General features: G+C 46.7%; 2 protein-coding genes and 1 non-coding gene across 3 annotated transcripts; 2 read left to right on the forward strand and 1 right to left on the reverse strand.

Moving 5' to 3' along the window:
* Nucleotides 1-5133: 5133 nt before the first annotated feature.
* HMX1 (H6 family homeobox 1) lies at nucleotides 5134-9807 on the forward strand. Its single transcript, XM_038744826.1, has 2 exons — nucleotides 5134-5164; nucleotides 9278-9807. The coding sequence occupies exons 1-2, from the start codon at nucleotides 5134-5136 to the stop codon at nucleotides 9805-9807; spliced, it is 561 nt and encodes a 186-aa protein (XP_038600754.1).
* Nucleotides 9808-30600: 20793 nt separating this feature from the next.
* LOC119926648 (homeobox protein HMX2-like) lies at nucleotides 30601-36681 on the forward strand. Its single transcript, XM_038744846.1, has 2 exons — nucleotides 30601-30763; nucleotides 36131-36681. Exons 1-2 carry the CDS (start codon nucleotides 30601-30603, stop codon nucleotides 36679-36681), a joined length of 714 nt encoding a protein of 237 aa, XP_038600774.1.
* A 14948-nt stretch (nucleotides 36682-51629) lies between these two features.
* Nucleotides 51630-51767, reverse strand: LOC119927852. The gene has a single exon (XR_005450819.1). It is a non-coding gene; the product is annotated as a small nucleolar RNA SNORA7 (small nucleolar RNA).
* Nucleotides 51768-72089: the final 20322 nt, after the last annotated feature.

Below are 72089 nucleotides of genomic sequence, written 5' to 3' on the forward strand. Positions count from 1 at the left end.
ATGAGGTAACCGAGGCACAGAGTAGTTAAGTGACTTGTCCAAAGTCACCCATCTGACAAGTGGTGGAACCGGGATTTGAATCCATGACCTCTGACTCCCAAGCCCGTGCTCTTTCCACTGAGCCACGCTGCTTCTCTAATAATAATAATTATAGTAATCATTCATTCATTCAATCGCATTTATTGAGCGCTTACTGTGTGCAGAGCAGTGCTTGGCGCATAGTAAGCTCTTAACAAATACCATTATGATTGTTATTGTTATTGTTATTAATAATAATAATGGAGCTTACTATGTGCAAAGCACTATTCTAAGCGCTGGGGAGGTTACAAGGTGATCGGGTTGTCCCACGAGGGGCTCACAATCTTCATCCCTATTTTCCAGATGAGGTAACTGAGGCACAGAGATGTTAAGTGACTTGCCCAAAGTCACACAGCTGACAATTGACGATTTGTACATCCCAAGCGTTTAGTACAGTGCTCTACACACAGTAAGTGCTCAATTGAATGAATGAATTGGCGGAGCCGGGATTTGAACACATGACCTGTGACTCCAAAGCCCGGGTTCTTTCCACGGAGCCACGCTATCGTTATTATTACTAAGCGCTTGGAAAGTACAATGCAGCAATAGAGACAATCCCTGCCCACAACTAATAATGGTGGTATTTGTTAAGTGCTTACTATGGGGCAAGCACCGTTCTAAGCGTCGGGGGAGATACGAGGTCATCGAGTTGTCCCACGTGGGGCTCACAGTCTTCATCCCCATTTGACAGATGAGGAAACTGAGGCATGGAGAAGTGGCTTGCCCAAAGTCACTCAGTTGGCAGTGGCAGAGGCGGAATTAGAACCCACGTCTTTTTTTAAATAACATTTATTAAGCACTTACTATGTGCAAAGCACTGTTGTAAGCGCTGGGGAGGTTACAAGGTCATCAAGTTGTCCCACCGTGGGCTTACAGTCTTTACCCCCATTTTACAAATGAGGTAACTGAGGCACAGAGAAGTGAAGTGGCTTGCCTAATTCACACAGCTGAAAAGTGGCGGAGGCGGAATTAGAACCCACGTCCTTTGACTCCCAAGCCCGGGCTCTTTCCACTAAGCCACACTGCTTCTAGACTGTGAGCTCGTTGTGGTCAGAGTGTCTCTATTGCTGTATTGTACTTTCCCAAGCACTTAGTACAGTGCTCCGCACACACTAAGAGCTCAATAAATTCGAATGAATGGAGGAGCCCAGCGCGATGATCCCGATTCGAATTGGGGGGGGGGGGGGGGGTCTACGCAGGTCCCCCAGCCCTGGACCCCCGTCACAGTCGTTTGGTCCGAAAATGTCCTCTCTCTCTAGACTAAATTCGTTGTGGGCAGGAGATGTGTTTATTGTTGCATTGTCCTCTCCCAAACGCTTAGTACAGTGCTCTGCGCACGGTAAACGCTCAATAAACATGATTGAATGAATGAATCAAAGACCGAGACAAGCCAGAGTTCGCAGCTATCGTGATAGCCCGGCGCCCGAGGTCGGGGGGCGTTCACGGGATTCAGGCCGTTGGTGGTATTTATTGAGCGCTTACCTTGTGCAGAGCACTGTACTAAGCGCCGGGGAGAGTGCGAGACAGCAAGAGGATCCTGAAAGGTTGGCACATCGGCTTTCTAGGTGCCTAGCGCTGTGCTAAACGCTAGGACCATACAGGACTGTCCCGGCCCAAGCGGGGCTTATTGCCCAAGAGGGAGGGAGAACAGGTATCTGATCCCCATCGGATAATCAATCAATCAGTCAGTCGTATTTATTGAGCGCTTACTGTGTGCAGAGCACTGTACTAAGCGCTTGGGAAGTAAAAGTTGGCAACATATACAGTCCCTACCTAACAGTGGGGATAAAGAAGGACACTGAGGCCCAGAGAGGTTAAGAGGCTTTCCCGAGGTCACCCTCATCTGTCCAGCAGTTGGGCTGGGTTAGAATCCGGGATTCTTCGAATTCTAGTTCATCCAGGCCCCTGTAATAATAATAATAATTAGTAATAATAATAATAATAATAGTATTTGTTAAGCGCTTACTGTTCGCCTAGCACAGTTCATTCTTTCAGTCGTATTTATTGAGCGCTTACTGTGTGCAGAGCACTGTACTAAGGGCTTGGAAAGTACAATACAGCAATAAAGAGAGGCAATCCCTGCCACTGTTCTAAGCGCTGGGTTAGATTCATTCAATAGTATTTATTAAACGCTTCCTGTGTGCAGAGCACTGTTCCAGAGAAGCAGCGTGGCTCAGTGGAAAGAGCACGGGCTATGGAGTCAGGGGACATGGGTTCGAATCCCGGCTCTGCCCATTGTCAGCTGTGTGACTTTGGGCAAGTCTCTTAACTTCTCTGGGCCTCAGCTCCCTCATCTGTAAAATGGGGATTAAGACTGTGAGCCCCCCGTGGGACAACCTGATCTCCTTGCAACCTCCCCAGCGCTTAGAACAGTGCTTTGCATATAGTAAGCGCTTAATAAATGCCATCATTATTATTCTAAGCGCTTGGAAAGTACAATTCGGCAACAGATATAAACAAGTTATCCCACGTGGGGCTCACAGTCTTCACCCCCATTTGACAGATGAGGAACAGAGAAGTGAAGCGGCTTGCCCAAGGTCACACAGCAGACAGGTGCACTCCCTCCGCCAGCCCCTGTTTTGATGTGCGAGACCCTGAGCGGTGACAGGGCTTCTACAAGAGAGGAGGTCAAACCAGGGGAAGCTTTTATCGTCTGAATTATGGCAGAAACTATGCTTCTCTCTCTCTCTTTCCATCTCTCCACAAAATGGCACAATACCCTTGCCGTGTTTATCTTCGTTCTTGCCCTTTATATTTCTGTTTTCATCCAACCTTCTGTGTCTGTCGCCCATCCCACACCCTTAGATTTTGAGCCCTTTGAGGACCGGGGACTGTGTCTAAATAATAATTATTGTATTCGTTAAGCGCTTACTATGTGCCAAGCACTGTTCTAAAAATCTCATCCGTGTACTGCTTCTCCCAGTGTTGAAGTACATAAGCGCTCTGCACACAGTAGGTGTTTGTAGTGACGCTACCGCCATGGCTACTGCTTGTCTCTATCTCACCACCACCCACCCCCCAAAAATAACACTTTTCGAAAAGGAAATCTAACCTGAACCATCTCTTTGGCCGGTCCCTGTACAAAAACCCCAACCCAGACCGTCTCGTTTTGGGGGCCACAATCAGAAACCTGTGCCTTCTCCTTGGGAGAAGAAAAAAATTCATTCGTTCATTCGTTCAATCAATCGTATTTATTGAGCGCTTAGTGGGTGCAGAGCACTGTATTAAGCGCTTGGGAAAGTACAATTCAGCAATAAAGACAGACAATCCCTGCCCACACCGGGCTCACATCTGTTGGTGGGGAGACAGACATCAAAACAAGTAAACAGGAATCAATATAAATAAACAGAATTATAGATATATAGACATCAAAACAAGTAAACAGGCACCAATATAAAAATAAAAGAATTATAGATATACACATCAAAACAAGTAAACAAGCATTATATATATATATGAAATAGAATTATAGATATATACACATCAAAACAGGTAAACAGGCATCAATATAAATATGTAGAATTATAGATGTATACATGTATGCATAAATTGTTGAGTAGGTATTGTCTCTGTTGCGAATTGTACTTTCCGAGGTTATCTCTATTTGTTGCTGAATTGTACTTTTCAAGCGCTTAGTACAGTGCTCTTCACCCAGTAAGCGTTCAATAAATACGATTGAATGAATATCTGCTCCGTGTGCGGCTCCCCGGGTCGAGTCAGCCCTTTTCTGCAAAACGAAGGGTGGGAGTCAGAAGGCTCTTGGGCACTGGTTTTGACCTCCCTCTCTGTCCTCCCCACCCCCCAAAGCAGCAAAAAAAACCCCTAAAGGCCCACACTCAATGATCAATCTTTCCGCTACCGCATTTCGAAGTAACTGTTCGAAAGGGGCGAATTCAGGGAGTGCCACACTGTGCTAAAAAATGGGAAATGCCCAGGGCGCTAACCCTGAGCCTGAGCACCTCCAATAAATATCAAAGACGTTTCGAATTCTTCAAGATTCGGGAGAGCCGAGGAATGAGCATTTCATTTTCCATCCGAGTGTGCGTTCAAATGTCCGCGTCTGGTGAAGATGTCTATTCAGCTATTGTACGTGTGTGAGTATGTGTCTGTTGTGTATTCGCCGAGCACCCCAGTTTTTCAATCGTTAACTGTATCTCCATGGCGGGAATGAGCTAAAGCCTTGGATTCCAATTCCACTCTCCCCTCTTTAGGAAAACAAAAAAAGGCCTTTTTTACCCGTTAGACCCGTTCAATGCACACGGGAAAAGCGAGTCTCCAGCTTATTTTTCACTCATTGTTCAATCGTATTTATTGAGCGCTTACTGTGTGCAGATCACTGAACTAAGCGCTTGGAAAGTACAATTCGGCAACAGATAGAGACCATCCCTACCCAACAACGGGCTCACAGGGGGAGACAGACAACAAAACAGAACAAAACAAGTAGACAGGCATCGATCATCATTATTATTACAGAACCTTGATTCTGTGATTCTAGGTGAGTAGACACTCACATAGAAAGTGTAAAACCTAAATTCACAATTATGACATTTAAAAATTAGATAATTACTCGCTCGCCACATATTTTCAAAAGTCCTTCACCTTCCTTCTGCTCCCAAACATATTTAATCCCCCATTACCCTATTTTTTTCTTTGTGTTTTGAGAGCCGCCCATTTAGTGGTTCTTTGTTGTTTTTTCAATATGGTTATCGGGGATCGTTTATTCCTTCAGCCCTGAACGAATTTAACCTAGATCGAATTCACTTCTAACCATGTTTCCCTAATACCCTGGAGACGGAAACATCGTGTTTGTCAATAAACTTTCTACGCGGAATGAAAGAAGGCCATTCACTCATTCAATCCTACTTATTTATTGAGCGCTTACTGTGTGCAGAGTACTGTACTAGGCGCTTGGAAAGTACAATTCGGCAACAAATAGAGACAATCCCTACCCAACAACGGGCTCACAGTCTAGAAATCAAGGCCAGAAATCGCAGGCCAGAATTCAAGCCGGGCGGAATCCCTGAAGGATTTAGCCAACGCCCCATTTCCTATAACATGTCCCTCTCCCCGCCTCTCGACTCGAGAGGTGATCTCGGACTTTGTGTTTCCTTTTTTTTTTTTTATCTTGAACCCGAATGTGCTGATTTATTCGGGGCCGTAAGCAGCTCGCTCTCTAAGTAGTAATTAAGTGCTAATTACCTGTGCAAATCAATGGAAGAGTTAACCGGGCCCTGATCCTGGAGAGAGAGGGGAGAGAGAGAGACGGTGTGAGTGTTTGTAAGAGTGTGTGTAAGGGTTTGTGAATGTGTGGGGGGGGGGGAGGGAAAGTGTGTGTGTGTGTGTGTGTGAGAGAGAGAGTGTGAATTTATTCATTCAATCGTATTTATTGTGTGCAGAACCCTGTACTAAGCGCTTGAAAAGTATAATTCGGCAACAAAGGCAATCCCTACACAACATCGGGCTCACAGTCTAGAAATGTGTGTGTGTGTGAGAGAGAGAGAGAGAGAGAGAGAGAGAGAGGGAGAGAGAGAGAGTTTGAGTGTGTGTGTGTAAATGTGTGTGAGAGTGAATGTGAGTGTGAATGTGTGTGTAAAAGAAAAAGAGGGAGAGGGAAGGAGAGTGTATGTGTGTGTGAGAGAGAGAGGGAGAGAGGAGAGATTCATTCAATCGTATTTATTGAGCGCTTACTGTGTGCAGAGCACTGTACTAAGCGCTTGGAAAGTATAATTCGGCAACAGATAGAGACGGTCCGTACCCAACAGTCTCACAGTCTAGAATGAATATTCTCCTTCTCCGGAACGCTATGCGATGGGTCTAGAAGGGGGAGACAGACAACAAAACAAAACAAGTAGACAGGCATCAATACCATCAAAATAGATGAACAGATTTATAAATATATGCACCTCATTAATAAAATAGAGTGCTAAATACTAAGTACTAGAGTACTAAATATGTACACCCTCCCCATCCCCCCGCCTTACCTCCTTACCTCCTTACTGTCTTACCTCCTTCTCCTCCCCACAGCACCTCTATATATGTTTGTACAGATTTATTACTCGATTTTACTTGTACATATTTACTCTTCTATTTATTTTAGTTTGTTAATATATTTTGTTTTGTTGTCTGTCTCCCCCTTCTAGACTGTGGGCCCGTTGTTGGGTAGGGACCGTCTCTATATGTTGCCAACTTGTACTTCCCAAGCGCTTAGTACAGTGCTCTGCACACAGTAAGCGCTCAATAAATACGATTGAATGAATGAATGAATACAGATATACACAAGCGCTGTGCGAGAGAGTGTGTGAATGTGTGTGTGAGAGAGTGTGTGTGAATGTGTGTGTGAGAGAGAAAGAGAGAGGGAGGGAGAGTGTGAGTGTGTGTTAACGTTTGTGTGACAGAGAGAGAGGGAGGGAGAGTGGGAAGCAGCGTGTCTCAGTGGGAAGAGCCTGGGCTTTGGAGTCAGAGGTCATGGGTTCAAATCCCGGCTCCGCCGTTTGTCAGCTCTGTGACTTTGGGCAAGTCACTTCACTTCTCTGGGCCTCAGTTGCCTCATCTGTAAAATGGGGATTAAGATTGTGAGCCCCACATGGGACAACCTTATCACCTTGTATCCTCCCCAGCGCTTAGAATAGTGCTTTTCACATAGTAAGCGCTTAATAAATGCCATCATTATTATTCTAAGGTCTTGGACAGCACTATTCGGCAACAGATATAAACAAGTTATCCCACGTGGGGCTTAACAAATACCAAAGCGCTTAACAAATACCAAAATTGTTGTTGTTATTGTTGTGTGTGAGTGTGTGTGTGCGTGTGATGGGGAGGGGGGAGAGTGTGTGAGTTTGTGTGAGTGTATGTGTGACAGAGAGAGAGAAAGAGGGGGAGAGAGAGGGAGGGAGAGTGTGTGTGTGAGCGTGTGTGTGACGGAGTGGGAGAAAGGGAGGGAGACTGTGAGTGTGTGTGAGTGTGTGTGGGGGGAGAGAGAGGGAGGGAGGGAGACGGTGTGTGTGAGTCTGTGTGTGACAGAGGGAGAGGAGGGAGAAAGAGGGAGGGAGAGTGTGTGAGTGTGTATGACAGAGTGGGGGGAGAGAGGGAGGAAGAGTGTGTGAGTGTGTTTGCGACGGGGGGGAGAGAGGGAGAGAAAGTGTGTGTGTGAGTGTGTGTGCGACGGGGGGGAGAGAGGGAGGGAAAGTGTGTGTGTGAGTGTGTGTCTGGCGGGGTGGAAGTGAGCGGGGAGGAGAGGTGGTCCGGCTCTGCATTTCTTATCCTCATGGGTCCGGGTTGGGCAGCAGGGCGTGCGGGCTTTAGCTCTGGGCTTGTTCGATTCCGGCGCCAGGGTCCTTGTGGCCCAACCGGCTCATTCATTCATTCATTCATTCATTCATTCATTCAATCGTATTTACTGAGCGCTTGCTGTGTGCAGAACACTGTACTGAACGCTCGGAAAGTACAATTCGGCAACAGAAACCATCCCTAGCTAACAAGGGCCTCACAGCCTAGAACTGGGAAGCAGCATGGCTCAGTGGAAAGAGGTCGTGGGTTCTAATCCCGGCTCCTCCACTTGTCTGCTGTGTGACTTTGGGCAAGTCACTTCACTTCTCTGTGCCTCAGTTCCCTCATCTGTAGAATGGGGATTAAAGCTGTGAGCCCCACGTGGGACAATCTGCGCTTAGAACAGTGCTTGGCACATAGTAAGCACGTAACAAATACCATTTATTCATTCATTCAATCGTATTTATTGAGCGCTTACTGTGTGCAGAGCACTGTACTAAGCGCTTGGGAAGTACAAGTCGGCAACATATAGAGACGGTCCCTACCCAACAACGGGCTTACAGTCTAGAAAGGGGAGACAGAAAACAAAAAAACCCAAGAAGACAGGTGTCAATACCATTAGAATAAATAGAATTATAGCTAAATACACATCATTAATAAAATGAATAGAGTAATAAATATGTACAAATAAAATAAATAGAGTAATAAATATTTAGAAATATATAAAATTGCTGTGGAGAGGGGAAACGGGTAGGGCAGAGGAAGGAGTGGAGGGCGACTGTGAGTCCGTTGTTGGGTAGGGACCGTCTGTATATATTGCCGATTTGTCCTCTCCCAAGCACTTAATACAGTGCTCTGCACACAGTAAGCGCTCGATAAATACGATTGAATGAATGAATGAGGGGAGGAGGAGGACGAGAGGAAAAAGGGGGGCTCAGTCTGGGAAGGCCTCCTGGAGGAGATGAGGAGGAGTTGAGCTCATTATCGTTATTATCATTATTACTAGTAGTAGTATGCAGCGTGGCTTAAGTGGAAAGAGCACGGGCTTGGGAGTCACAGGTCATGGGTTCTAATCCTGGCTCTGCCACTTGTCTGTTGTGTGACCTTGGGCAAGTCACTTCACTTCTCTGTGCCTCAGTTACTCATCTAGCCTGTTGTTGGGTAGGGACTGTTTTTATATGTTGCCAACTTGTACGTCCCCAGCGCTTAGAACAGTGCTTGGCACATAGCAAGCGCTTAACAAATACTAACATTATTATTATTAATAATAATAAATACGATTGAATGAATGAATAAATGAATAAAATGGGGATGAAGAGTGTGAGTCCTACGTGGGACAACCTGATTACCTTGAAATAATAACAATAACAATAATAATAATAATAATAATAATAATAATAATAGCATTTGTTAAGCGCTTACAAGGCACAAAACACTGTTCTAAGCGCTGGGGGGGATATAAGGTGATCAGGTTGTCCCACGTGGTGCTCACAGTCTTAGTCCCCATTTTACAGATGAAGTAACTGAGGCTCAGAGAAGTGAAGTGACTTGCCCAGGGTCACCCAGCAGATATGTGGCGGAGCCGGGATTAGAACCCATGACCTCTGACTCCCAAACCCGGGCTCTTTCCACTGAGCCACGCTGCTTCTCATATCTCCCCCGCCTAGACTGTGAGCCCGTTGTTGGGTAGGGACCGTCTCTATATGTTGCCAACTTGTACTTCCCAAGCGCTTAGTACAGTGCTCTGCACACAGTAAGCGCTCAATAAATACGATTGAATGAATGAATGGGTGAATCTCATATCTTGTATCTCCCCAGGCGCTTAGAACAGTGCTTGGCACATAGTAAGCGCTTAACAAATACCAACATTATTATTATTATTACTATTATTATTATTATTGAACCCAAAGCAACGCTTGTCCTCTCTCCCCAGCGTCCAGCGAGCGAGCATCTCCCGACCTCCCCGAGGAAGAGGACCGGCAGGACAGCGGTCCCGTCCAGCGGCCGGGGGAGGCTGGCCCGGGCCCGGGAGGCCCGGCCTCGGAGACCCAACGGGCCTCAACCCGCAAGAAGAAGACCAGGACGGTGTTCTCCCGCAGCCAGGTGTTCCGGCTGGAGTCCACCTTCGACGCCAAGCGCTACCTAAGTAGCTCGGAGCGCGCCGGCCTGGCCGCCTCCCTGCAGCTCACCGAGACCCAGGTGAAGATCTGGTTCCAGAACCGTCGTAACAAGTGGAAGAGGCAGTTGGCCGCCGAGCTGGAGGCCGCCAACCTCTCCCACTCGGCCCAGAGGCTGGTCCGAGTGCCCATTCTGTACCACGAAAATTCAGCGGCCGCGGCCTTGGGCTTCCCCTTGCCCCACGCTTCGACTCCTCTGGTGCCAGTGAGAGCCCTCTCCTATCCGCTGACCACTTTCCCCTCGCCCGTCCCTTTCCTCCGGTCGCAGATGCCAGGCCTCGTCTGAACTTTCCCCCCCTTGGAAAGTTCCCAATAATCACCATAACGATGCGGTCGGTTGAGCGCTTACCACGTTCCAGGCCCTGGTCTAAGCGCTGGGGTAGACCCAACATGGTTGGGTTGGACCCAATCCCCGCCCCACTCGGGGATTGCAGCCGTTGGACGGATGAGGGAACTGAGGCACGGGGAAGTGAAGTGACCGGCCCAAGGGTCACACCTCAGACACCGGGATTAGAACCCAGGACCTTCTGACGCCCAGCCTCGCACTCTATCCACTAGGCCACGCTGCCTCTCTCACGTCTCTAATGACCGTTCCACCGCCCTTGCCGGGGCTGGGCTGAACGCCCCTCCGCCCACCCGGGGGGCTTCTGGGCGTCCCTCCTCTCCCGTGGATGGAGGGGTTTGGTTTAATTTTATTTTTTTAATTTTCTAAAGTGCAATAAAACAGGCTGGGGCTCCGGAGATCGGAGTCCGTGGAGGGAGAGGGAGACGGGAAGGGGAAGCTCTCATAAATAATTACAGTATTCGTTAAGCGCTTACTATGTGGCAAGCACTGTTCTAAACGCCGGGGTAGAGACAAGGTAATCAGGTTGTCCCACGTGGGGCTCACAGTCTTCATCCTCATTTTATAGATGAGGGAACTGAGGCCCAGAGAATAATAATAGTAATGATGGTATTTGTTAAGCGCGTTCTATCTGCCAGGCACTGTACTAAGCACTGGGGTGGATACAAGTGAATCGGGTTGGACACAGTCCTTGTCCTGCAAGGGGCTCCAGGTTTAATCCCCATTTTACAGATGAGGGAACTGAGGCCCAGAGGAGATTTGCCCAGGATCACACAGCAGGCAAGTGGCGGGGTCGGAATTAGAACCCAAGACCTTCTGTCTCCCAAGCCCGTGCTTTCTCCAAACCCTTCCTTTCCTAATCTCCCTCCTCCGCCTAAAACCCAAACAAAAATCCTAATTTGTTGAATGCATTCTCCCCCGACCCAGGAAGGGGAGTTCTCGGGCCTTGGCAGCCAGCTCCTGAATGGACACCTTCTTTTTTCTTATTATTATCATGGTATTTGTTAAGCGCTTACTAAGTGCCAAGCACTGTTCTAGGCTCTGGAGTAGATACAAGGTAATCAGACTGTCCCACGTGGGGCTCACAGTCTCAATCCCCGTTTTACAGATGAGGTAGCTGTGGCACAGGGAAGTGAAGTGACTTGTCCAAGGTCCTCACCTACTCCCACCCCAGCCCGTATCCCCTCCTCCAAGTGTCCCCCCGTGGTGGACAGGGGGTGGACCCTGGCGACGGGACTTCCAGAAGCTGGGGGCGACGGTTGAGTGGGCAGCCCTGTACCACCACTCGATTTGGAACTCAGATCCGATTCCCAGAAACCGATAATAATAAGCACTTATTATGTGCGAAGCACTGTTCTAAGCTCTGTGGGGATACAAGGTGATCAGGTTGTCCCATGTGGGGCTCAGAAGCAGCGTGGCTCAGTGGAAAGAGCACGGGTTTATGGAGTCAGAGGTCAGGGGTTCAAATCCCGGCTCCTCCAATTGTCAGCTATGTGACTTTGGGCAAGTAACTTCACTTCTCTGTGCCTCAGTTACCTCATCTGTAAAATAGGGATTAAGACTGTGAGCCCCCTGTGGGACAACCTGATCACCTTGTAACCTCCCCAGGGCTTAGAACAGTGCTTTGCACACAGTAAGCTCTTATAAATGCTATTATTATTATTATTATTATTATTATTATTATTATTATTATTATTATTAACCCTCATTTTACAGCTGAGGTAACTGAGGCACAGAGAAGTTAAGTGATTTGTCCAAGGTCACATAGTTGACAAATGGCAGAGCCGGGATTAGAACCCATGACCTCTGGCTCCCAAGCCCGGGCTCTTTCCACTGAGCCGCGCTGCTTCTCTAACCGATCCCGGGAAAAACTTGGATTCCGGAGTCCTCTGCTCCGACAAAGGATACGACTCACAGGGAAGAGAGGGGAAGGGGAGGAAGGAAGGAACCACCATCTGTAAAATGGGGATTAAGATTGTGAGCCCCACGTAGGACAACCTGATCACCTTGTATCCCCCCAGCGCTTAGAACAGTGTTTTGCACATAATAAGCGCTTAACAAATATCATTATTATTATTATTATTATTAAGGGGGGCACTGGGGGGCGGGAGCCCGGGTCCCTTCACCCAACGCCCCCGGACTTAGAACCCCCTTCGGTCCGGGAAACCCTTCTTCCTCTCCAGTTGCGCAGGCCGAGTTGCCTCCGGGCGTTATATTGCGTATTATGCATGCTTGCAACTAGATATATATACATATTTTTTCTAATGACTTGTTTTGCAATTTCTCCAGGCCTCCCTCCCCATTCCCCGAGCCCTTTATCCCCTGGTTGCCGGATGAGGGGCCAATTAGATTTTCAGCACGCGAACCTGAAACCCTGGATCCGTTCATTCAATCGTATTTATTGAGCGTTTACTGTATGCGGAACACTGTACGAAGCACTTGGAAAGTACAATTCAGTAATAAAGAGAGACAATCCCTGCCCATACCGGGTTTACAGTCTAGAGGCAGGGGAGATAGACATCAAAACCAATGCTTAGAACAGTGCATGGCATATAGTAAGTGATTAACAAATACCATTATTATTAAAACAAGGAACCAGAAAGGGCGGCGCAGCCTGGGGCGTCCCAAACGTCGCTCCCCGTGGGGCTCGGGATGGTTTCATCCGAGACCCTCCCCAGACTCTCCACCTCCACCTCCTCCCCAGCTCCGGGCATTTCTAGGATGTTTTCAAAGGCTGGAGACTTGCAAGCCCCCTGCTAAAGCGAATGTCCTCTCGCACGAACCTTTTTCGGGTTTAACCTAGCCACAGTGCTGAGAATTTGGGGAGGGGGCGACACCCCCAGCCCCCTCACCCTTCCTCCCGCATTCCTGTGACTTTTGCTTTCTGCCCCTCGTACGTTGCCAATGACAACAGTAGCGATGATGGTATTTCTGAAGCTCTTACTATGTGCCCTGCACTGTACTAAACGCTGGGGTGGACACAAGCAAATCGGGGTGGACACAGTCCCTGTCCCATGGAGAAGCAGCGTGACTTGGTGGCAAGAGCCGCGTTTGGGAGTCAGAGGTCGTGGGTTCTAATCCTAGCTCCGCCCCTCATCAGCTGCGTGACTTTGGGCGAGTCACTTCACTTCTCTGTACCTCAGTTACCTCATCTGTCAAATGGGGATTAAGACTGTGAGCCCCACGTGGGACAACCTGATGACCTTGTATCTGTTAGCGCTTGTATCTTCTAGACTGTGAGCCCACTGTTGGGTAGGGACTGTCTCTATATGTTGCCAACTTGTACTTCCCAAGCGCTTAGTACAGTGCTCTGCACACAGTAAGCGCTCAATAAATACGATTGATTGATTGATTACCCCAGCGCTTAGAACAGTGCTTGGCTCACAGTAAGCGCTTAACAAAGACTATTATTGTAATTATTATGTGGGGCTCACAGTCTCAAACCCCATTTTACAGATGAGGTAACTGAGACGCAGAGAAGTGAAGTGACTTGCCAAGATCACACAGCAGGCAAGTGGCAGAGCCGGGATTAGAACCCATGACCTAGTGATTCCCAGGTCCGGGCAATAGCCACTCCGCCCTGCTGCTTCTCTTTAGCCGTAACCAAGGACCACTTGCGAACGGAGGAAGGATGGATTCTTTCTTTCGCCTCCTATCCCGTTAAAGTCTGCAGGGAGAAGAGTCGTCTACACAGCCGAGTCTACACCGCATCTCTCTCTCTGTCCACTACTACCGCCTCTAACAAACAGACTGAATTGGTTTTATTTTTTATTTTAAAACGCGATCCGACAGCGCTTTGTTTCGAAGACTTGCCGGTCCTACCAATAAAACAGATTTTTTTTTAAAGAAAAAAAATGCACCGCAGTTGTATCTTCGTCCTTCCTTCCCTTCCGTTGGTCTTATTCATTCATTCATTCATTTATCCAGTCGTATTTATTGAGCGCTTACTGCGTACGGTCTGGAGAAAATATATCCATAGAGACGCTATGGATCGGAAATGACTCGATGACATTTGATAATTATAACTGTGTACAGAGCACTGAACCAAGCACTTGGGAAAGTACAGTATAACAATAAACAGACACATTCTCTGCCCACAAAGAGTTTACAGCCTAGAGGGGGAGACGGACATTAAGAGAAATAAATAAAATGAAATTATGCGACCTTTGTGCTCTCCTCGATGCTTAGTAAAGTGCTCTGCTCGATAAATAAATACCACGGAATAAATGAATACACGCACAAAATATCAGCAGCATGGTCTAGTGGACAGATCCCGGGCCTGGAAGTCGGAAAGACCTGGGTTCTAATCCCACTCCGCCACTCATCTGCTGTGTGACTTTGGAAGAGTCACTTCATTTCTCTGGGCCTCAGTTCTCTTATCTGTCGAATGAGGATTAAGACTTTGAGCCCCACGTGGGATTTGGGCTGTGTCCAACCTGATTACCTTGTATCTACCCCAGAGTTTAGTTCAGTGCTTGGCACATCGTAAGCGGGGGACCAGCGGCGCCCAGGGCCCAGAGCACCGGCTTGGGAGTCGGACCACCTGGGTCCCAATCCCCGCGACGCCACTCGTCCGCTGGGTGACCTCGGGAAAGTCACTTCACTTCTCTGGGCCTCAGTTCCCTCATCTGGAAAATGGGGATGAAGACCGTAAGCCCCACGTGGGACAACCTGATTACCTTGTATCTATCCCAGAGCTTAGAACAGTGTTTGGCACGCAGTAAGCGCTTAACAAACACCATCGTTATTATTATCAACAAGTACCATTAAAAAATAAAAATATAAGCCTACACATTCCCTAAACAACACTTCTCTCTCTCTCTCTCTCTCTCTCTCTCTCTCTCTCTCTCTCTCTCTCTCTCTCTCTCTCTCTCTCTCTCTCTCTCTCTCTCTCTCTCTCTCTCCCTCCCTCCCTCTCTCTGTCTCTCTCTGTCTCTCTCTGTCTCTTTCTCTGTCTCTTTCTCTCCCTCCCTCTCTCTCTCTGTCTCTCTCTCTCTGAAATATAAGCATACACACTCCGTAAACAACACACACACTCTCTCTCTCCCTCTCCCCCCCCCCCCCCCCCCATCCCACGCTGCCCTGCCCTTTAGCCCGGATTCTCGCAGGAAAGGCAAGATAAAGGAGGGGATTGGGCCCGAAAAAAAACTTTCATGGACTTTCTCTTCCTGCCCCGCTCCCTTTGTGATCTGGACAGTCCATTAATAATAATAATAATAATAATAATAACAATAACAATAATAACAATGATGGTATTTGTTAAGCGCTTACTAAGTAGTAAGCACAGTTCTAAGCGCTGGCGTAATAATAATGATGGCATTTGTTAAGCGCTTACTATGCACAGAGCACTGTTCTAAGCGCTGGATAGATACAAGGTCATCAGGTTGTCCCACGTGGGGCTCACAGTCTTAATCCCCACTTTACAGATGAGGTCACTGAGGCACAGAGAAGTTAAGTAGCTTATTCAAGGTCACACAGCAGGCAAGTGGCGGAGGTGGGATTAGAACCCACGACTTCTGACTCCCAAGCTCTTTCCACTAAGCCACGCTGCTTCTCATTACCCTCCCCGAGAAGGTGACTGGCGCCGATCGACAGTAATTACTTGCGGTACCTAAGGCATCAATTTACCCGGTTGGCAGCCTGGCACAATTTGCCAAGCCCGGGCGCTTCGGGAGCTTCTCGACGCTGTCCGATACCAGGAAAGCTTAATCAATCAATCAATCAATCTGTTGAGCGCTTACTGTGTGCAGAGCACTGTACTAAGCGCTTGGAAGAGTACAGTATAAGTGAGTTGGAGGGAGAAGCAGCAGGGCGTAGTGGATAGAGCACAGGCCTGGAAGCCAGAAGGTCATGGGTTCTAATCCTGCTCTGCCATCCGTCTGCTGTATGACCTTGGACAAGTCACTTCACTTCTCGGTTACCTCAACTGTAAAATGGGGATCGTGAATGCGAGCCCCACCTGGGACAGGGACTGGATCCAACCCGATTAGTTGGTAATAATAATGTTGGCATTTGTTAAGCGCTTACTATGTGCCAAGCACTGTTCTAAGCGCTGGGGTAGATACAAGGTAATCAAGTTGTCCCACATGGGGCTCACAGTCTTCATCCCCATTTTACAGATGAGTGAACTGAGGCCCAGAAAAGTTAAGTGACTTGCCCAAGGTCACACAGCTGACAAGTGGCAGAGGCAAGATTTGAACCCACGACCTCTGACTCCAAAGCCCGTGCTCTTTCCACTGAGCCACGCTGTAGCCACCTCAGCGCTTAGAGCAGTGTCTGGCACACAGTAAGCGCTTTAAACAAATATAATAATAATAATGATTATATAATAATATAATGTGATAATTTTATAATATAATTATAATAATTGTGTGCTACATTATAACATAATAATTATCTTATTGTTATTATTATTATTAATCAGTCCCGAGCAGTGAAGCAGAGGAAGCTATACGTTGCCACTAACATGGTAAAGGGCTCGAATTGTTTTTGTTTTTTTCAGCAGTGGTGAAGGTTTGCGCTGAGCCATCCAAACTCTCTGGCCTTGATTTCTTGGGACCAGCGTCACGTATTTGCAATCGCGGAACCAAATCTCATACCTAGACAGAAGCACCATCCAGTTTAGTAAACGACAGATAATAATAATAATAATTATAACAACAACAATAATAATCATAATAATGATATTTGTTCAGTGCTTACTATGTGCCAATCACTGTTCCATTCCGTTCGGTCCTCAAGAGCGGCTTGGAAAAGTGGAGAGGGGGGATGTCCGGGGGTATCGTTGACACTTACTTGAGGGTAAAAGAAATGATAACAACAATAATAATGGTATTTGTTAAGTGGTTACTATGGGCCAAGCACTGTTCTAAACGCTGGGGTAGAAACACGGTCATCAGGTTGTCCCACGTGGGGCTCACAGTCTTCATCCCCATTTTCCAGATGAGGGAACTGAGGCACAGAGTAGTGAAGTGGCTTGCCCAAGGTTACACAACAGATTAGTGGCGGAGCCGAGATTTTAGAACAAACGTCCTCTGACTCCCAAGCCCGGAATCTTGAAAAACGCAATAAAAAGGCAATGAAAACGAAATGGGGAAAAAATGGAATGAATTGAAAAAATGAAATGAAAAAACGAAATGAAATAAATGAAATGAAAAAAACGTAATGAAAGAATGAAATGAAAAAAAGAAATGAAACAATGAAATTAAAAACGAAATGAAATAATGAAATGAAAAACGAAATACAAAAATGGAGTGTAAAAATGTAATGAAAAAATGAAATGAAAAAACAGAATGAAAGAATGAAATAAAAAAGATATGAAAATGAAATGAAAAAATGAAATGAAAAAACGAAATGAAGAAAATGAAATTAAAAAAGAAACAAAGAATAATATTAAATCCCAGTCCCTCCCTTCCTCCCCGCAACAATGGAAAGAAGGAAAGCCCGTTATGTCCGGGATTTGTTACTACAAACTCCGGTTTGAACAGTCCGTTACCCTGGGAAGGAGCAAGCAGAATGCTCCCAAATCTCCGGTAATTTCAGGAGGAACGAATCCCTTTTTCCCGAGATTCGAGGCTAGGAGGATTTGGGGGCAATGGTTAAGTAGCCGGTGGCCTTTGGCTGGGTACGGCTCGGATTGCTGGGCTAGGCGACACCCCCGGAGGAAATATCCGGGAAAAAAAAAAGAAAACCTGGTTTCTGGAGGGGGGAGAAAGAGAGGCAGACAGAAAGACAATAATTGCATCCTTCGGGGAAATCCAACCAAAGAAATTCCCAACCACACTCTCTTGGAGAGCAAAAGCCAGTCTCTATGGCACCATTTGGAGTGGACATTTATCCTGGGAATTGGGGCATCATCCAGACCCCCGACTCCTCCTCTCCTTCCGTCACATGGAGAATTCAGCAACTGAGGGGGATAGATCCATAAAATACATGTTATATGTGTGTGTGTGTGTGTGTGTGTGAGAGAGAGAGTGTATATACATACATATACATACATATATATGTATATATATATATATATAGATGTGAAGGGGGCGTTTGAAGCAGCATAGCGTTGTGGATAGAGCCCTGGGCTGGAAGTCCGAAGATCCTGGGTTCTAATCCCTGCTTTACCACTTGTTTGCTGTGAGACCTTGGGTAAGTCTCTTCACTTCTCTGGGTCTCAGTTCCTTCATCTGTCAAATGGGGATTGAGACTGTTAGCCCCACGGGGGACAGAGACTGTGTCCAACCCGATTTGCTGGGATCCACCCCAGCGCTTAGTATAATGCTGGGCACATAGTAAGCGCTTAATAATAATAATAATAATTTTGGTATTTGTTAAGCACTTACTACGTGCCAAGCGCTGTTCTAAGCGCTGGGTAGATTACAATGTAATCAAGTTGTCCCACACGGGGTTCACAGTCTTAATCCCCATTTTCCAGATGAGGTAACTGAAGCACAGAGAAGTTAAGTGATTTACCCAAGGTCACCCAGCAGACAAGTGGCAGAGCCGGGATTAGAACCCACGGCTCTGACGCCCAAACCCGGGCTCTTTCCACTGAGCCACGCTGCTTCTCTGGCAAATACCATCCTTAACAAATATCATGATGATGATGATGATGATTACCCAATTAATTGCAACTGCAGAGCTACGGCCTAACGAATGCCTGAAAGGGGAGATAGATGAACTCAAATCCACTTGTCGCCCACGGTCTTCTCCTCGCGCCTTAGTTCTTTTATCTGCGTTTACAACATTCAGGCTGATCAATTCTTGACAAATCTCCTAGGTGCTTTGACTCCACTGCTGCACGATATGATTTATGGTATCGATCTCCCCCCCGCCCCCACCTTAGATCTCCCCATCCCCCCCCCCACCCCACCTTACATTATCTTTAAGAGATGGGTTTATTCCATCTGTAAGTAGATACAGGCTGAGACTTCCCAGCTCGGCATTGATTGAAGATGCGCTTCAAACTTTAAATGGGCTTGAAAGATTTTGCGATTCAGCCTCCTGAAATTGGAGGGGAGGGGGAGAGGGTGGGATGAAGAGTGATGGACCAGTGTTTAGTACAGGGCTCTGAACACAATAAGCGCTATTGATGCCTGTCTACGTGTTGTGTTTTGTTGTCTGTCTCCCCGCTTCTAGACTATGAGCCCGTTGTTGGGTAGGGATTGTCTCTATCTGTTGCTGAATTGTACTTTCTAAGCGCTTAGTAAGGTGCTCTGCACACAGAAAACGCTCAATAAATACGATTGAATGAATAAATAAATAAATTAATACGATTAAATGAATGACTAGACGCCTCTAATTTGAATGAAGGGAGGCGGGAAGACGAGCTGGAGGGAGAAATGGAGGCAGGCGGTTCTGGGGCGTGGCATAGTGGAAAGAGCCCGGATTTGGGAGTCAGAGGTCGTGGGTTCTAATCCCGGCTCTGCCACTTGTCAGATGTGTGACTCTGGGCAAATCTTTTAATAATAATAATAATGGCATTTATTAAGCGCTTACTTATGTGCAAAACACTGTTCTAAGCGCTGGGGAGGTTACAAGGTGATCAGGTTGTCCCAGGGGGGTTCACAGTCTTAATCCCCATTTTACAGATGAGGTAACTGAGGCACAGAGTAGTGAAGTGACTTGCCCAAGGTCACACAGCTGACTTTGTAACTTCTCTGTGACTCAGTTACCTCATCTGTCAAATGGGGATTAAGACTGTGAGCCACACGTGAGACAACCTGATCATTTTATATCTCCCTCAGTGCTCAGAACAGTGCTTGTCACATAGTAGGCGCTTAACAAATACCATCATCATCATTATTATTATTATCATCATCTCTGCGCATTCAAGCTTCTTTGTTGGGAAAATTGATTAGAGGCGTCAGTTGGAGTTAAAATTATTATTTCTTTTCAGAAAGAGCGGTTCTCCCTTCATGTAGAAGGCGCCCCATGCCTCGTCGAAGGTGTCGTGTCCAATTTAGTAGAGCGCCAAATCTGCCTGTTGACCTTGGTGGGGAGAGGGTGGGACGGACCCGGGGGTCAGGGAGGAGGTGGGTGGGAGATAGGTTTAGCTATTATCAGTGCCTCAGTTCCCTCATCCGTAAAATGGGGATTAAGACTGTGAGCCCCACCTGGGACAACCTGATAACCTTGCATCTCCCCCATCGCTTAGAACAGTGCTTGGCACAAAAGAAGAGCTGAACAAATACTATTATTATTATCATCTCTGAACATCCAAGCTTCTTCGTTGGGAAAATTGATTGGGGGCGTCAGCTGGAGTTTCTCCTGCGAGTCCGAACGCTTGAACCGTGATAATAATAAGGCTTTGAAATAAATTAGCTGTAACTGATTTATTTAATAATAATGATGACGATGGTATTTGTTGAGCGCTTACTCTGTGCCAGGCACTATACTAAGCGCTGGGGTGGGTCCAAGCAAATCGAGTTGGACACAGTCCCTGTTCCATATGGGGCTCGCAGTCTCAATCCCCGTTTTTACTGATGAGGGAACTGAGGCCCAGAGAAGTGAAGAGACATGCCCTAGGTCACAAAGCAACAAGTGGCGGTGCCGGGATTAGAATCCATGACTTTCTGACATTCATTCATTCAATCGTATTTATTGAGCGCTTACTGTGTGCAGAGCACTGTACTAAACGCTTGGGAAGTACAAGTTGGCAACATATAGAGACGGTCCTTACCCAACAGCGTGCTCACAGTCTAGAAGACTCCCAAACCCGGGCTCTTTCCATTACCCCACACTGCTTCTCAATATTATTTGTATTAAAATCTGTGGTCGTCGTCGTCCACCGCACCGGACAATAAACTCGTCGTGGGCAGAGAATATGTCTGTTTAAGGTTGCACTGCACTCTCCCAAGCGCTTAGTACAGTGCTCAGCATACAGTAAGCGCTCAGTAAATACGATTGACTGACCGGCTGATTTAGCGGTTTGAAAACGACCCGTTCCCTTCCGAAAAGATTGGGTTCACACCAAGGCGACTGTAAACGCCTTGTGTGCATTCATTCATCCAATCAGTCGTATTTACTGAGCACTTACCGTGTGCAGAGCACTGTATTAAGCGCTTGGAAAGAACAATTCGGCAACAGAGACAATCCCTACCCAAAAACCGGCTCACAGTGTGCAGGGAACGTGTTTACCAACTCTGTTACAATGTACTCTTCCAAGCGCTTAGTACAGTGCTCTGCACCCAGTGAGGGCTCAATGAATACCCTTGATTGATTGGGACCGCTAGACTGTAAAAAAAAAAAATAGATCCATCGATGACATTTATGAAGCACTTACCGTGTGCAGAGCAAAATTCTAAGCGCTCGGGAACAATACCGTAGAGTCAGAAGATAATAATAATAATAATTAAGATAAGATAAGAAAAGATAACGTTCCTTGCCCTCAAGGGGCCTCTGGGCATATTGGCATCGCGTCTTCTAAATTTGTAGTCTGCTTCCAATAATAATAATAATTGAGATAAGATAAGATAACAATCCTTGCCCTCAAGGAACTTTTGGGTATATTGGCATCGTGTCTTCTAATTTTGTGGTCTGCTTCCGATAATAATAATAATAATAATAATAATAATTATTATTATTATTACTATTATTATTTATGGAATTTGTTAAGCGTTATGTGCCAAGCACTGTTCTAAGCGCTGGGGTAGATACAAGGCAATCGAGTTGGACACAGTCCCTGTTCCACATGGGGTTCACAGTCTCAATCCCCCATTTTCCAGATGAGGGAATTGAGGCCCAGAGAAGTGAAGTGACTTGCCCAAGGTCACACAGCAGACTAGTGGCGGGGTCGGAATTAGAACCCACGACCTAAGTGAACCGCACCGCGTAGTCGCCCAATAAAGCCAGCGATCAATTGATTCCTGGAAGAAGGCTCTGATTCTTGATGGTGGCTAGAAGTTGGGAAGAAATAAATGGTCAAAAGGCAAAGCGAGTTAGGAACAGTATTCATCGTGGCTTAGTGGAAAAAGCCCGGGCTTGGGAGTCAGAGGACCTGGGTTCTAATCCTACCTCTGCCACTTGTCTGCTCGGTGACCTTGGGCAAGCCACTTCACTTCTCTCTGCCTGAGTTACCTCACCTGTAAAATGGGGTAGAATTTCCAGTTCTCTACCAGTCTCGACTATGGGAAGGAGAGTGAAGCAGAGTCCTGTCCATTCCATTCCTACCTTGGCCAGTGGCTAGCGAGTGGCAGGCAATCTCTGCTACAAGTCAAAACTCCCCGGTGCTGGGCAGCAGCACAATTAAGACTGTGAGCCCCACGTGGTACAACCTGATGACCTTGTATCCATCCCAGCGCTTAGTACAGTGCTTGGCACATAGTAAGAACTTAAGTTGTTTTTTTTGTCGTATGCCGTCGAATCATTTTTGACCCACAGCCAGGCCATGGGCACATCTCTCCCAGAAGGCCCCACCTCCATCTGCCATCGCTCCGGTAGTGGATCCACGGAGTTTTCTTGGGAAAAATATGGAAGTGGTTGACTATTGCCTCTTTCTGCGCACTGAGTCTCCTCCCCCAAGTCTCTCCTATGCCACCGCTGCCCAGTACAGGGGAGTTTTGACTTGTAGCCGACGGCCTGCCACTCGCTAGCTACTGGCCAAGCTAAGAATGGCATGGACAGGCCTCGGCTTCACTCTCCCTCTCGTAGCTGAGACTGGTAGAGGACTGGAACCTCTCCAGGTGCCACCCCCTGAGAGGGGAGCTTAACAAGTATCATTATAATTATTATTATTATTAGTCCCCAATCCCCCTCTCCCTGCCCACCTCACCAAGCGGCAGAACAATACCGAGATTCACTGAGCATCCCCTGGGAGCGGTGGACTGTACTAAATAATTGCGAAAGTCCAACACTAAAGTTTCTCCACAGCACATATGTATATATCTATTTATTGATTGATTTGTTTGTTTGTTTGCATTAATGTCTGTCTCCCCCTCTAGACTGTGAGCTCGTTGTGGGCTGGGAATATGTTAGATGTTCTACTGTCCTCTCCCAAGCGCTTAGTACAGTGCTTTGCACCAGTAAGCATTCAATAAATTCGGTTAATAGATAAATAAAATAACGCGTTGCCTGTCCGCACAAGGATCCCCGTGCGTTTCCTCCGCTGAGTTGACCTCCCAGATAATAATAATATTAGTGGCATTTGTTAAGCGCTTACTGCTTGCCAAGCACTGTACTAAGCGCTGGGTGGATATAAGCAAATAGACACAGTCCCTGTCCCATATGGGGTTCCCAGTCTTAACCCCCATTTTACAGATGAGGGAACTGAGGCACGGACAATTGAAGTGACTCTGGCCAAGGTCCCGCGGCAGACATGTGGCAGAGTCGGAATTAGAATCCATGACCTTTTGATTCCCAGGCCCGGGCTCTACCCACTAGGAGAGATTCAACTGAAAGCTCCACTAGGCTCTTTCGTGCCTTCAAACCCGTGTCTTAGTGACGAGAGCAATAGTCTGGGCGTCAGAAGGACCTGGGTTCGTATTCCGTTCCGCCACGAGTCACTTCACTCCTCTGTGCCTCATTTCCCTCCTCTGTAAAATGGGGATGAAGACTGCGAGCCCCATGTGGGACAGAGACTGTGTCCAACCTGATTAACGGCCTAATTCAATGGCAAGGACCCGGGCTTGGGAATCAGAGGATGTGAGTTTTAATCCCGACTCCGCCGCTTGTCTGTTGTGTGACCGTGGGCAAGTCACTTCACATCTCTGTGCTTCATTTACCTCATCTGTAAAAGGGAGATTAAGACTGGGAAAAAGGGACCGTGTCCAGCCCAATTTACTTGTATTTACACCAGCGCTTAGTACAGTGTCTGGCACATAGCAAGCACTTAACAAATACCATAATAATAATTATTATTGTTTAGGGACTGGAGGACCCGATACCCAGCACGGTGTAGAGGGTACAGACGGAGCCTGGGTACCCAAAGTTCATGGGTTCTAATCCCGCCTCCCACTTGTCTCTATATGTTTCCGATTTGTATTTTCCAAGCGCTTAATGCAGTGCTATGTACACAGTAAGCGCTCAATAAATACGACAGGATGAATGAGTGAACGAAATGGGGATAAAGACTGTGAACCCCGTGTGGGATAGGGACTGTGTCCAACCCGATTTGCTTGTATCCACCCCAGCGCTTAGTACAGTAGTAAGCTTTCATGAGAAGCAGCGCGGCTTAGTGTCAAGAGCCCTGGTTTGGGAGTCAGTGAACGTGGGTTCTAATCCCGACTCCGCCACTTGTCAGCTGTGTGACCTTGGGCAAGTCACTTCACTTCTCTGTGCCTCAGTTACCTCATCTGTAAAACAGGAATTGAGACTGTGAGTCTCTCGTGGGACAGGGACTGTGTCCAACCCGATTTGCTGGGATCCAGTGCTTAGTACAGTGCCTGACACCTAATAAGCACTTAACGAATACTATAATTACTATGCAAGTCACGGAATAATTACTTCACTCGACGCTTCGTGTAAGATCCGGCTGACATTTGGGCCGTGATCTACCTGCTTCCATGTATTTTGAAGTCGTTCCTTTCAACGTGCGTTTATCGAGAAAGAAAAGCCCGTTGTTGGGAAAGGATTGTTTCTGTTTCTGAATTATACTTACCAAGCGCTTAGTAAAGTGCTCTGCACACAGTAAGAGCTCAATAAATACGATTGATTGGATGAATGAATGAACCAAAGAGAGAGGGAGAGGGAAAGAGAGAGAGAGAGAGAGAGAGACAGAGAGAGAGAGAGAGAGAGATCTCCGCGGTTTATGCGGGTCTGTCTCTTTTTTATGGCATTTATATTAAGCGCTTACTATGTGCAAAGCACTGTTTTAAGCGCTGGGGAGGTTACAAGGTGATCAGGTTGTCCCACGGGGGGCTCACAGTCTTAATCCCCATTTTACAGATGAGGTAACTGAGGCACAGAGAAGTTAAGTGACTTGCCCAAAGTCACACAGCTGACAATTGGCGGAGCAGGGATTTGAGCCCATTTTTCTATTCTGACCCTTTCATTCTCTCTCTGTTTCTCTGTTTCTGTCTTCCTGTCTCACTCTCTTTCTGTTTACTTTTTTCTCTTTGTCTCCCTCTTTCTCTCTGTTTTCCTCTCCTCAGGTTTTCGAAAACCAAGTTTTCTCTTTGGATGCCCAAGGGTCATTTTGTTGCCCGGTTTATTCATTCAATCGTATTTATTAAGCGCTAACTGTGTGCAGAGCACTGTACTAAGCGCTTAATAATAATGTTGGTATTTGTTAAGCGCTTACTATGCGCCAAGCACGGGTTTCTTTCCTAGGCTTTCGTTACGGATCTGAAACACGATTTATTTATATTGACGTCTGTTCACTTGTACTGATAATAATAATGATTATAATGGTATTTGTTAAGCTTTTACTATGTGCCAAGCTCTGTTCAAAGCGCTGGGGTAGATACAAGGTGATCAGGTTGTCCCACGTGGGGCTCACAGTCTTAATCCCCATTTTACAGATGAGGTAACTGAGGCCCAGAGAAGTGAAGTGGCTTGTCCAAGGTCACACAACTGATAAGTGGTGGAGTAGGGATTAGAACCCATGTCCTACGCTGATGACACCCAGATCTACATCTGTGCCCCTGCTCTCTCCCCCTCTCTCCAGGCTCGCATCTCCTCCTGCCTTCAGGACATCTCCATTTGGATGTCTGCCCGCCACCTAAAGCTCAACATGTCGAAGACTGAACTCCTTGTCTTCCCTCCCAAACCTTGCCCTCTCCCTGACTTTCCCATCTCTGTTGACGGCACTACCATCCTTCCGTCTCACAAGCCCGCAACCTTGGTGTCATCCTCGACTCCGCTCTCTCATTCACCCCTCACATCCAAGCCGTCACCAAAACCTGCCGGTCTCAGCTCCACAACATTGCCAAGATCCGCCCTTTCCTCTCCATCCCAACCGCTACCCTGCTCATTCAAGCTCTCATCCTATCCCGTCTGGACTACTGCATCAGCCTTCTCTCTGATCTCCCATCCTCGTGTCTCTCTCCACTCCAATCCATACTTCATGCTGCTGCCCGGATTATCTTTGTCCAGAAACGCTCTGGGCATATCACTCCCCTCCTCAAAAATCTCCAGTGGCTACCGATCAATCTGCGCATCAGGCAGAAACTCCTCACCCTGGGCTTCAAGGCTGTCCATCACCTCGCCCCCTCCTACCTCACCTCCCTTCTCTCCTTCTCCAGCCCAGCCCGCACCCTCCGCTCCTCCGCCGCTAATCTCCTCACCGTACCTCGCTCTCGCCTGTCCCGCCATCGACCCCCGGCCCACGTCATCCCCCGGGCCTGGAATGCCCTCCCTCTGCCCATCCGCCAAGCTAGCTCTCTTCCTCCCTTCAAGGCCCTGCTGAGAGCTCACCTCCTCCAGGAGGCCTTCCCAAACTGAGCCCCTTCCTTCCTTTTCCCTCGTCCCCCTCTCCATCCCCCCCATCTTACCTCCTTCCCTTCCCCACAGCACCTGTATATATGTATATATGTTTGTACATATATTTTTTTACTCTATTTATTTATTTATTTATTTATTTTATTTGTACATATCTATTCTATTTATTTTATTTTGTTAGTATGTTTGGTTTTGTTCTCTGTCTCCCCCTTTTAGACTGTGAGCCCACTGTTGGGTAGGGACTGTCTCTATATGTTGCCAATTTGTACTTCCCAAGCGCTTAGTACAGTGCTCTGCACATAGTAAGCACTCAATAAATACGATTGATGATGATGATGATGATGATGTCCTCTGATTCCCAAGGGCTCTATTGCTGTCTGCCTCCCCCTCTAGACTGTAAACTCGTTGTGGGCAGGGAATGTCACTGTTTATTGCTGTATTATCCTCTCCCAAGCGCTTAGTAAAATGCTCTGCACGCAGTAAGCTCTCAGTTAAGTGCTGCGGAGAAGTAGCGTGGCTTAGTGGAAAGAGCCCGGGTTTGGGAATCAAAGGTCTTGGGTTCTAATCTCGCCTCCACCACTTTTCAGCTGTGTGAATTTGGGCAAGTCACTTCACTTCTCTGTGCTTCAGTGACCTAAAGTGTCAAATGGGGATTAAGATTCTGAGCCCCACGTGGGACAACCTGATTACCTTGTATCTCCCCCAACGCTTAGAACAGTACTTGGTACATAGTAAATGCTTAACAAATACCATTATTATTATTATTAATAAATACGATTAAGTGAATGAAGGAATGAATGAGTTTCTCTTTCTTTCTCTGTAAAAGGGGGCATTTTACTTAGCTTCATTTCCTGTTCCTCGGGGCCCTAGAAACCCAGGAAACCTCTGGAAAACTAGGAGACTTCCGCAAAACTTCCCGCAGCTCCTGCCGCCGGAGCTGGGGGTGGGGAAATTAGTTGAGGAGGGAGAGCAGCGCAATAGGAAGGTCTGAGTCCCGACCCTTCCCCCGATTGCGACAACCTGAGATCCCTCCCCCCAATCTTCTTTGACGCCCTGGGGAAGCTTTTCGTTTTCTGAAACGCTTCTCCCTTCAGACCTTTCATTCATCCATTCATTCTTATTTATTGAGCGCATACTGTGTACAAAGCACTGTACTAAGCGCTTGGGAGAGTACACTATAACAGACATTCATTCAATCATATTGATTAAGCACTTACTGTGTGCAAAGCACTGTACTAAGAACTTGGGAAAGTACAACACAACAATAAACACCCTGCCCACCTTTGAATAATAATAATAATAATACTGGTATTTGTTAAGCGCTTACTATTTGCCAAGCACTGTTTTAAGCGCTGGGGTAGATTCAAGGTGATCAGGTTGTCCCACGTGGGGCCCTCAGTCTTAATCCCCATTTTCTAGGTGAGGTAACTGAGAAATAGAGAAGTGAAGTGACTTGCCCGAAGTCACACAGCTGACAAGTGGCAGAGGCAGGATTAGAACCTACGACCTCTGACTCCCAAGCCCGGACTCTTTCCACTGAGCCACGCTGCTTCCCAAGCTTTGAAGCTTGATCTGCAGTTGTGGAAGATCCGAATAATTCACCCCCCGGGAACTGTGGCCTCTCATCTCCTCAAGAAGCTCCAGTCGTTGCCTATCATAATTATTGAGCGTTTACTCTGTGTAGAGCGCTGTACTAAGCGCTTGGCAAGACAAGTAGGCTACATATAGAGACGGTCTCTACCCAACAACGGGCTCACAGTCTATCAACCTTCGCATGAAGCAAAAACTCGTCACTCTCGGTTTCAAGGCTGTCCATCCCCTCGCCCCCTCCTACCTCACCTCCCTTCTTTCCTTCTCTATCCCAGCCCGCATCCTCCCCTCCTCTGCTGCCGCTAACCTCCTCCTTGGGCCTCGTTCTCGCCTGTCCTGCCGTCGACCCCCGGCCCACGTCGTACCTCTGGCCTGGAATGCCCTCCCTCCACAAATCCACCAAGCAAGCTCTCTTCCTACCTTCAAAGCTCTACTGAGAGCTCACCTCCTCCAGGAGGCCTTCCCACAGTGACCCCGCCACTTTCCTCATCTCCCACTCCTTTCTGAGTCGCCCTGACTTGCTCCCTTTGCTCTTCCCCCCTCCCAGCCCCACAGCACTGATGTCCAGGTCTGTCATTTATTTATTTGTATTGATATCTGTCTTCCCTTCTCTAGACTCTGAGTTCTTTGTGGGCAGGGAATGTCACCGTTTATTGTTGTATTGTACTTTCCCAAGCGTTTAGTACAGTGCTCTGCACACAGTAAGCCCTCAATAAATGCGACTTGAATGAATGAGTGAATGCCTGTTATAGTAATAATAATAATAATAATAATAATAATAATGACATTTATTAAGCGCTTACTATGTGCAAAGCACTGTTCACTCTCCCAAACACCTAGAAGTGTTCTGTGCACAGTAAGCACTCAATAAATACCATTGACTGATTATTTAGTGTACAGCAATAAATAATAATAATGATGGTATTTGTTAAGCGTTTACTATGTGCGAAACACTGTTCTAAGTGCTGGGTAAAGAGAAACAACATGGCTTAGTGGAAAGGAGCACGGGGTTGGAAGCCAGAGGTCGTGGGTTCTACTCCCGGCTCTGCCACATGTCAGCTGTGTGATCTTGGGCAAGTCACTTAACTTCTCTGTGGCTCAATTACCTTATCTGTAAAATGGGGATTAAGACGGTTAGTCCCACCTGGGGCTACCTGTTAACCGTGAATCTCCCCCAGCGCTTCTAACAGTGCTTGGCACATGCTAAGTGTTTAGCAAATAACATCATTATCGTTATTATTAGTAGTGTTATTGCTACAGAGATTGGCACACAATAAGCGCTAACAGTTATTATTATTATTATTATTATTATTATTATTATTATTACCACCAGTTCTGGTACCTCCTGCTTTGACCGCCCCCACCCCCGTTTCTCCTTGCGGACCTGGCCCTGCTTTCAGCTATCTCGTTCACCCCTCATTCATTCGATCGAATTTATTGAGCGTTCACTTTGTGCAGAGCGCTTGGGAGAGGACCATACAGCAACGAGCTCACCCTTTCCTCTTCTGAGTCCCCCAGATCCCATTCCACCCCGGCCCTCGTCCCCCTTCCCCAACCCCAGCTTTTCGTCCCCCGTCTCCCCATCCCCTCTGCTCTCCTCCCGTTACATATATTTATTACTCTGCTAATTTTATTAGTGATGTGTGTACATCTATAATTCTATTTATCTATTTTGATGCTATTGATGCCCGTCTACTTGTTTTGTTTTGTTGTCTGTCTCCCCCCTTCTAGCCTGTGAGCCCGTTGTTGAGTAGGGGTTGTCTGTGTTGCCGAATTGTACTTTCCAAGCGTTCTGCACATAGTAAGCGCTCAATAAATACGATTGAATGAATGAATGAATGAAAACACCCCCTTCATTCCATCTTCCCCCCTCCTCTCCCTCCTCCCTTCCTTCCTCCTCCTCTCTCCCCTGCCCCGTTTTTCCGAGAATCTCTGTCTCTCTGTCTCTGCCTCTCTCTGTCTCTGACTGTCTCTATCTCTGTCTCCGTCTCTGTCTGTCTGTGTCCCCCTGCCCCCTCCGAGGTCCGCCTTCCTGAGTCCCCCCTACCTCCCTTTCTTCCTCAAAGCCCTCTCCCTTTCTCTCCCCTCCCCTTCCCCGCCGGCCCCCCGCCCCCCGCCCCCTCACCTGAGTTCCCTTGGCGTCTCTCTGTCTCGGCCTCCGTCTCTCCCGGGTTTCTTGCCCCCCGCCCTCGATTCTCTCGCATGTCTCCCCCTCCCTTTCCCCCCCCGCCCCCAGGCCCCTCTGTCCCCCAGGACAACTTAGACCTTCTCCCCATCTATCCCTCCTCTCTCTCTCTCTTCCCTCCTTCTTTACTGGCCCACCCCCCCGCAGACCCCTCCCCAGGCCCCAGCCCTTCTCCCCTGACCCCCTTCCTCCTCCCCTCTTCCTCCTCCCCTCTTCCTCCTCCCCTTCTCCCCCTTTTCCCCCCTTCCTTCCTCTCCTCTATTTCCCCTCCCCAGGCCCCAGCCTTTCTCCCCTGACCCCCTTCCCCCTTCTCCTCTTCTTCCTTCCCCTCCTCCTTCCCCCCTCCCCAGCCCTTCTCCCCTGACCCTCCTCCCTCTTCCCCTCCTCCTCCCTCCGCCCCCCGCCCCAGCCCTTCTCCCCTGCCCCCCCGCCCCTCTTCCTCCTTCTCCCCCTCCCCACTTCAGACCCCTCCCCTGCAGACCTCTCCTCCTGCAGACCCCTCGTCCTGCAGACCCGTCCCCCCCGCTCCAGCCCGACTCTGGGGATCAGCTGGTCGGAGGCCCGGAGGGCCGGGACGCCTGGGTCCTCCCGCCATGAGTCAGGACGCCCGGCCGGACCACCCCCGGGTCCCCAGGCCCCCCAGGCCCCCCAGGCCCCCCAGGCCCTTCACCATCGACAGCATCCTGCGGCCCGACCCCGGGGGACCCTGCCGGAGGACGGCCCCGACCTCCAACCCCCAGCCCCCCAGCCCGCGGGGCCTGCTCCTCCAGGAGCACCAGGACGAGGACGAGGACGAGGAGGAGGAAGAAGAGGAGGAGGAGGAAGAGGAGGACGGCACAGAGCCCGGGAGGCACTGTGGTAACATAATAATAATAATAATAATAATCGTTGTGATACTTGTTAAGCGTTTACTACGTGCCCGACACTGTACTAAGCGCAGGGGTGGATACAAGCAAATTGGGTTGGAAGAGTGCTCTCTCTCTCTTACCTCCCTGCGGGACTCAGTTGGGGTCTCTCTCTTCCCCCCATCCCCATCCTCCCTTCCTCCTTCCTCCTCCTTCTCTCTGCCTCCCTCTGTCTCTTCTTCCTCCTCCTCTTCCTCCTCCTCTTTACTCCTCCCTGCCTCCTTCCTCCCCCTTCCTCCTCCTCCTCTTCCCCCACTTAGTCCTCCTCCTCTCCCTCCTCTTCTTCCTCCTCCTTCTCCTCCTCCTCCTCTTCCTCCTCTTTCTCCTCCTCCTCCTCCCTGCCTCCTTCTTCCTCCTCTTCCGCTTCTTCCTCCTTTACCTCCTCCTCCTCTACTTTCTCCTCCTCCTTTTCCTCTTCCTCCTCTCCCTCCTCTTCCTCCTCCTTTTCCTCCTCCTTTCCCTCCTCCTCTTCCTCCTCCTTTTCCTCCTCCTTCTCCTCTCTCTTTCCTCCTCCGTCTCCATCCTGACAGCCTATAGCTTACAGTTGGAGGCAAGAACACTGAACTATACTCATCATTGGGCTCAACCCAAACTACTTTTCTTTTGTTCTTCTATCAGGTGCTTGTGGAGAATTTTGGAAGCCACTGGAGAACTCAGTGGGCTAGCGCAAACCATAGGAATCTGCTTTGAAAAATCTTTGATATTCTGCAGATTAGCATGATAGAAAATAGAAATTATAATAATTGCGGCATTGGTGAAGTGCTTACTATGTGCCAAGGACCCTACTAAGCACTGGGGTAGGTACAAGATACTCAGGTCAGATAAGACATAGTCCCTGTCCCACATGCTACTCACAGTAGGAAGAAAAGCATGGCCTAGCGGTTAGAGCCCGGGCCTGAAAGTCAGAAGGATTTGGGTTCTAATCCTAGCTTTGCCACATGTCTGCTGTGTCACCTTGGGCAAATCACTTGATTTCTCTGTGCCTCCATTACCTCATCTGTAAAATGGGGATCAAGATTCTGAGCCCCATAAGGGACAGCGACTGGGTCCAACCTGATTAGCTTGTATCTACCCCAGCACTTAGAACAGTGCTTGGAACACAGTAAGAGCTTAACAAATACCACTATTATTATTATTATTATTATTATTATTATTATTATTATTATTATTCCCTGGTTTGTCCTCCCCTGCTCCAGCCCCTAGACCCCTCCGAGCCCGCTTTCAGCCCCACCTCGCCCCCTCCCCTTCTCCCGAAGGGCCCTGGATCCTTCTTACGGCACCCCTCCCCCTCCCTCTCCCCTCTTTCCCAGTACAGGACAACCCGATTTGCTTGGATCCACCACAGCGCTTAGGACAGTGCCTCGCACATAGTAGGTGGATGGGGAAGCAAACAGTGCTGAGACCCAGGGAGGTGGGGAGAGGACAGAGTGTGTGTGTGTGGGGGGGGGGTCCCTGCTTAGGAAAGGAGGAGAAAAAGTAAGTAATAACAATAATAATAATGGTAATAATAATAATGATAATGATGATATTTGTTGAGTGCTTACTATGGACCAGGCACTATACTCAGCGCTGGGGTGGATACCAGCAAATCGGGTTCATTCAATCGTAGTTATTAAGAGCTTACTGTGAACAGAGCACTGTATTAAGCGCTGGGGAAAGTACAGTGCAACAATAAACAGTAACATTCCCTGCCCACAAGGAGCTCACAGTCTACGGAGGGGCGGGGGGGGGGGGGGGGGAAGAACACAATCCCTGCCCCACGTGGGGCTCACAGTCCAATCCTCATTTTACAGATGAGGAAACTGAGGTGCAGAGATTACTAATAATAATTAGGATATTTGTTAAGCACTTACTGTGTGCCTAGTACTGTTCTAAGTGATGATCATGATGGTGGTATTTGTTAAGCGTTTACTTTGTGCCAAATACAGTTCTAAGCACTGGGGTAGATACAAGTTAGTCTGGTTGTCCCATATGGGGTTCAAAGTCCTTACCCCCTTTTTACAGATGAGGGAACTGAGGCACAGAGAAGTTAAGTGACTTGCCCAAGGTCACACAGCAAACAAGGGGCGGAGCTGGGATTAGAACCCACGTCCTCTGATTCCGAAACCTGTGCTCTTTCCATTCAGTACGCTGCTTCTCTAAGCGGAGTGACCTACCCAAGGGCACACAGCAGACAAGTGGCGGAGCTGGGATTAGAACCCATGACTTTCTGACTCCCAGGACCGCGCTCTATCCACTAGGCCACGCTGCTGTGGGAGAAGGGAGCAGAGGGCGGGGAATGGAGAGGGATTGGGAAGAGAGCGAGCAGGGGGAGGAGGAGGGAATGGAGAGTGGGTGGCGGGAAGGGGAGGAGGAAGAAGGTTGGAAATTGGGGCTGGGTTGGGGCCAGTTGATGAGTTACCTGAAGCATCCTTGCCTAGTGGCAAAATAATAACAGTAATAATAATAATAATAATAATAATAATAATAATAATAATAATAATAATAATAATAATATTTGTTAAGCATTTACTATGTGCAGAGCACTGTTCTAAGCGCTGGGGAGTTACAAGGTAATCAGGTTGTCCCACGGGGGGCTCACCATCTTCATCCCCATTTTTCAGATGAGGAAACTGAGGCATGGAGATGTAGACTGTGAGCCCACTGTTGGGTAGGGACTGTCTCTATGTTGCCAACTTGTACTTCCCAAGCGCTTAGTACAGTGCTCTGCACACAGTAAGCGCTCAATAAATACGATTGATTGATTGATTAAGTGACTTGCCCAAAGTCACACAGCTGACAGTTGGTGGAGCCGAGATTTGAACCATGACCTCTGACTCCAAAGCCCAGGCTCTTTCCCGAGCCACAAGGGCTTGGGAGTCTTAGGTCGTGGGTTCTAATCCCGGCTCCGTCACCTGTCTGTTGGGTTACCTTGGGCAAGTCACTTCACCTCTACCTTTTAATAATGATAATGATAATAATGATAATAATGATAATAATAATAATAATAATAATAATGATAATCTCCCCCTTCTAGACTGTGAGCCCACTGTTGGGTAGGGACTGTCTCTATATGTTGCCAACTTGTACTTCCCAAGCGCTTAGTACAGTGCTCTGCCCACAGTAAGCACTCAATAAATACGGTTGAATGAATACTACTACTACTACTACTACTACTACTAATAATTATTATTATAATAATGGTATTTCTTAAGCGCTTAGAGCTGGGATTAGAACCCATGACTTCTGACTCTTTCCACTAAGCTACGCTGCTTCTCTACCCCAGCGCTTAAAACAGAGCTTGGCACATAGTAAGCACTTAACAAATACCATCATTATTATTCTCTGGGCCTCAGTTCCCTTGTGTGGCTCAGTGGAAAGAACACGGGCTTGGGAGTCAGAAGTCATGGGCTCTGCCACTTGTCTGTTGTGTGACCTTGGGCAAGCCACTTTACTTCTCTGTGCCTCAGTTCCCTCATCTGTAAAATGGAGATTGACTGTGAGCCCCAAGTGGGACAACCTGATTACCTTGTATCTCCCCAGTGCTTAGAACAGTGCTTGGCACATAGTAAGCATAATAACAAATACCATGCTATATTTAATATTTATATTTAATGCTATTTAATAGAATAGTAAATATGTACAAGTAAAATAAATACAGCAATAAATCTGTACAAATATATACAAGTGCTGTGGGGAGGGGAAGGAGGTAGGGCGGGGGGTCGATGGGGAGGAGGAGAGGAAAAGGGGACTCAGTCTGGGAACGCTGAAGAAGGCATTCCTGTCTTCCCCTTCCACCTCTACATCCCCCCTCCCCCTTTCCACCTTTCCATTTCTTTCTCCTCCTCCTTTTCCTCTCTCCCCTCTCCCCTTCTCCATCCATCTCTCCCTCTTTTTCTCTCTCCCCTCTCCATTCTATTCTATAAAAATGGGGATCGAGACTGTGAGCCCCATATGACACGGGGGCTGTGTCCAACCTGATTGCCTTGTATCTCTCCCAACGCTTAGAACAGTACTTGGCACATAATAAGCGTTTAACAAATACAATCATGGATTAATTCTCTGTCTCCCCTGCAGAGAAGGTACTCAGTAGGGTGACCCCCATGTGGGATAGGGACTGTGTCCAATCTGATTGCCTCGCATCTACCCCAGCGCTTAGAACAGTGCTTGACACATAGAAAGCACTTAACAAATATAATCATTAATCAATTCTCCGTTTCTCCTGCAGAGAAGAGACTCACTGGGGTGGCCCCCATGTGGGACAAGGACTGCGTCCAACCTGATTGTTTTGTATGTACTCCAGCGCTTAGAACGGTGCTTGGCACATAGTAAACGCTTAACAAATCCCATCGTTAATGAATTCTCTGTCTCCCCTGTAGACCGAGAATTCTCTGCTTCTCCCCAAGAGAAGCAGCGTGGCTCAGTGGAAAGAGCCCGGGCTTAGTGGAAAGAGCCCGGGCTTGGGAGTCAGAGGTCGTGGGTTCTAATCCCGGCTCCACCACTTTTCAGCTGTGTGACTTTGGGCAAGTCACTTCACTTCTCTGTGCCTCAGTAACCTCAACTGCAAAATGGGGATGAAGACTGTGAGCCCCACGTGGGAAAACCTGATCACCTTGCATCCCCCCAGCGCTTAGAACAGTGTTTCGCACATAGTAAGCCCTTAACAAATACCATCATCATCATCATCATCACCCAGTGGGATCACCCCCATATGGGACAAGGACTGTGTCCAACTTGATTGCCTCGTATTTCCCCCAGCGCTTAGAACAAACTAGCTCTCTTCTTCCCTTCAAAGCCCTATGGAGAGCTCACCTCCTCCAAGAGGCCTTCCCAGACTGAGCCCCCTTTTCCTCTCCTCCTCCTCATCGCCCCCCGCCCTACCTCCTTCCCCTCCCCACAGCACTTGTATATATTTATATAGATTTATTGCTCTGTTTATTTTACTTGTACATATTTACTATTCAATTTTATTAATGATGTGCCTATAGCTATAATTCTATTTATTTTGACAATGTTGACACCTGTCTACATGTTTTATTTTGTTGTCCTGTCTCCCACTTCTAGACTGTGAGTCCGTTGTTGGGTAGGGACCGTCTCTATTGCCGACTTGTACTTCCCAAGCGCTTAGTACAGTGCTCTGCACACAGTAAGCGCTCAATAAATACGATTGAATGAATGCATGAATGAACAAATACCATCTTTAATGAATTAATGAATTAATTATCTGTCTTCCCTGCAGAGAAGAGACCCGGTGGGATCTCAGGGGTGAAGGCCAGAGGTGACCAGGACCCTGGCGGAGGGCAAGAGGGTCTCCCCGGAGGACTGCCCTGGCCGGGGGTCTGCAGCCCGGACCCCTCCCTGAGGCCTGGGGTCGCCCCCCCGGGCAGAGCAGTGTCCAGCAGGAAGAAGACGCGGACCATCTTCTCCAAAAGCCAGGTGTTCCAGCTGGAGTCCACCTTCGACGCCAAGCGCTACCTAAGTAGCTCGGAGCGCGCCGGCTTGGCCGCCTCCCTGCAGCTCACCGAGACCCAAGTGAAGATCTGGTTCCAGAACCGTCGCAACAAACTGAAGAGGCAGCTGGGCTCCGAGCCCGACGGCGCCCCCGGGACCCAGGCGGCCGGGATCCCGGCCGCCTCCCTCTCCCTGCCCGGCCTCTCCAAGGACTCGGCTTTCTTCAGCCGCTGCCTGTTGCCCGTCTCCCTGCCTCTCGTCTACCCCGGGAACACCGTCCCCTACCTTTGTTTCCCCACTCCCGGAAAATACTTCAGCCTGGTAGATGGAGATGTATAACCTCCATTCTCCTTTCCTCCCCTCTTCTCTTTCCTAATCTCTCTCCTTCGCTTTCTCTCCTCTTCCCTCCTAGCTCCTCGCCTGCCCCTCTCCCCCCTCCTCCACCTCTCCATCTCTGTCACCCCCTTCCACCTCTCCATTCCCCTCTCCCCCTTTCCACCTTTCCATTCCTTTTCCCCCTCCTTTTCTCTATCCCCTCTTCCCTTCTCCATCCCTCTCTCCCTCTTTTTCTCTCTTCTCTCTCCATTTTCCATCCCTTTCTCTTCCTTTTCCTCTCACCCGTCTCCAGTTCCCCATCTCTCTCTCCTCCTCCTTCTCCTCTTTCCCCTCTCCATTTTCCATCGTTTTTTCCTCCTTTTCCTGTCTTCCCCTCCACTTCTCCATTCCTCTCTTTCCCACCTTTCCCTCCCTCTTCTCTACACTTCTCTACCCCTCATCCCCTCCTTTTCCTCTCTCCCGTCTCCCCTTCTCCATCCCTCTCTCCTCCTCCTTTTCCTCTCTTCCCTCTCCATTTTTCCATCTCTCTCTCTTCCTTTTTCTCTCACCTCTCTCCAGTTCCCCATCCCTTTCTCCTCCTTTTCCTCTCTCCCCTCTCCATTTTCCCATCCCTTTCTCCTCTTTCTCTTCTTTCCCCCTCCACTTCTCCATCCCTCTTTCCCACCTTTCTCTCTCTCTCCACTTCTCTACCTCCCCACCCCCTTCCTCTCTCCCCTCTCTCCTTCTCCATCCCTCTCTCCTCCTCTTCTCCTTTCTCCCCTCTCCACTTCTCCAACCCTCTCACCCCCTCATTTTCCTCTCTCTCCTTTCCTTCCTTTTTCTTCTCCTCTGATAATTCCCCTCCCTCCGTCCCCGACTCCCTCCCGGGAGGCTGTTGTATTTATCTCCCAGCATGACTCTGCTCCCACCTCTCCCCTTATTTTCAGAGCTCCTGCCTCCCAAGTGTATCGGACACTTCCCTCACCCCCCGCCCCCTCCACCCCAGCTTCCCCCATCCCGTTTACGCCCCTCCCCCCCTTCTTTCATCCAGAAATTTGGGACCACCGCGGGTAAACCCAGACAAGGGATAATTCATGTCGACTCATTATTAAGCCCACCCAAGAGCTGAGTGCAGCGCTCTGCACACAGTAGGCACTCAATAAATACCGTTGTTTGATATAACGGGGTTCAATGAAGAAGGTGGTTTTGGGGATATTGATCCCGCCTTTCGCGTCAAGGATACTGTTTAGAGTCTCCAGGCCCTTTTTCCCTCCTTTGGAAAAGCTGGAGTTGCCCCAGCTGAGCCGGGTCCGTGGAACTGCTGACAATCGCCGGACCCCTTCCCCAATCTTTCCCAATCCCAAATTTTCCCTGACAGCTCACTGCATCCTCAGCTCTCTCTTCCTCCACTAACCCAATCTGTTTTCCTTTTGAGGAGCAGCGTGGCCCAGTGGCAAGAACCCGAGCCTGGCAGTCTGGAGACCTGGGTTCAAATCCTGCTCTGACACTTGCCTGCTGTGGGATTTAGGGCAAGTCACTTAACTTTCTCCAGGCCTCAATGTCCCTCCTCCTCACAGCGGGGATTCGATGCTTGCACTCCTTCCCACTTAGACTGTGAGCCCCATGTGGGGCAGGGACTGTGTCTCATCTAATAATAATAATAATAATAATAATAATAATAATAATAATAATAGTATTTGTTAAGTGCTTACCATGTTCCAAGCACTGTTCTAAGAGCTGGGGTAGATACAAGGTCATCAGGTTGTCCCACTTGGGCCTCATTCATTCACTCAATCGTATTTATTGAGTACTTACTGTGTGCAGAGCACTGTACTAAGCGCTTGGGAAGTACAAATCGGCAACATATAGAGATGGTCCCTCCCCAACAACGACTCATGGTCTAGAAGGGGGAGACAGACAACAAAACAATACAAGATGTCAGTACCATCAGACTAGGTAAATAGAATTATAGCTATAGACATATCATTAATAAAAATAAAGAGTCTCATCACAGTCTTAATCCCCATTTGACAGATGAGGTCACTGAGGCATAGAGAAGTCAAGTGGATTGCCCAAGGTCATATAGCAGAGCCGGGGTTAGAACCCACGTCCTCTGGCTTCCAAGCCCGTGCACTTTCCACTGACCCATCCTTCTTCTCCATCTGATTGATCCATCTGATTTTACTGTATCCACCGCAGTGCTTGACACACAGTAAGCGCTTAAGAAATACCACAGTTATTTCTATTAATCATCATCAGTTAGGACTCTTCCCTCTCCATACCTTGGAGCCTTGAGAAATAGGCTAGGTTTAGGGGTGGAAAATCCACCATAATCGACTGAAACGGGATTTTTAATAGATGTTAAACGACTGTCTTTTATTGGCCTTTTTTTCCTGGAGTACATCGTTCATTAGAGGCTCGTCTCTCCCCCTACTCCTGCCTTTCTCCCGCCACCGCTTAATTCTAAAGAGGAAAAGGTGTATTTCGATCGGCTAAGTAAAATGCTGCGCCCTCCCCGTCCGAGGAGGAGGAGGGAGAAGAGGAAGAGAAGGAGGATGAGAGAGAGAAGGAAGAAGAGGAGAGGGACGAGAAAGAGGAGGAGGAATAGGAGAAAGAGGAGGGAGAGGAGAAAAAGGAGGAGGGAGAAAAAGTAGAGAGAGGAGAAAGAGGAGGAAGAAGAGAAGGAGTGAGAGGAGGCGAGGGAAGGAGAGGAGGAAGAGGAGAAAGAGGAAGACAAGGAGGAGGAGAAAGAGGAAGAAGAGCAGGAGGGAGAGGAGAAAGTGGAGGAGAGAGTTGAGGGAGAAGAGAAAGAGGAGGAGGGAGAGGAGAAAGAGGAGGAGGGAGAGGAGAACGTGGAGGAGGACGAAGAGGAGGAACAGGAGAAAAAGGAGGAGGAAGAGAAGGAGGAGGAGGAGAAAGGGGGGAGAATCTGCCCTACCAATATTCATCACTCGAGGCCCGGCCCCTACCTGACCCTCCCCCAGGCCCGGTGTGGGGAAAGACTTGTCTTGGGGAATACACCCCGGGGGGAGACAAATTTTAGGCTGGGATGGGGGGTTGGACAGGGGGCGGGGGAGATGCTTATTGCTGTCCGGGACTTGCAACCCTGAGCGAGGGGGTCGGGGATTGGGGGACGACGTCCTAACTTAACGAACCCCACCCTATAATTATTATTATTATGGTAATTGTTAAGCGCTTACTATGTGCCAGACACTGTTCTAAGCGCTGGGGCAGATCCGAGCTAATCAGGTTGGACACAGTCCCTGTCACTCATGGGGCTCGTAGTCTTAACCCCCATTTTACAGATGAGGGAGCTGAGGCCCAGAGAAGTAAAGCGACTCTTCCAAGGTCATACAGCAGGCAAGTGGCGAAGTCGAGATTAGAACTCATGACCTCCTGCCTCCCAGGCAAGGGCCGTATCCAATTCTGGGCCCGCCCCAGTGCAGCGTGGCTCAGTGGAAAGAGCACGGGCTTGGGAGTCAGAGGTCATGGGTTCAAATCCTGGCTCTTGTCAGTTTTGTGACTTTGGGCAAGTCACTTAACTTCTTTGAGCCTCAATTTCCTCAACTGTAAAATGGAGATTAAGACTGTGAGCCCCATGCGGGACAACTTAATCACCTTGTATCCTCCCCAGCACTTAGAACAGTGCTTTGCACATAGTAAGCGCTTAATAAATGTCATTATTATTATTATTATTATTATTATTATTATTATTGTATCCTCTCCAGCGCTTAGAACAGTGCTTTGCACATAGTAAGCGCTTAATAAATGCCGTTATTATTATTATTATTGTATCTTCCCCAGCGCTTAGAACAGTGCTTTGCACATAGTAAGCGCTAAATAAATGTCATCATTATTGTTATCGTTTAGACCCAAGAGATCCAGGGCTGGCTCCCCGCCCCCCCCGCCGTTCCCCTCACCCTCCATATCCCAGTGGGGCTGGTGTGGGGGCGGGGGTGGGGGAACCTTGGCTCATTACCGTTGGGGTCCGGGATCTTGGGATGGACACCCTCGTCCAGTCTCCGAGTAGCCCCCTCCCACCTCCTTGCCTCCTCCATGCCCAATCCGTGCCCTGGAAGCTTTGAGGAGCACACAGCAGCCGCTCAATAATGGCTACTGATAGGGGCTATGACCTTGGATAATAATAATAATAATAATAATAATAATAATAATAATAATAGCATTTGTTAAGCGCTTACTATGTGCAAAGCACTGTTCTAAGCCCTGGGGAGGATACAAGGTGATCAGATTGTCCTACGTGGGGCTCACAGTCTTAATCCCCATTCTACAGATGAGGTAACTGAGGCCCAGAGAAGTTAAGTGACTTGCCAAAGTCACACAGCTGACGCTTGGAGGAGCCGGGATTTGAACCCATGACCTCTGATTCCCAAGCCCGGGCTCTTTCCACTGAGCCACAGTCACTTTACTTCTCTGTGCCTCATCATGGCTTAGTGGATAGAGCACTGGCTTGGGAGTCAAGAGATCATGGGCAGCACTTGTCAGCTGTGTGACTTTGGGCATGTCACTTCTTTCTCTGGGCCTCATTCATTCATTCAATTGTATTTATTGAGCGCTTACTGTTTGCAGAGCACTGTACTAAGCGCTTGGGAAGTACAAGTTGACCACATATAGAGACGGTCCCTACCCAACGGCGGGAGTAACCTCGTCTGTAATATGGGGATGAAAACTATGAGCCCTATGTGGGACAGGGATTTGTCCAACCCAATTTACTTGTATTCACCTCAACACTTAGTACAGAGCCCGGCACAATAGAAAGCACTTAACAAATGCCATAATTATTATTATTATCTGTAAAATGGGGAGTAAGTCTGTGAGGTCCCAGTGGAACAGGGATTGTGTCCAACCTGCTTATCTTGCAATAATAATAATATTCATTCATTCATTCAATCAATCTGATAACCTTAACAACTGATACAGTTGTCAACTGGTAACCTTGTATCTACCCCAGCGCTCAGAACAGTGCTCGGTACATAGTAAGCTCTTAACAAATACCATCATTATTATGGTATCCCTTCACTCCTCTGTGTCTTAGTTTCCTCATCTGTAAAATCTCATCACCACATTCATTCAATCGTGTTTATTGAGCGATTACTGTGTGCAGAGCACTGTACTAAGTGCTTGGGGAGTACAAGTTGGCAACATATAGAGACGGTCCCTACCCAACAGTGGGCTCACTGTCTAGAAGAGTGGGCTCACAGTCTAGAAGCGTTTATTATTAATATTAATAACAATATTGGTATTGATTAAGCGTTTACTATATGACAAGCACCGTTTTAAGCGCTGGGGTAGATACAAGGTCATCAGGTTGTGCCACGTGAGGCTCACAGTCTTCATCCCCATTTTACAGACGAGGTAACTGCGGCACAGAGAAGTTAACTGACTTGCCTGAAGTCACACAACTGGTAAGTTGCATCTACCCCAGCGCTTAGTACAGTGTCTGACACATAGTAAACGCTTAGCAAATACCACAAACAACAACAAAAAGACGACGGAGATCCTCGCTATGGGGGTGACGGGCATCTATCTGGGGTGACAGGAGACTCTAGGAGAGATGGTTCACATCCTTGGGGCCTGGGTCCAGTTGGAAATTTAGGGCTGAGCTCCCCCGCACTCTGGCTCCAGAACCAGGATGCTCCATGGGCCAGAGAGCCAAAAGCAGGAGACGGGTGTCCGAGCCACTCGCAGCCTGGCTTCGATTCTGGTTCTAAAAATTATAATAATAATGATGGAATTTGTTAAGTGCTTACTATGTGCCAAGCGCTGTTTTAGGCACTGGGGGAGATATAAGGTCATCAGGTTGTCCCACGTGAGGCTCACAGTCTCCACCCCCATTTTACAGATGAGGTAACTGAAGTGCAGAGAAGTTAAGTGGCTTGCCTATGGTCACACAGCAGACAAGGGGTGGAGAATTAGAACCCACATCCTCTGATTCCCAGGCCTTTGCTCTTTTCACTAAGCAACACTGCGCATCTTGTATTCCCGGTGCTTGGGAGGCAAGGAGGGGTCTCACTGCTGCCATTTCCCCCGACCCCCGACCCCCGACCCTGCCTTTCCCAACGAAAATCGTTTTCCCCCAAAGAGCCAGGCATCTGCTCTCTCCCTCACTTTCTCTAGACTGTGAGGTCGATTCTATTATTATTATCATTATTAATAATAAGAGTATTTGTTAAGCGCTTACTATGTGCCAGACACTGTACTAAAACCCAAGGTTTTAGTCCCTGTCCCACGTGGGGCTCACAGTCTCAATCCCCATTTTTACAGATGAGGTAACTGAGGCCCAGAGAAGTGAAGTGACTTCCCCGAAGTCACACAGGGGACAAGTGGCAGAGCTGGGATTAGAACCCCTGACCTTCTGATTCGCAGGCCTGGGCTCTATCAGCTATGCCAAGATGCTCTAGACTGTAAGCTCTCTGTGGGCAGGGAATGTGTCAGTTTATTGAGTATTGGACTCTCCCAAGCCCTTAGTGCAGTGCTCTGCACACAGTAAGCATTCAATAAATACAATTGAATAAAGGAATAAACTGACTGTGGCAGGCACCTCTAGCTCACCCAGGGGCCTCTGGAGACCCTTTAATATCTTCCCAAATCTCGGAAATCCATCCCCTCCCAAAAGGAAGGTGAGATCCACCCCCTCCCCCCACCTCCACCTGCCATCCATCCATCCAGGCCTGAAAGACCTCTGCATTGATTGCGCTCCTTACAGTCCAACACATTAGCCTTAATGGTTTTGCTGATGATTCAACTTATTTTCTTTAAAAACCACCCCTCATCACTCGCCCCCCGCCCCCGAATACTGCCCTCCTCAATTTTCTTTTCTGTTGTTGTTGTTGATGCTGTTCTCTTCAGGGCTTGTGGGACATTTCAAAACTTGACACATGTGGGATACTGACAGGGCAAGTTATTGCTGGAAAGAGGAACCAGAAGATACTTCATCAGCCTGTAGAAATAGGCTTCAAGTGATTCACAAACCCAAGTCCATAAAGAGCTGGAAATGTCAGGAAACCTTGGCCAGGATCATCAGCCAAGCTCTGGAGATTTGGAATATTGTTAGAGGGTGGACAGCGCCTGCTCTTTGGATTGTGTACTCTCCCAAGCACTTAGTTAATCATAATAATTAATAACTGTAGTATTTGTCTTCCTGTTATTGAGTAGGGATCGTCTCTATATGTTGCCGATTTGTACTTCCCAAGCGCTTAGTGCAGTGCTCTGCACACAGTAAGCGCTCAATAAACATGAATGAATGAATGAATATGTCAAGCACTTACTATGTGCCAAACACTGTTCTAAGCGCTGGGGTAAATACAGTCTTATGTGCCTCAGTTCCCTCATCCGTAAAATGGGGATCAAGACTGTGAGCCCCATGTGGGACAGGGACTGTGTCCCAACTGTTTATCTTGCATTTACCCCAGCACTTAGTACAGTTCCTGGCACATAGTAAGCACTTAACAAATACCATTTTAAAAAAAAGAAAAGTCAGAGTTCCTAACCCACACAGTGCTCACAAGCCAAGGGGGAGGGGGAACAGGTACTTAATCACCATTTTATTCATTCATTCATTCACTTGTATTTATTTTAGACTGTGAGCCCACTGTTGGGTAGGGACTGTCTCTATATGTTGCCAATTTGTACTTCCCAAGCGCTTAGTACAGTGCTCTGCACATAGTAAGCGCTCAATAAATACGATTGATGATGATATTTATTGAGTGCTTACTGTGTCCAAAGCACTGTTCTAATTGCTTGAAAACGTGCATTATAACAACAACAGACACATTCCTGCCCACAACGAGCTCACAGTCTAGAGATGGACATTAATATAAATAAATACGTAAATAAATAAATAAATACATTATAGATAATAATACTAATTATGGCATTTGTTAAGTACTTACTATGTGCCAAGCATTGTTCTAAGCGTTGGGGTAGATACAAGGTAATCACGTTGTCCCACGTGGGGCTCACGGTCTCAGTCCCCATCTTTACAGATGAGGTAACTGAGGCACAGAGGAGTGAAGTGATTTGCCCAAGGTCACACAGCAGACAAGTGGCGGAGTCGGAATTAGAACCCACGACTCCAACTCCTAAACCCGAGCTCTTTTCACTAAGCAACCCTGCTTCTCAGATATAGACGTATGTCATATGGTGATGAGATTTTACAGATGAAGAAACTAAGACACAGAGGAGTGAAGGCATACCATAATAATGATGGTATTTGTTAAGAGCTTACTATGTGCCGAGCACTGTTCTGAGCGCTGGGGGAGATACAAGGTTATCAGGTTGTACCACGTGGGGCTCACAGTCTTAATCTCCATTTTACAGATGAGGGAACTGAGGCACAGAGAATTTAAGTGACTTGCCCAAAGTCACAGAGCTGACAAATGGTGGAGTCGGGATTAGAACCCACGACCTCTGACTCCCAAGCCCATGCTTTAGCCACTAAGTTACGCTGCTTCTCTAAGACCACATTTGAATAAGACCACATAGTAGGTAAATGAGAAGCAGCGTGGCTCAGTGGAAAGAGCCCGGGCTTGGGAGTCAGAGGTTATGGGTTCTAATCCCGGCTCCACCACATATCTGCCGTGTGACCGTGGGTAAATCGGTTAATAATAATAATGACGGTATTTGTTAAGCTCTTACTATGTGCAAAGTACTGTTCTAAGCCCTGAGGAGATAACAAGGTGATCAGGTTGTCCCACAGGGGGCTCACAGTCAATCCCCATTTTACAGGTGAGGTAAATGAGGCACAGAGAAGTTAAGTGACTTGCCCAAAGTCACACAGCTGACAATTGGCAGAATCGGGATTTGAACCCACGACCTCTGACTCCAAAGCCCGGGCTCTTTCCACTGAACCAACCTGCTTCTCTAACTTCTCTGAGCCTCAGTAACCTCATCTGTAAAATGGGGATTAAGACTGTGAGCTCCACGTGGGACAACTTGATCACCTGGTATCCCCCCGCAGCGCTTAGAATAGTGCTTCACACATAGTAAGTGCTTGACAAATGCCATCATTATTAAGTGGCAGAGCAGAATTCGAGCCCATGTTGCCTGACTACTTGGCCTATTAGGTCACACTGCTTCTCAGAAGGGCTACCATGGTAGAGATGCTGATAGACCCTTCTAATAATAATAATAATAATAATAATAATAATAATAATAATAATAATAATAATAGCATTTTTAAGCGGTTACTATGTGCAAAGCACTGTTCTAAGCGCTGGGGAGGTTACAAGGTGATCAGGTTGTCCCATGGGGGGGCTCATAGTCTTCATCACCATTTTACAGATGAGGGAACTGAGGCCCAGAGAAGTTAAGTGACTTGCCCAAAGTCACACAGCTGACAATTGGTGGAACTGGGTTTTGAACCCATGACCTCTGACTCCAAAGCCCGGGCTCTTTCCACTGAGCCACGCTGCTCCTCATACCTGCTAAATCCCCATTCTTCCTCCTGCTCTTACTATTTCCAAATAACTTGTGCAGACCTCCCCTGTGAGTGTAAACCCCTTGAGGACAGGGAATATATCAGAGCAGCTCCCTGAAATCCAGACTGTGAGTCCGTTGTTGGGTAGGGACCGTCTCTACATGTTGTCGACTTGTACTTCCCAAGTGCTTAGTATAGTGCTTTGCACACAGTAAACGCTGAGTAAAGAGGATTGAATGAATGAATGAATGAAAAAAGCAGCATGGCACATCAGAAAGAGCATAGGCCTGGGAGACAGAGGGACTTGAGTCCTAATTCCTGTTCTGTCACTTGTCTACACAAGGGACTGTGCCCCAGCTGATTTGCTAGTAATAATAATAATAATGACATTTGTTAAGCACTTACTTTGTGCAAAGCACTGTTCTAAGTGCTGGGGAGGATACAAGGTGATCAGGTTGTCCCACATGGGGCTCACAGTCTTAGTCCCCATTTTACAGATGAGGTAACTGAGGCACAGAGAAGCTAAATGACTTACCCAAGGTCACACAGCTGACAATTGGGGGAGCCAGGATTTGAACCCATGACCTCTGACTCCCAAGCCCACGCTCTTTTACTGAACCATGTTGAGTATCCACTCCAGAATTTAGTACAGTGCCTGGTACATAGTAAGCTCTTAACACATACTACAATTATTATTATATAAAATAATCAAGCACTATTCTAAGTGCTGTAATATGGTCATTATATATATATATATATATATATATATATATATATATATATATATATATGTGTGTGTGTGTGTGTGTGTGTATAGCTATAATTCTATTTATTCTGATGGTATTGACACCTATCTACTTGTGTTTGTTTTTTTTTTTGTCTGTCCCCCGTTCTAGACTGTGAGCCCGTTGTTGGGTAGGGACTGTCTCTGTTGCCGTTTTGTACTTCCCAAGCGCTTAGTCCTCTGCACACAGTAAGCGCTCAATAAATACGATTGAATGAATGAATGAATGAATAATCGGGTTGGACACAGTCCCTGCCCCACGTGAGGCTCACAGTCTCAATCCCCATTTTCCAGATGAGGGAACTGAGACCTAGAGAAGTGAAGTGACTCACCCAAGATCACACGGCAGACAAGTGGCAGAGCCAGGATTAGAATCCAGGTCTTTCTGACTCCCAAGCCTGTGCTTTATCCACTACGCTACGCTACTTCTCAATCTTTACACTCTATTAATTCCCCCATCTATAATTTATTTTGGTGTTCATTTCCCCTGCTAAACTGTAAACTCCTGGAGGCCAGGGACCATGTCATCTAACTTAATCCCTCCTCTTTGGTTTAGTGGAAAGAGCCCGGGTTTGGGAGTCGGAGGTCATGGGTTCTAATCCTGACTCTGTCCCTTATCAGTTGAGTGACTTTGGGCAAGTCACTTAACTTCTCTGCGCCTCATTTCTCTCATCTGTAGAATGGATGATTAAGACTGTGAGCCCCACGTGGGACAACCTGATCACCTTGTAACCTCCCCAGCGCTTAGAACAGTGCTCAGCACGTAGCACTTAACAAATACCATTATTATTATTATTATTATTATTATTTTTATTATTTTTATTATTATTATTATTATTATCCATCCTCCCTTCTGCATCCCTTAGATACCTGGATCTGTTCCCCTTAAACATTTTGCCTGTCTACGTGTTTTGTTTTGTTGTCTGTCTCCCCTCTTCTAGACTGTGAGCCCGTTGTTAGGTAGGGACCGTCTCTTTCTGTTGCCGAATTGTACTTCCCAAGGACTTAGTACAGTGCTCTGCACGCAGTAAGCGCTCAATAAATACGATTGAATTGAATGAATGAATAAATAACTTTACTGCACTCTCCCGGGTGATTAATACAGTGTTCTGCACAGGCTAGATTAATCCTTAATGGCGGGGATTCATCCATTCATTCATTCAATCGTATTTATTGAGCGCTTATTGCGTGCAGAGCACTGTACTAAGCGCTTGGGAAGTACAAGTCGTCAACTTATGGAGACGGTCCCTAATAAATACGATGAATGAATGAATGTTGACAGGTGTCAAGTCGTCAGAACAAATAGAATTAAAGCTAAATGCACATCATTAACAAAATAAATAGAATAGTAAATATGTACTGATTGCGACTGACTCTGTTGTACTCTCCCAAGCACTTAGTACAGTGCTCTGCACTACACTAAGATCCCTGCACTGTTCTGCTGAATTCAGGTTAGTGACCCAACCCCTGCCTATTGAAGTGGTTTGGGCCACCAAAGAGGCTGAAGACATTTCAAAAGGCAAAGGTATCTTAACTTTCCTGGTTAGTTAACGGGAAGATAATTAGCATGAAACTGACGAATTTTTACGGTCAGTTTCTGTTCTTCTGATCTTTTAATCCTTCCACTTAACAGTTTCATTGACTCCTTTGCCTGGGGGGCAAACAGGCAGGCAGCTTTAAAGCCAAACAGTGAAGCTCACTTGTTGTGAAAACTGCGTAGTTTAGTGGAAAGAGCCCGGGCTTGGGAGGCAGAGGTCGTGGGTTCTAATCCCGCCTCTCTCACCTTGTTGTGTGACTTTGGGCAAGTCACTTAACTTCTTTGTGCCTCAGTTACCTCGTCTGTAAAATGGAGATTAAGACTGTGAGCCCCAAGTTGGTTAAACTGATTGCTTTGTATCAACTCCAGCGCTTAGAACAGTTCTTGGCACATAGTAAGCACGTAATAAATGTCATTATTATTATTATTATTATCATTATAGTAAGTGCTTAACAAATACCATCATTATAGAGAAGCGGCGTGGACTAATGGCAAGATCCCGGGCTTGGGAGTCAGAGGTCGTGGGTTCTAATTCCGCTTCCACCACATGTCTGCTGTGTGACCTTGGGCAAGTCATTTAATGTCTCTATGCCTCAATTACCTCTTCTGTAAAATGGAGATTGAGATTGTGAGCCCCACGTGGGACAACCTGATTACCTTGTCTCTACCCCAGCGCTTAGAACATTGCTTGGCACATAGCAAGCACTTAACAAATACCATCATTCTTCTTCTTATTATTATTACCTCATCTGTAAAATGGGGATTGAGACTGTGAGCTCCACGTGGGACAACCTGATTACCTTGTATCTACCTTAGCGTTTAGAACATTGCTTGACACATAGTAAGCACTTAACAAATGCCATAATAATAATAATAATCACTATTATTATTTCATTGTTGTCTGGGTTCCACGGTGTTTGATTAAGTGGTTCATCCAAACAGTGGCAGTGCGGGACTGGGCGACAGAGAACCTGGATTCTAATCTCACCTCTGCCATATTTTACTTGCTATTTAACCCTGGGCAAGACCCTGAGAAGCAGCATGGTGTAATGGAAAGAGCCCAGGCCTGGTGGTCAGAAGCTCCTGGTTTCTAATCCCAGCTCTGCCACTTGTCTGCTGTGTGACCTTGGACAAGTCACTTCACTTCTCTGGGCCTTGGTTCCCACATCTGGAAAATGAGAATTGAGACTGTGAGCCCCACGTGGGACAGGGACTGTGTCCAACCCGATTTGCTTGTATAATAATGATGGTATTAGTTAAGTGCTTACTATTTGCCTAGCTCTGTTTTAAACTTAGATACAAGTCAATGAGGTTGTCCCTCGTGGGGCTCACAGTCTTAATCCCCTTTTGTCAGATGAGGGAATTGAGGGCCAGAGAAGTGAAGTGACTTGCCCAAAGTCACACAGCTGATAAGTGGCAGAGCCGGGATTAGAACCCACAACTTCTGACTCCCAAGTCTGTGCTCTTGCCACTAAGCCACACTGCTTGTGTGGCTGCCACCAAGCCACACTGCCACTAAGCCACACCTCAGCGCTTAGTACAGTGCCTGACACAAAGTAAGTGCTTAACAAATGCCATAATAATAATAATAATAATTATTAGTCCAGTGCTGTGCACACATAAACGCTCGATAAATAGGATTGAATGAATGATTTCTTTTAGAAAATGGTTAAAATAGTATTTTCACTGGCTGGAAGCCTACTCTAGTTTCTATGTCCTACTGAGCAGTAAACTTTTAAACTTTCGGCAGGTCAGGGCCTTGGCGAGAACCAGTTGAGTGCGTTTCCCCATTCACACATTCCTTTGAAAAATGACACACAGCCTTCTGCTCGGGGCCTGGGAGGTTGGTCACTAAGGTCTGGTCTCCAAGTGGAACAAGGAACTGACTTTGGGGGCAGGGATTGGTGGTCCAGATTTCACCTGCCTCTTCCAATCAGCTCAGGCTGACATTCCCGGTGACACCAGAGATATTTTTCCTTCGAGTTGAGTAAAACGCCTATAAATGACTTCGCAGCCAGAATTCCCGCTACAGCCCCGGAGATGGGGGTGTAAGGAGGAAGCTAGCTGCAAATCTGAGCAACGAGGAGCTTAATGTCCTCCCCATCTGTAATGGTCTTGTCACTCTATGTAAATATTATGTACAGATTTATTATTCTGTTAATTTTATTAATGATGTGCATATATCCACAATTATATTTATTTCTACTGATGCTATTGATGCCCATCTACTTGTTTTGTTTTGCTTTGTTGTCTGTCTCCCCGCTTCTGGACTGAGCCCGTTGTTGGGTAGGGACTGTGCTTTCCAAGTGCTTAGTACAGTGGTCTGTACACAGTAAGAGCTCAACAAATACGTTTGAATGAATGAATGAATAAACTGTTGAGGCACACTACAGCAAGAAGTGGCGTCGCCTTGTGGATAGAGCATGGGCCCGGAAGTCAGAAAGAACCTGGGTTCTAATCCTGGCTCTGCCACTTTATAATAATGACAGTAATAATAATAATGATAATTAAAATATTGTGGTATTTGTTAAGTGCTCATTATGTGCCAGGCAATGTACTAAGCACTGGGGTGGATACGAACAAATTGGGTTGGACACAGTCCCTGTCCCCTATGGGGCTCACGGTCTTAAGCCCCGTTTTATAGATGAGGTAACTGAGGCACAGAGAAATGAAGTGACTTGTCCTAGGTTAAGCAGCAGACAAGAGATCCGGGGTGGCTTAGTGGATGGAGCCCGGGCCTGCGAGTCAGAAGGACCTGGGTTCTAGTTCTGACTCTGCCACCTGTCTGCTGTGGGACCTTGGGTAAGTCACTTCACTTCTCTGAGAATCAATTCCTTCATCTGTAAAATGGGGATTAATAGTGTGAGCCCCAGCTGGGACAACCTGATTACCTTGTATCCCCCCAGCGCTTAGAACAGCGCTTGGCAAATAGTAAGTGCTTAAACAAAAAACATTAGTATTATTATCATTATTGGGCTATGTTACTTGTAGTTGTCTTATGCTGTCGAGTCGTATCCGACCCATAGTGACGCCATGGACACATCTCTCCCAGAAGGCCCCACTCTTCATCTGCAATCATTCTGGTAGTGAATCCATAGAGCTTTCTTTGTAAAAATCCAGAAGTGCTTTACCATTGCCTCCTTCAGTGCCGTAAGCTTGAGTCTCCACCCTGGACTCTCTCCTGTGCCGCTGCTGCCCAGCAAAGGGGAGTTTTGACTTTTAACAGATGGTCTTCCACTCGCTAGCTACTGCCCAAGCCAGAAATGGAATGGATATGCCTCTGCTTGACTCTCCCTCCCATAGTCGAGACTGGTAGAGGACTGGAAACTCTCCAGGTACCACCCTGAGAGGTGCCACGCTACTTCACACAGCACATTTTATCTCAGTGCTTAGAATAGTGTCTGACACATTGTAAGTCCTCAAACCTCACTACTGGCTTCAAAGCTCTGCATCCCCTTGCCCCCTCCTCCGTCACCTCCCTTCTCTCCTTCTCCATCCCAGCCCACACCCTCTGCTCCTCTAACACCGCTAACCTCCTCACTGGGCCTCATTCTCACTTGTCCTGCCATTGACCCCTGGCCCACGTCCTACCTCTGGCCTGGAACGTCCTCCCTCCACACATCCACCAAGCTAGCTCTCTTCCTCCGTTCAAAGCCCTACTGAGAGCTCACCTCCTCTAAGAGGCCTTCCCAGACTGAGCCCCCTTTTCCTCTGCTCCACCTCCCCTCCCCATCATCCCTATTCCCTCCCTCTGCTCTACCCCCCACCCCCACCCCACAGCACTTGGTTATATATGTACATATTTATTATTCTATTTATTTTATTAATGATGTGTGTATATCTATAATTCAATTTATTTACATTGATGTTATTGATACCTGTCCACTTGCTTTGTTTTGTTTTGTTGTCTGTCCCCCCATTCTAGACTGTGAGCCCGTTGGGTAGGGATTGTCTCTGGTGCCGAATTGTACTTTCTAAGTGCTTAGTACAGTGCTCTGCACACAATAAGCGCTCAATAAAAACGATTGAATGACTGACTGACTGACTGAATGAATGAATGAATGTGAGTGCTGAACAAATGCCCTAAAAAACAAACAAAACTACAGAGCAATAGGAAGAAAACAACACTGAATGAAGAGGACAACATGCCTCACAGTACTCACAGAGCACTGTGCTGTACTCAATAGATGGATTCCTACCCTCAGGAAGTTTACAATCTGGTGGGGGAGACAGGCACTAAAGTAAATTTCAGGTAAGAGGAAGAAATAGAATGTAATCAATTAATCAATTAGTGGTATTTATTGAGCACTTACTGTGTGCAGAGCACTGTTCTACGTGATTTGGGAAGTACTGAGATATGGACGTATTTTACTACATGGGGTCGGGATTGAGAATTCAGTCAGTCATATTTATTGAGCACTTACTGTGTGCAGAACACTGTACTAAGCACTAAACCTAGCCCTACTGGATGACTGCATCAACCTCCCTGCTGTCCACCCAGCCTCCTGTTTCTCCCCACTCCAGTTCATACTTCACTCTACTGCCCAGATCATTTTTCTCCAAAAATACTCAGGACTTTTTTCCTCACTCCTCAAGAACTCCAGTGGTTGCCCATCAACCTCCACATCAAACAAAAAACTCCTCTCCACTGGCTTTAAAGGCCTCCATCCCCTTGCTCACTCTGACTTCACTCTCCTACTCAGACCCAGCCCGCACACTTCACTCCTCTACTGCCAACCTTCTCACTGTGCCTCCTTGTCTACCTCGCCCACATCCTACCTCTGGCCTTGAACGCCCTCAATCCTCATTTCCGATAGACAATTATTGCCCCTTCTTCAAATCCTTATTGAAGGCACATCACCTCCAAGAGGTCTTCCCTGACTAAGCCCTCTTTCCCTTTTCTCCCACTCCCTTCTCCATCTCCCTGACTTTCACCCTTTGTTCATTCATTCAATCGTATTTATTGAGCACTTACTGTGTGCAGAGCACTGTACTAAGCACTTGGGAAGTACAAGTTGGCAACATATAGAGACGGTCCCTACTCAACAACGGGCTCACAGTCCCTTCTCCCCTCCCAGCCCCACACCGCTTACGTTCAGTATCTGTCATTTATTTATTTCTGTTCATGTCTGTCTCCTCCCCTCTAGACTGTAAACTCATTTTGGGCAGGGAATGTGTCTGTTTATTGTTGTATTGGACTCTTCCAAGTGTCTAGTACAGTGCTCTGCACACAGTAAGCGCTCAATATGTAAGACTGAATTGAATTGAAGGGCTTAGATGATTTGGGAGTGTCGAAGTGGCAGTAGTCTGGGAAGAGGAGGGATTTTTTTTAATGGCATTTGTTAAGTTATTACTATGTGCTGTGCACTGTATTAATAATAATGATGGCATTTGTTAAGTGCTTACTATGTGCAAAGCACTGTTCTAAGCACTGGGCAGGATACAAGGTGATCAGATTGTCCCGTGTGGGGCTCACAGTCTTAATCCCCATTTTTACAGATGAGGTTACTGAGGCACAGAGAAGCTAAGTGACTTGCCCACGGTCACACAGCTGACAATTGGCAGAGCCGGGATTTGAACCCATGACCTCTGACTCCAAAGCCCTGGCTCTTTCCACTGAGCTACGCTGCTTCCCTCAAAGCACTGAAGTTGATAAAAGCTAATCAGGGAGGACACAGTTCATGTCCCACGTGGGGCTCATAGCCTCAATACCCATATTACAGATAAGGTAATAATAATAATGATAATAATAATAATAACTACTGTGGTATTTGCTAAGTGCTTACTATGTGGCAAACACTGTTCTAAATGCTGGGGTAATAATAATAATAATAATAATAATAATAATAATAATGGTATTTGTTAAATGCTTACTAAGCACTGTTCTAAGCACTGGGGAGATACAAGGTGATCAGGTTGTCCCACGGGGGGCTCACGGTCTTAATCCCCATTTTACAGATGAGGAAACTGAGGCCCAGAGAAGTGAAGCGACTTGCCCGAAGTCACACAGCTTACAATTGGTGGAGCCGGGATTTGAACCCTTGGCCTCTGACTCCAAAGCCCATGCTCTTTCCACTGAACCATGCTGCTTCTCATAGGTATCAGTTTGTCCCAAGTGGAGCTCACAGTCTTAATGTCCATTTGACACATGAGGTAACTGAGGCACAGAAAAGTGAGGAGCCTTGCTCAAGGTCACACAGAAGACAAGTGGCAGAGCCAGGATTAGAACCCATGTCCTCTGATTCCCAAGCTCATGTTCCCTCCACTAAGCCACACTGTTTCTCTAAACTGAGGCACAGAGAATAATAATGATAATGGTAGTTGCTAAGCGTTTTCTATGTTCCAGGCACTATTCTCAGTGCTGGGTAGATATGAGATAAAAGTGAAGTGACCTGCCCAAGGTCACACGGCAGACAAGCGGCAGAGCCAGGATTAGAACCCAAGTCCTTTTGATTCCCAGACTCCTGTTCTCTCCACTAGGCCATTCCACTTCTCATTGTTCATCAGATTAATCAGGGAAGCCTTCCCGGAGGAAATATGCTTTGTCTTGCTTTGGGCCAATCACATACCTGCAGTAGGGAGGGGAACCAGGGTTTTGACACCAAGTTATGTTTAAGGGAGGCAGAAGGGAGATTTTGAACAACAACTGCTGAAAAGATGATTTCCTTTTCTTCCTCTCCTCTTGCCTCTAGTCTGGCTCACAGCCTGAATCCATTATAACTTGGGGATTCTCTCTTGGTTTAAGACGTTACCAGGAAGTCAAATCCAATGCTTGCATTACTTGGTTATTTTATCTATTATTTTCATCCCAAATTGCCATTCAGTTGGTTTCAATAGAGGTCCATTACCAAAAATAACGTGTGCTATCACCCACAAAATTCAGGGTCAATATTCATTATGCCAGTCAACAGGCGTAGCGCTATTGATTCCTACCATCATCATTCTACTACTGTCATCCCACACACCCTTAAAGCTGACTGCTAAATGTGCAACATTATCTATTACCTCAAGGATAGATAATATAGTCAGTCAGTCAATTGTATTAACTGAGCACTTACTGTGTACAGAACACTGTACTAAGTGCTTAGAAGAGTATAACTGTAAACAGACACATTCTCTGTCCACAGTGAGCTAGTGAGTCTAGAGGGGGAGAAATATAGAAAAAATTTCGGGTCACAAGGGCTGTTACTTCTAGACTGTGAGCCCGTTGTGGGGTAGGGACCGTCTCTATACGTTGCCAACTTGTACTTCCCAAGTGCTTAGTGCAGTGCTCTGCACACAGTAAGCGCTCAATAAATACGATTGAATGAATGAATGAATATGACCCCTTCCTGCAAGTTTGTTTTTTATGGTATTTGATAAACACTACTATGTTCCAGGGACTGTACTGAGCACTTGGGTAGAGACAAGATAATCAGGTTGGACAAAGTACTTGTCCCACATGGGGCTCACAGTCTTGATCTCTGTTTTACAGATAAGGTAACTGGGGCACAGAGAAATTACGAGGCTTGCCCAAGAACATTCAGTTGATAGGTGGCGGAGATGGGATTAGAACCCAGGTCCTTCTGACTCCCAGGCCTGTGGTCTATCCCCTCAGCCACCCAAGTATTCTGTTTCTCTTAGAAGTCTTGCCTGAGACTCCTCCTTAATACAATTAGCGGGTAGGGAAGATGCCGATCTTCATTTATTCATTCAGTTGGATTGAGAGCTTACTTTGTGCAGAGCACCACACCAAGCTCTTGGGAGGGTACTATAAACAGACATGTTCCCTGCCCACAGTGAGCTCACAGTCTAGAGGGGAAGACAGACATTAATATAAGTAAATAAGTGACAGACCTGGACATCAGTTCTTCTAGACTGTGAGCCCTTCTAGGCTGTGAGCCCACTGTTGGGTAGGGACCGTCTCTATGTGTTGCCAACTTGTACTTTCCAAGCACATAGTACAGTGCTCTGTACACAGTAAGTGCTCAATAAATACGATTGATTGACTGATCAGTGGTGTGGGGCTGGGATGGGGGGGATGAATAAAGGGAGCAAGTCAGGGTGATGCAGAATAATAATAATAGTATTTATTAAGTGCTCACTATGCTCAAAGCACCATTCTAAGCACTTGGGAGGTTACAAGGTGATCAGGTTGTCCCACAGGGAGCTCACAGTCTTAATCCCCATTTTACAGATGAGGTAACTGAGGCCCAGAGAAGTTAAATGACTTGCCCAAGGTCACACAGCTGACAATTGGCAGAGCTGGGATTTGAACCCATGACCTCTGACTCCAAAGCCCCTGCTCTTGCCACTGAGCCGCTGCTGCTTCTCTCAGAAGGGAGTGGGAGATAAGGAAAAATGGGGCTTTTTCTGGGAAGGCATTTTGGAGGAGATGGGCTTTCAGTGAGGCTTTGAATGGGCCTGGGAGAGTCATTATCTGTGGGATTTGTGGAAGGAGGACATTCCAGGCCAGAGGCAGGATGTGGGCGAAAGGTCGGTGATGAGATAGACGAGATAGACCGACCCTCCCCAGCACCCTCCCCTTCTGGACAGACAGACCTACCTGCAACAAGACTACCCTCCTCCCTAGGCAGTGGAGAAACAGTGTGGTTTAGTGGAAAAAGCCCGGGTGTCAGATAATAATAATAATAATGATGGCATTTGTTAAGCATTTACTATGTGCAAAGCACTGTTCTAAGCGCTGGAGAGGATACAAGGTGATCAAGTTGTCCCATGTGGGGCTCACAGTCTTAATCCCCATTTTACAGATGATATAACTGAGGCACAGAGAAGTTGAGTGACTTGCCCAAGGTCACACAGCTGACAATTGGCGGAGACGGATGTGAACCCATGACCTCTGACTCCCAAGCCCATGCTCTTTCCATTGAGCCATGCTGCTTCTCAGATCTCAGATGATGTGGGTTCTAATCCTGCCTCTGCCACATGTCTGCTGGTGATCTTGGGCAAGTCATTTCACTTCTCTGTGCCACAGTTCCCTCAGCTGTAAAATGAGGATCAAGACTGTGAGTCCTACGTGGGACAGGGAGTGTGTCCAACCTGATTATCTTGCATCTACCCCAGAGCTTTTTACGGGGCATCGTACATTGTAAGCACTGAACAAATACTGTAATCCTTATTGTTATGCGACACATCATTAGCAAAACTGCAGCTGAAATTGAATTCTTTCAAAAAATGTTCCCAAATCAAGCCTTCTATGGGGCATTTCCATTTTCCAAAAATGGAGCAAGGATTCCAAAAATGTAGAATTCACCATTTTGTTTATCCTGAACAACTTTGCTTGTGAACCTCCTCTTGTAACAGATTGTTTTTCCTTTGAGAATCAATCAATCAGTGGTAACTATTAAGCACTTGCTGTGTGCAGAGAACTGTGCTAAGCACTTGAGAGGGTACAATACAACAGAATCAGTAGACACATTCCCTGCCCACAACGAGCTTACAGCCTCAAGGGAAGGAAATTTCAACTTAGATTACAAATGTATTAATAAAGGTCCCCAAATCTACACACACACACACATACACACACACACACATTTTTTTTTTCCAAAAGCAAAACCACAGAACATGTACTGGTTTTTCACTTTTCAGTGGACCTCTGACCTTCTGGGGTGAAAGCCTGTTTATTCTCATAAAAATAGGATTTCCTGTGTCTAAGAAAAATACCAATAAGGTTGAAATGTGCTTGAACATCAAACAGCAACAACATTTTGATGAGTTAAATGTCACCAAACTAGAAACACATGGATTACATTTACCCAGGAACGCAAATCGGCTTGGGAAGAAAAAGAGAGAAAATAAATTGCGGGCAGAACAAATGTATTTGGGACCAACTGGACGTTTCAGTATTTGGATGAAAAATCTGGCATCTTGGATTAACAAAGTAGGTGCTTACATTACAGACTGTCTAAACAGATTTATTTCCCCCAATGTAAATTTTCCAGTAAGATGTGTTTCCTTAAAAATGACAGAAGGACCTTACTTATGACTTTGGGAAAGGGAAAAAAAAATCAATCTCTTTTCTCTTTCAGTATCTAAAGGTTTTCTGCTAATATAGGAAGGGCAGCGAATATAGTTGACAAGGTTATAATCAACAGATGGCTTCAGCCGTTAGGACACAGACCCTTTCTCCTCGTCGGTGGACTTTGATCTGAATCGATTGGGGAAAAGTTTCGAAGATGTCTACTTGCCCCTTTATTGATGATCCTTATATAATCTTTTGACCTGGGTCAGATGTCAAGATTGGTGGCTTCTCAGGTTTTCCATTTCGCTCATTTACTTCCCCATTGGTGGCAATTTGGAGACATTATTAGTCATCAGCTGCTGTTCAAGAGAAATTCCTCCCACTCCAACCAAGGGGGAAGTTTTTCAGAATCGAACAAACTTTGAGGAGATGAATTTGGGTTAATCGAAACTCTTTAAAAATGGTTTTCTCTTCTTCCATGTATCTGGTAGGATTTTGGATAAGATGACTTTAACTTACTACAGGTGCTCTGCCCAGAGAAAGCACTCAATAAATATAAATAATTGATTGAAAAAGAAAAAAATTGATGAAGCAAATTAGGGCTAGGGGCTTCAAGTAGGGTAACATTTCCTTGAGATACCTTGAAAGAAAGAGACTGTGACGTCTGATAATTTTGTATCTACTCCACTCCTTAACAGAGTGCTTGACATTTAGAAAGTCCTTAACCTATGTCCCAAATGTAATAATAATACTAAAAATTTGGAACCTGAGTATTTTCTAGTTGAAGAAGAAGAGGAATAGAAGGCATCAAACATCTTAAAAGCATCTTGCTGAGAGGATTTCGACTCAAGACAATGGAAGGAAGCAGCACAGCCTAGTGGATAGAGCCCAGGCCTGGGAGTTAGAGGATCTGAGTTCTAATTCTGGCTTTTTCACTCATCTGCTGTGTGACCTTGGATAAGTCACTTCACTTGTCTGTGCCTCAGTTACCTCATCTGTAAAATGGAGATTAAGACTGGGAGTCCTTTGTGGGACAGGGACAGTGCCCAACCCAGTTATCTTGTATCTATCCCAGCGCTTAAGAATGATGCCTGACGCAAAGTCAGTGCTTAACCAATACCATTTAAAAAAAATACAGAACAAAGAGCGGCTCTGATGTGGTTATCTTGTGTCTACCCTAGGGCTTTGCACAATGCTCAGCGATTAGTAAGCACTTTGTTTTTAATAGTATTTGTAAGTGCTTACTCTGTGCCAAGCATTGCACTAAGCTCTGGGGTACCTACAAGTTAATCAGTTGACACAGTCCATGTCCCACATGGGGCTCACCAGTCATAATCTCCAATTTTATAGATGAGATAACCGAGGCCCAGAGAAGTGAAGTGACTTGTCCAAGGTCACACAGCAGACAAGTCACAAAGCCAGGATTAGAAACCAGCTCCCTGGACTTCTCAGACTCGAACTCAATCCACTTGGCCACTCTGCTTGTCATGCTATACTCAACAGATAACACAGTGATTTTATTTAATGTTTGTCTCCCCCTCTAGAATGTCAGCTCCTTGTGGGCAGGGAATATGTCTACCAACTCTCATATTTTACTCTTCCAAGTGCTTAGTACAGTGCTCCGTGCACATTAAGTGATTGATTGATTGTTATTATGGCATTATGTGTTCTAGAAATAATAATAATAATAATAATGGCATTTATTAAGTGCTTACAATGGGCAAAGCACTGTTCTAAGCTCTGGGGAGGTTACAAGGTGATCAGGTTGTCCCACAGGGGGCTCACAGTCTTCATCCCCATTTTACAGATAAGGTAACTGAGGCACAGAGAAGTTAAGTGACTTGCCCAAAGTCACACAGCTGACAATTGGTGGAGCCGGAATTTGAACTCATGACCACTGACTCCAAAGCCCGTGTTCTTTCCACTGAGCCACTCTGCTTCTCTGATAATAATGATGGTATTTGTTAAGTGCTTACTATGTGCCAGGCTCTGTTCTAAGCTCTGGGATCGGTACAAAGTAATCAGAAGAGAAGCAGCATGGCTCAGTGGAAAGAGAACGGGCTTTGGAGTCAGAGGTCATGGGTTCAAATCCCGACTCCGCCACTTGTCAGCTGTGTGACTTTGGGCAAGTCACTTAACTTCTCTGGGCCTCAGTTCCATCATCTGTGAAATGGGGATGAAGACTGTGAGCCCCACGTGGGACAACCTGATCACTTTGTAATCTCCCCTGCACTTAAAACAGTGCTTTTATTTTTACTATTATTATTATCAGGTTGTCCCACGTGGGGCTAATAGTCTTCATCCCCACTTTACAAATGAGGTAACTGAGGCACAGAGAAGTTAAGCAGCTTGCCCAAGGTCACACAGCAGACAAGTGGTGGAGGCGGGATAAGAACCCATATCCTCTGACTCCCAAGCCAGTGCTCTTTTCACTATGCCATGCTGCTTCTCCTTATTCATTCATTCATTCATTCATTCATTCAATTCATTCAATTGTATTTATTGAGCCCTTACTGTGTGCAGAGCACTGTACTAAGCACTTGGGAAGTACAGGTTTGCAACATATAGAGATCGGTCCCTACCCAACAGCGGGCTCACAGTCTAGAAGACTTCTTCTTCTTTGTCAGAAAGTTCTCTGACAATGGTTCAGACTTCTTGACTATCCAGGCCACCCAGATGCTTACCACTAAATTCACTGAGAAGCAGCGTGATGTAGTGGATAGAGCACGGGCCTGGGGGTCAGAAGGTTATGGGTTCTAATCCCGGCTTCACCACTTGTCTGCTGTGTGACCTTGGGTAAGTCACTTCACTTCTCTGGCCCTCAGTTCCCTCATCTGTAAAATGGGGATTGAGATTGTGAGCCCCATGTGGGACAGGGACTGTGTCCAACCCGATTTGCTTGTATCCACCCCAGTGCTTAGTACAGTGCCTGGAGCATAGTAAGGGCTTAACAAATACTAAAATTATTATTAAATTAATTATTATTATTACTCATTCAATTTATTAAATCGTATTTATTGAGTGCTTACTGTGTGCAGAGCACTGTACTGAGCACTTGGAAAGTACAATTCAGCAACAGATAGATAATCCTTACCCAACAATGGGCTCAAGTCTAGAAGGGGGAGACAGACAACAAAACAAAGCAAGTAGACAGGTGTCAATAGCATCAATATAAACAAATAGAATTAGAGATTGCACTCCTTCGTGGACACTGGTGATAATAATAATGATAATTGTGGTATTTGTTAAGCACTTACTTTGTGCCAGGCACTCTACTAAGCGCTGGGGTGGCTACAAGCATGTCAAGTTGGACACAATCCCTGCTCCATGTGGGGCTCACAGTCTCAACCCTAATTTTACAGATGAAGTAACTGAGGCCCAGAGAATAATAATAACAATAACAACAACAACAACAACAACAATAATAATAATAATAATAATAATAATAATAATAATAATAATATTGGTATTTGTTAAACTTACTATGTGTCAAGCACTGTTCTAAGTGCTGGGGGAGATACAAGGTAATCAGGTTGTTTCAAGTGGGGCTCATAGTCTTAATCCCCATTTGACAGATGAGGGAACTGAGGCACAGAGAAGTGAAGTGACTTCTCCAACATCACATAGCAAACAAGTGATGGAGTGGGATTAGAACCCATGACTCCCAGGCTCATGCTCTATCCACTATACCACACTGCTTCCTAATGATAATAGTATTGAGAAGCAACAGGCCCTAGTTCTAATCTCAGATCTGTCACCTTTCTGCTGTGTGGCCTTGGACAAGTCATTTAAGACAGTCTTCTAGACTGTGAGCCCACTGTTGGGTAGGGACCGTCTCTATATGTTGCCAACTTGTACTTCCCAAGCGCTTAGTACAGTGCTCTGCACACAGTAAGTGCTCAATAAATATGATTGATTGATTGATTTAACTGTTCTGTACCTCAGTTTTCTTACCTGTCAAATGGGATTTAAATACTTCTCATTTAGATTGGGAGCCTCATAATAATAATGATGATGATGATGGCATTTGTTAAGCACTTACTATGTGACAAGCACTGTTCTAAGCGCTGGGATAAATACAAGCTGATCAGGTTGTCCCACTTGGGGTTCACAGTCTTGATCCCCATTTTACAGATGAGGTAACTGAGGCCCAGAGAAGTTAAGTGACTTGCCCAAAGTCACACAGCTGACAAGTGGTGGATTCGGAATTAAAACCCATGACCTCTGACTCCTAAGCCTGGGCCCTTTCCACTAAGCCATGCTCCTCTAGTAGGGGAGACAGACATTAAAATAATGTTCAGCTCAGGCAGCTTTCTTAAAATACAACACAAATAAAAACAGTGTGGCCTAATGGAAAGAGCACAGGCCTGGGAGTCAGAGGACGTGGGTTCTAATCCTGGCTCTGCCACATATCTGCTGTGTGACCTCGGGCAAGTCACTTCACTTTTATTATTATTATTGTTATTATTAGGACCTGGGTTGAGAAGCAGCATGGCGTAGTAGATAGAGCACAGAGCTGGGAGTCAGAAGGGATCCGCCCTTTCCTCTCCATCCAAACTGCTACCCTGCTGGTTCAATCTCTCATTCTATCCCAACTGGATTACTGCATCAGCCTCCTTTTTGACCTCCCAACCTCCTGTGTCTCCCCACTTCAGACTATACTTCACTCTGCTGCCCAGATTATCTTTCTACAGAAATGTTCTGGGCATGTCACCCCCCTCCTCAAAAATCTCCAGTGGTTGCCCATCAACTTCCGTATCAAGCAAAAACTCACCAGTGGCTTCAGAGCTTTGCATCCCCTTGCCCCCTCCTACCTCCCCTCCCTTCTCTTCTTCTCCCTCCCAGCCCGCACCCTCCGCTCCTCTGCCACCGCTAACCTCTTCATTGGGCCTCGTTCTCACCTGTCCTGCCGTCGACCCTGGCCCACCTCCTACCTCTGGCCCGGAACGGATCATAGAAGGGAACCCAGAACTGAGCCCTTAGGGACCCCCACAGTTATGGGATGGGAGGCGGAGGAGGAGTCTGTGGAAGAGATGGAGGATGAGTGGCCAGAGAGATAGGAGGAGAACCAGAAGAGGACCGTGTCAGTGAAGCTGAGGTGGTATGATGTTTCCAGGAGAAGAGGATGGTTGACAATGTCAAAGGCAGCTGTGAGGTCGAAGAGAATGAGGATGGAGTAGAGGCCTTTGGATTTGATGAGATGGAGATCATTGGTGATCTTTAAGAGGGAGAAGGATAGAGTGAAGGGTGTGGAAGCCAGATTGGAGGGGGCTAAGGAGAGATTTGGAGGATAGAAGGTGGAGAGAGTGGGTAGACAATCGCTCAAGAGGATTGAAGTGGGTGTAGAGGACTCATTCTAGAAGATAGGAGGGGAGTGGGTAGAAGGGAGATGGGGTGATAACTGGAGAGAGTCCAGACAAAGGGTTGATTTTTTTCTGGATAGGGAGGACATGGGCATGTTTGAAAGGACTGGGGAAGAAGCCATTGGGAAGTAAAAGGTTGAAGATGGCAATTAGGGAAGGAAGTAGCAGCATGGTGAAGTGGAAAGAGCAGAGGCTTGGGAGTCAGAAGGTCATGGGTTTTAACCCCGGTTCCACCACTTGTCTGCTGTGTGACCTTGGGCTGCTGTGTTACTTCACTTCTCTAGGCCTCAGTTATGTCATCTGGAAAATGGAGATTGAGACTGTGAGCCCCACGTGGGTCAGGGACTGTGTCCAACCCGATTTGCTTGTATCCACCTCAGTGCTTAGAACAGTGTCTGTCAAATAGTAAGCACTTTACAAATACCACCATCATCATCATTATTATTTTTTGAGAAAGGAAGGGAAAAATTAGAGATGCAGTGTGGTTCAGAAGAAAGAGTATGGGCTTGGGAGTCAGAGGTCATGGGCTCTAATCCCAGCTCTGCCACCTATTGGCTGTGTGACTTTGGGCAAGTCACTTCACTTCTCTGTGCCTCAGTTACCTCATCTGTAAAATGGGGATGAAGACTGTGAGCCCCACGTGGGACAGGGACTGTGTCCAACCCGATTTGCTCGTATCCACCTCAGTGCTTAGAACAGTGTCTGTCAAATAGTAAGCACTTTACAAATACCGTCATCATCATCATTATTATTTTTTGAGAAAGGAAGGGAAATATTAGAGAAGCAGCGTGGTTCAGTAGAAAGAGTACGAGCTTGGGAGTCAGAGGTCATGGGCTCTAATCCCAGCTCTGCCACTTATTGGCTGTGTGACTTTGGGCACACAGTTACCTCATCTGTAAAATGGGGATGAAGACTGTGAGCCCCACGTGGGACAGTCTGATCACCTTGTATCCCCCCAGCAATTAGAACGGTGCTTTGCACATAGTAAGCGCTTAACAAATACCATCATCATTATTATAACAAATGTTCTGATAAGGCGGGAAAGGAATTGATGCCTGTTTACTTGTTTTGATGTCTGGCTTCCCCCTTCTACACTGGGATCCTGTTTCGGGCAGGGATTGCCTCTGTTGCTGAATTGTACATTCCAAAGGCTTAGTACAGTGATCTGCACACAGTAAGCGCTCAATAATCCGATTGAATGAATGAATGGTACAGGTAGAGAGAATGGATTTTGAAGGGTAATAGGAGACCTCTTCTTGAGATATTTCTGGGAAACATGGGGATGTTGAAGAAAAGCAGGGTAGGGAGATCAAACCTGTTGGTTTCAATTTTCTGAATCGCTTGCGGGTTGGCTGGCTCTGGTCTGCTTCCAGCCACCGTCGGTTCACTCCCTACCTCCCTTTGCTGGTCCTCTCTGGAGGAACCACAAACACATCTCCGGTAGAGGTTTGCTTCCTAGCTGTAGACCAGAGACTCCGTCCCTCCTTTTCATTCATTTGATCGTATTTATTAAGTACTTACTGCATACAGAGCACTGTACTAAGCACTTGGAAAAGTACAGTACAACAATCAACATTGACCATCCCTGCTCACAACAAGCTCACATTCTAGAGGACTTTGGCCTCCTATGCTGGCCGCAGGGCTCAGCTCTGGAGAAAGACTCATGAGGCAGATAAAATAAATAATAATAACTATAATAATGATAATAATAATTGTCATATTTGTTAAGATCTTAAGGCCAGGGACTGTGTCCAACCTGATTAACTTGTAACTACTCATTCATTCATTCATTTATTCAATCGTATTTATTGAGAATTTACTGTGTGCAGAGCACTGTACTAACTGCTTGGAAAGTACAATTCGGCAACAGATAGAGACAGTCCCTACCCAACAATGGGCTCACAGTCTAGAAGGAAGAGACAGACAACAAAACAAAACAAGTAGACAGGTGTCAATACCATAAGAATAGGTAAATAGAATTATAGATATATACACATCATTAATACAATAAATAGAGTATAAATATGTACAAATATACACAAATGTTGTGGGGAGGGGAAGGGGGTAGGGCAGAGGGAGGGAGTGGGGATGAAGGGGAAGGGAGGAGGAGCAGAGGAAAAGGGGGCACTCAGTCTGGGAAGGCCTCCTGGAGGAGGTGAGCTCTCAGTAGGGCTTTGAAGGGAGAGCTAGTTTGGAGGATGTGTGGAGGGAGGGCATTCCAGGCCAGAGGTAGGACATGGGCCAGGGGTCGAAGGTAGAACAGGTGAGAATGAGGCCCAGTGAGGAGGTTAGCGGTGGTAGAGGAGCGGAGGGCGTGGGCTGGGATGGAGGAGGAGAGAAGGAAGGTGAGGTAGGAGGGAGAAAGGTGATGGATGGTTTTGAAGCCAATAGTGAGGAATTTTTGCTTCATGCGAAGGTTGATAGGCAACCCCTGGAGATTTTTGTAGAGGGTAGTGACATGTCCAGAACGTTTCTGTAGAAAGAGAATCCAGGAAGCAGAGTGAAGTATAGACTGAAGTGGGGAGAGACAGGAGGATGGGAGATCAAAAAGGAGGCTGATGCAGTAATCCAGTCGGGAGAGGATGAGAGATTGAACCAACAATGTAGCAGTTTGGATGGAGTGGAAAGGGTGGATCTTGGTGATGTTGTGAAGGTGAGACCGGAAGGTTTTGTTGATGGATTGGATGTGTGGGGTGAGAGAGCAGAGTCGAGGATGACACCAAAGTTGAAGGCTTGTGAGACAGGAAGGATGGTAGTGCCATCCACAGTGATGGGAAAGTCAGGGAGAGGACAAGGTTTGGGAGGGAAGATAAGGAGCTCAGTCTTGGACATGTTGAGCTTTAGGGGGTGGGTGGACATCCAGGTGGAGATGTCCTGAAGGCAGGAGGAGATATGAGCCTGGAGGGAGGGAGAGAGCACAGGGGAGGAGATGAGGATTTGGATGTCACCTGTGTAGAGTTGATAGTTGAAGCCTTGGGAGCAAATGAGTTCATCAAGGGAGTGAGTACAGATGGAGAACAGAAGGGGACCAAGAACTGACCCTTGAGGAACCCCCACAGTAAGGGGATGGGAGGGGGAGGGGGAGGGGGAGCCCGTGAAGGAGACTGAAAATGAATGGCCAGAGAGCTGAAAGGAAAACCAGGAGAGGATGGAGTCTGTGAAGCCAAGGTTCATTTATATATATGTTTGTACAGATTTGTTGCTCTATTTATTTTACTTGTACATATTTAGAGAAGCAGTGTGGCTCAGTGGAAAGAGCACGGGCTTTGGAGTCAGAGGTCATGGGTTCGAATCCCGGCTCTGCCACATGTCTGCTGTGTGACTTTGGGCAAGTCACTTGACTTCTCTGTGCCTCAGTTACCTCATCTGTAAAATGGGAGTGAAGACTGTGAGCTCCACGTGGGACAACCTGATGACTTTGTATCTATCCCAGCGCTTAGAACAGTGCTTGGAACATAGTAAGCGCTTAACAAATGCCATTATTATTATTATTATTAAGGTTGGATAATGTGTTGAGGAGAAGGGGATGGTCCACAGTGTTAAAGGCAGCTGGGAGGTTGAGGAGGATTATGATACAGTAGATGCCATTGGATTTGGCAAGAAGGAGGTCATTGGTGACCTTTGAGAGGGCAATTTTGGTGGAGTGTAGGGGATGGAAGCCAGATTGGAGGGGGTCTAGGAGAGAGTTGGCATTGAGGAATTCAAGGCAGCGAGTGTAGAGGACTCGTTCTAGGAGTTTGGAAAGGAAGTGTAGGAGGGAGATAGAGCAATAACTGGAAGGGGCAGTGGGGTCAAGAGAGGTTTTTTTTGGGATGGGGGAGATGTGGGCATGTTAGAAGGCTAAGGGGAAGAAACCACTGGAGAATGAGCAGTTGAAGATGGAAGTTAAGGAGGAGAGGATGGAAGGGGTGAGAGTTTTTATAAAATGAGAGGGAATGGGGTCCACAGCACAGATGGGTGGAGTGGTACTTAAGAGGAGGGAGGAGATGTCATTTGAAGATACTGCTGGGAAGGATGGGAAGGTAGAGGAGAGGGTTGAGAGTGGGGGCGGGGGGATGGAGAAGGGGGAGGGGTGGCTGTGGAGAGCTCAGACCTGATGGTGTTAGTTTTCTTAATGAAATAGGTGGCCAGATCATTGGAGGTGAGGGATGGAGGAAGGGGAGGAACAGGGAACCTAAGGAGGGAGTTAAATGTCCAGAACGGCTGATAGGGGTGATGGGCATGGGTATCAGTAAGGGAAGAAAAATAGTTTTGCCTGGCCAGCGCTTAGAATGTATTTGGCACATAGGAAGTGCTTAACAAGTACCATGATATGATGCACCACGTGCTTGTGCTATGCGCTGGGGTAGATACAAGAAAATTGGGTTGGACACAGTCAGTCCCTAACCCTCATGGGGCTCACAGTCTTCATCCCCATTTTCCAGATGAGGGGACTGAGGCCCAGAGAAGTGAAGTGACTTGCCCAAGGTCACATAGCAGTGGTAATAGTAATGGTAGTAGTAGTAAGAGTGTAGTGATAATACTAGTAGTAGGGGCAGTAATTGTAGCAGTAGTAGTGGTAGTAGTAATAGTAATGGTAGTCATAGTAGTTAATAATGGTAATAATAATGGTATTTAAGCACTTCATTCATTCATTCAATCTTATTTATTGAGCGCTTACTGTGTGCAGAGCACTGTACTAAGCACTTGGGAAGTACAAGTCGGCGACATATAGAGACGATCCCTATGCAACAACAGGCTCACAGTCTAGAAGGGGGAGACAGACAACAAAACAAAACATGTGGACAGGTGTCAAGTAGGCAGAACAAATAGAATTAAAGCTAAATCACATCATTAACAAAATAAATAAAATAGTAAATATGTACAAGTAAAATAAATAGAGTAATAAATCCGTACAAACATATATACAGGTGCTGTGGGGAAGGGAAGGAGGTAGGGCAGGGGGGATGGGGAGGAGGAGAGGAAAAAGGGGGCTCAGTCTGGGAAGGCCTCTTGGAGGAGGTGAGCTCTCAGTAGGCCTTTGAAGGGAGGAAGGGAGCTAGCTCTCTATCTCTCTTTAGCACTTACTATGTGTCAAACACTGTTTTAAGTACTGGGGTTGTTACAAGGTAATCAGATTGTCCCACGTGGTGCTCACAGTCTTAATCCCCATTTTACAGATGAGGCAACTGAGGCACAGAGAATTGAAGTGACTTGCCCAAATTTACACAGCAGACTAGTGATGGAGTCAGGGCTAGTAGTAGTGGTAGAAGTAATAGTAATGGTAATAGTAGTAGTAGCAGCAGTAATTGTATCAGTAGTAATAGTAGTAGTAGTAATAGTAGTATCTTATCTCTTAGAGAAGCAGCATGGCTCAGTGGAAAGAGCACGGGCTTTGGAGTCAGAGGTCATGGGTTCAAATCCCGGCTCCACCAATAGTCAGCTGTGTGACTTTGGGCAAGTCACAACTTCTCTGTGCCTCAGTTACCTTATCTGTAAAATGGGGATTAAGACTGTGAGCCCCATGTGGGGCAACATGATCACCTTGTAACCTCTCCAGCGCTTAGAACAGTGTTTTGCACTTAATAAATGCTATTATTATTATTATTTTCTCCTTATCTTAGCTCCTTTTCTTCCCTCCCAAACCCTTTCCTCTCCCAAACTTTCCCACAACCATCCTTCCCATCTCACAAGCCCGCTCTCTCATTCACCCCACATAGCCAGTACATCACCGAATCCAGGGGTCACCACCTTCAAAACATTGCCAAGATCCATCTCTTCCTCTCCATTCAAACCACTACCTTGTTAGTACAATCACTCATCCTATCCCAATTGGATGACTGTATCAGCCTTTTTTCTGATCGCCCATCCTCCTGTCTCTCCCCAATTCAGTCCATACTTCACTCGACTGCCCAGATTATCTTTCTACAGAAACATTCTGAGCATGTCACCCCCCCCCCCCCGCCCTCCTCAAAAATCTCCAGTGGTTGCCCACCAACTTCTGTATCAAACAAAACCCCTCACTACTGGCTTCAAAGCTGATCATCCCCTTGTCCCCTCTTACCTCACCTCCCTTCTCTCCTTCTCCAACCCAGCCCACACACTCCGCTCCTCTGATGCCACTAACCTTCTCACTGGACCTCCATCTCACCTGTCTTGCTGCTGACCCCTGGCCCACATCCCACCTCTGGCCTGGAATGCCCTCCCTCCTCAAATCCACCAATCACTCTTCCCCCCTTCAAAATCCTACTTTAGGAATACCTCCTACAAGAAGCCTTCCCAGACTAAGCCCCCTTTTCCTCAGCTCCCCCTCCCTTCCACATCACCTCATTCATTCATTCACTCAATGGTATTTATTGAGTGCTCACTGTGTGCAGAGCACTGTACTAAGCGCTTGGGAAGTACAATTCGGCAACATATAGAGACAGTCCCTACCCAACAATGGGCTCACAGTCTAGAAGGGGGAGACAGACAACAAAACAAAACATGTAGACAGGTGTCAAAACCATCAGAATAAATAGAATTACAGCTACACGCACACCATGAACAAAATAGAGTAGTAAATATGTATGAGTAAAATAGAGTAATAAATCTGTACAAATATATACAAGTGCTGTAGGGAGGGAAAGGGGGTAGGGTAGGGTCATGCCCTTTGCTCTTTATCCCCCTCCTCTCCCTGCCCCACAGCACTCATGTATATAGGTATATATCCATAATTCTATTTATTTATATTGATTACTGTCTACTTGTATTGATGTCTCTCTCCCCCCGGCTCTAGATTGTGAGTCCATTGTAGGCAGGGATTGTCTCTCTTTATTGCTGTACTTTCCAAGCGCTTAGTATAGTTTTCTGCACACAGTGAGCACTCAATAAATATCATTGAATGAATGAGTGAAATGAATGAATCTGACTCTACCTGCCTCAGTTACCTCATCTGGAAAATGGGGATTGAGACATGAAGCCCTATGTGGGACAGGGACCGTGTCCAACTAGATTTGCTTATATCCACCCCAGTGCTTAGTACAGTGCCTGGCACATACTAAGCAATTAACAAATGCTATAATAATTATTATTATTAGTAGTAATAGCAGTAAGTGTAGTGACAGTTTTATTGAACACCCTCTGAATGCAGTGTGCTATACTACGTTCCTAGGAAAAACCAAATAGAGAAATATGTTCCTTGCCCACAAGGAATATATATAGGGACATATATAAAAATCTTTACAAATAATTAGGAGAGAGTCCAAATTATTGAATGTACCACTGAGTACACATATATGCATATTTCCGAACTTCAGTGGGTTCTCCTAAAATATTTCACAGATGAAATAATCATAATTATAATAATTGTAGAACTTTGAAGTAATAATGATAATAATAATTAGGGTATTTGTTAAGCGCTTACTTTGTGTCAGACACCATTCAAAGTACTGGAGTAGATAGAAGATAATCGGTTTGGACACAATGCCTGCCCCACATAGGGCTCACAGTCTTAGTCCCCATTTTCCAGATGAGGGAACTGAGGCCCAGAGAAGTGAAATGATTTGCCCAAGGTCACACAGCAGACAAGTGGTGGAGCTGGGATCAGAACCCAGGTCCTTGGGATTCCCAGACCCGTGTTCTAGCCAATGATTCTATTTATTCTGATCGTTTTGACACCTGTCTACATGTTTTGTTTTGTTGTCTGTCTCCCCTTTCTAGACTGTGAGCCCGTTGTTGGGTAGGGACCGTCTCTATGTATTGCCAACTTGTACTTCCCAAGCACTTAGTACAATGCTCTGCACACAGTAAGCATTCAATAAATGATTGAATGAATGAATAAGCCACCCTGCTTCTGTGTGCCCAGCACTGGGCTAAGCCCTGGAGCAGGTACAAAGTAATCAGATTGGACACAGGCCCTGTTCCCCATGGGGTTCCCAGATCCACCAACACAGCTAGACTATTCATCATCATTCTCTTTGTTGGCCTCCCTGACTCCAATCTCACCCCCTAATCAATAAATTGCCTGATGGTATTTACTGAGCATTTGTTCTGGTCAGAACAATGTACTAAACGTTTGGGAGAGATCCACATCGCCACACAGATTATTTTGAAGCATCACTTGGTACACATCTCTCCCTTCTTCCAAAATCACCTCCATTCCACCTCCTTCGGTATTAAGCAGAAACTCCTTACCAACCAAGGTGATATTTTCTGAAATACAAATTCATGTGACCCATTGGATGATCTGAGACAAAGCGTTTTTAACTTTATGAACCAAGACAAAGAGAAATAAAACAGTTATGTTTTACCACTGATCCTGTGACCGAAAGGGAATAAATATGGAAAAAAACAAAAAACCAGATGTAAATTTAGTCTGAGGAATCTTGAGC

Source organism: Tachyglossus aculeatus, chromosome 4 (genome assembly GCF_015852505.1).
Source record: "Tachyglossus aculeatus isolate mTacAcu1 chromosome 4, mTacAcu1.pri, whole genome shotgun sequence".
Lineage (NCBI taxonomy): Eukaryota > Metazoa > Chordata > Mammalia > Monotremata > Tachyglossidae > Tachyglossus > Tachyglossus aculeatus.

Coding starts and splice junctions, on each gene's coding strand:
- HMX1 (XM_038744826.1), top strand. CDS start 5,134: ATGTCCCTCTCCCCGCCTCTCGACTCGAGAG. Junction 5,165..9,277: donor CCCGCCTCTCGACTCGAGAG/GTGATCTCGGAC, acceptor CTCTCTCCCCAG/CGTCCAGCGAGCGAGCATCT.
- LOC119926648 (XM_038744846.1), top strand. CDS start 30,601: ATGAGTCAGGACGCCCGGCCGGACCACCCCCGGGTCCCCAGGCCCCCC. Junction 30,764..36,130: donor CCAGCCCCCCAGCCCGCGGG/GCCTGCTCCTCC, acceptor TCTTCCCTGCAG/AGAAGAGACCCGGTGGGATC.